The sequence below is a fragment of the Pantherophis guttatus genome, chromosome 7 (assembly GCF_059756535.1).
Source record: "Pantherophis guttatus breed Tessera chromosome 7, ASM5975653v1, whole genome shotgun sequence".
NCBI classification, from domain to species: Eukaryota; Metazoa; Chordata; class Lepidosauria; order Squamata; family Colubridae; genus Pantherophis; species Pantherophis guttatus.
In genome coordinates this window covers 5,127,321-5,186,724 of record NC_142069.1, presented here as the reverse complement: position 1 = coordinate 5,186,724, position 59,404 = coordinate 5,127,321, and the positions used below count along the sequence as shown (strand labels likewise).

Sequence of the window (59,404 nt, the reverse complement as noted above, 5' to 3'; positions counted from 1 at the left end):
CGAACTGATTCCCCCCGCCCCCCACTTTCTTGGAAGCGAGTAACGCATGACCTCTCTCTTGTAATTACTGGCCTAATTTCACTCCCATAAAATTAGGATCCTTAATTCTAACTACCATATTTTTCAGAGTAGAAGACACACTTTTTTTCCCTCCTAAAAGGTGAAAAATTGGGTGCGTCTTATACACAAATGTAGCCCCGCCCCACCCTTTGGCCTCTGCCTCCCAGCAATTGGCCTCCTTGCAGCAAACAGCCCGTTTCAGCTTCAGCACAACCTGATTAGCACAAGCAGCTGATTGTCAGTTGGATCAGCCTCCCGACCATCAGCTGTTTCAGGCTGCAGGGATTGCCATTGCCTATTGCAGCTTCCGCGCACCCCATTTTCGGCCTCCGCTGTTTGCTGCAAGGAGGCAAATTGCTGGGAGGCAGATTTTTATTTTCTTGTGCTAATCAGGCTGTGCTGAAAATGAAAATATAACTGAAACAGGCTGTTTGCCGCAAGGAGGCAAATTGCTGGGAGGCAGATTTTTTTTTCTTGGTTTCCTCCCCAAAAAAGGTAGGTGCATCTTATAGTCTGAAGTGTCTTATACTCCAAAAAATATGGTAAAAGGATGGTGTTCATTTTAGGGCTCGTTTTCAGAAATTTTGCTCTTTTTAAGGCAAATTCAGCAATTCTCATTTGCAGCATTAACTTTTTAACTCTATTCTGGCCAGGTTCCCAACCGATTCCTCTGAAAATGGCCACTGGTCACTCAGATGTTCGGGAGGATTATGCAAACTGCTTCTGGAAATCTCTTTTGCTTGCAAATAGCCCCAAATCAACCAAAAGGCAACTACTAGCAAGTTATTTGAGGACACCAGCAAAAGCTGATGTTTGCAAAAATGTAAGCCCCGAGTTGACTGGCCTCAGTTACCTTGGCATATTTTGTGGGTTTCTCCAAGCCTTTGAAGATAACTTAGAGGTTGCCAAATACTTCATGACAGTGTTTTTTTCAACCTTGGGAACGTTAAGGTTTGTGGACTTCATTTCCCAGAATTCCCCGGTGCCTGGGGAATTCTGGGAGTTGATGTCCTCATACCTTAAAGTTGCCATGGTTGAGAAACACTGATCTGACAAATACAAAACTTCCCCATATTCTGTGGATGGTTAGTGAGAGGATCAAGAAAGCTCCTCCACCAGAAAGCAAGATAAATGAGGTGCTGTAGTAACTGTATCCAGTGACCATGATTTCTATAACTTAACTCTTTTCCCCTTTCAATAAATCTAGTTAAAGAAGCCTGCAAGAATCTTGTGTTTTGGTTGCAGGCAGCTGGCTGGGGAATTCTGGGAGTTGAAGTCCATAGGTCTTAAAGTTGCCATGGCTGCCTGGGGAATTGAAGTCCACAAACCTTAAAGTTGCCATGGTTGAGAAACACTGATCTGACAAATACAAAACTTCCCCATATTCTGTGGATGGTTAGTGAGAGGATCAAGAAAGCTCCTCCACCAGAAAGAAAGATAAATGAGGTACTATAATAAAGGTATTCAGTGGCCAAGATTTCTACAACTTAACTCTTTCCTCTTTTCAATAAATCTGGTTAAAGAAGACTGTTGTTTTGGCTGCAGGCAGCTGGCTGGGGAATTCTGGAAGTTGAAATCCACACATTTAAAGTTGCCAAGATTGGGGAAACCCTATACTAGATGATCTCCCAAGATCCCTTATGGTTCTACGTAGCCATCGGGGTCCTATATAGAAAAAGATGTGGAGATAACCTTAATCAAAGGTGAACAGCTCATCCATTCCTTAAGTGGAATATATCTACGTCTCTGGATAAGGCAAGGAAGGGAAGGATGAACAGATGTACCTCCGCAACATGCACATAGACACACACAGTGGAGACCTGTACAATTTGTAGTCCCCACAGATGGGGAGAACTGCAAGTAGGGGAAGGATCAATTGTCGATCCACCTCAAGGCACAATTAACCCCCTTCTTCTTCAAGATGATTCTTTTAGTCTGGACGGACTTAGTATTGCTAGCATTTTTATGGCAAATTCAACCCAACCCAACCAGCCCTCCCCCTCCCATACATTCTGCTTCTCTTTATTCGATTGTGGATCTCTCAAAGGTGCTTTTTTTCCGCAAAAGGCAACCGGGCTTTGTTTTCCCTTGAGGATGTTTCGCTTCTCATCCAAGAGGTTTCTTCAGTTCTGAATGGTGGAGGATGGAAGGTTTTTTTTATCCGTATTTTGAATGTTTTTCTTTCATCTCTCCCGTATCGTTTCTCGCTTCCACTATGTCTTTCTTTATCTCATTGTGGCTTTTGGTCATGGATTCCTGTAACACCTGGAGGAGAGGTCTCCAAACTTGGCAGCTTTAAGACTTGTGGACTTTCAACTCCCAGAACTCTGGAAGTTGAATTCTGGGAGTTGAAGTCTACAAGTCTTAAAGCTGCCAAGTTTGGAGACCCCTGACCTGGAGCATCGCTAATACTTCCTTTTGGGATGTATTTGATTTTTCCAGCTGCAACATACTCTCCATCGACCTCTGATTGGATGGACTTGAGGATGCTGATGACGGTGTGGAAGATGCCTTCTTCCCTATTTTGGCTATATTTGCAGTTGAGGATGGAAGGATTTATATATTCCTCGCAGTCGTGGTCGTGAGGGTCGTTGAGGTCACTTGAAAGTTTATCTTGGACAAATGGGGTTAAAGAGACCATCTAGGTTGACTCTACCTTCCATCCTTCCGAGGTGGGTAAAATGAGGACCCAAATTGTTGGGGGCAAGAGGCTGACTCTGTAAACCACTTAGAGTGGGATGCAAAGCACTGTAAAGCGGTATATAACTCTCTATCTGCATTTGGATTGAACAGCTGTCTCTCAACAGAGGGATATGACACCCACTATTTCCTGTTTACAACACAGTCCTTTCAGCAGTTCCAAAAAGGCCCCACACCCAATTTGCACTATTCAGGTGACCCTGAGGGCACAGATAAACTTCCAAGTGGCCTCAATGACTCTCAGAAAGAGTACTAACAACCAGATGACTGCAAGGAATGTAAATCCTTCCATCCTCCACCATTCAGCCAGAACTGAAGAAGCTTCTTGGATGAGAAGCGAAACGCCTTCAAGGAAAAACAAAGTCCAGTCTTGGAAATGTGCCCCAAAGCACCTTTGGGACAACCGTTGACCTGGATGACTGAGAATCTCCAAACACATTTAATTCTGGATGTAGAAGCTGGGGGTCTACAAAACTTGCTGTGCTTCTCGCTTTCCTGACATCCCAGTGCCAAGTGCTTTGCTCTCCCTGGGTGAGAGCTGCAACTTTGACATACAGACACACAATTACACACACACACACACCCCTGGGTCCCTTCTCCAAACCTTCACTTTTTTGCAGCCCGTGTTCAAAAGCCAAACACAGCTTGCATAAGCATTGTGGGCCACATGCAGTGGGTGAAGAACGGAAATTGTCTTTCCAGATTTTTGAAGATTCCCCCCCAGGAGTTGCTCCTAGAAGCACGAAGCCGAAAACGCCAGCCTGAAGATGACGAATGAGACTTCGTCGAAACGTCGCCAAGACACTTCCAATTTTACGCGGGAGAAAACCCGAATAACCAAAGACCTACAATACAAACACCCGCGAAAACCTCAGAAAACATATATATATGTATATATATATTTAAAAAATCAGCACATAGGATTGTGTTGCTGCATAAGAGATCTCACTTCGGCTAGCCATACCGGAGAAAAATATTATTTTCCACCCTCTCTACCTGAGAAATCCTGCTCTAATTCCATCTTTTCAGATTGAAAAGCTTGTCTTTTTAAACCCAGCTTGCTCGGTCGTCATGAGGACTAGAGACTTGCTTTTTTGCTAAAAAAAAAAAAAAAGTCAAGGAAAAAAAACACACACACAAAAAATAGGGTGGCATCAGGAAAGGCTCTCTTCCCCATAGGTTTCCTGTCTCTAGGACAATTTGTGACCTTTCTCCAGATTCCCCATTACTGACATCTCTCCGAGCCTCGGCGATGCTTAAAGAAGAGGCGCTGTCCTTAAAAATATCAGTACGCATACATATAACTTTGCTTCAGAAAGCCAACGGGTTTAAAAAGAACGTTGATAATAATAATAATAATTAAAAAAAAATTCACAAAGATTTGGCAGGTGCCTGCCGTTCCACCTTCGACTGGGATCATCCCAGCCCTGTCTTTCCCACGTCCGTCGGCACTTGTGGCTGAAGATTTGAGTTTTCTATCTTGATCGAAATTTGAAGGGAGGGAGGGAGAAGGCAGGGAGCGGGTAGCGTGAAGTTCCATCTTTTTCTATGCTCACGTCTCCCTCCTCCCCTCTTCTTTCGTTAAAAAAAACAAACAAAACGCACACATACGCAGAGCCACCCCACCGCTTATAAATGCGTGTCTTCTTCTTCGTCCAATTCGTCCTTGGTGAGGCTGTCCATGGGCACGATCCAGCTGTCTCCCAGCTCCCCGTTCAAGTTCACCTTTTTCTCCTGCATTTCCGATAACGTCTCCATCACTTCCAGCGTGGGGTTGTCGTGGTAACCGTTCTCGATGGTGTGCAGCTCTTCCGTCAGGCGCTGCTGGACGGAAGGAAGGAAAGGCGGACAACGTCAAGGACGAGGGTTGGGGTTGCCCCGATGGAATTGCCCAAAAGAGCTCCTATGCTCCCGCCCATGCTCTGTTCAGGTAGTCCTCCAATTTACGACCACAATGGAACCCAACATTTCAATTGAACCCAGCAGTTGTTAATTGAGTGTTGGCCTCATTTTACGACCTTCATCGCTACAGCTGTTAAGTGAGTAACCTGGTTGTTACGTGAACCCGGCTTCTCCGCTGACTTTGCTCGTCTGATGGTCGCAAAAGGGGATCACATGACCCGGGACACCGCAACCGTCATAAATATGAGCCAGTTGCCAAAGTTGACAGAGTTAGAAGAGACAGCTAAACTGACTGTTTTGATTAAAGGAAAAAAAAAATCACAATTTTGTTTCTACTTGGAAACCATTTCTGGACTTTGTGCTTGAGGTGGAAAAAAAAATGAAACTTGTTATTCTAGCACAGGTCATTCTTGACTTACAAAAGTTCATTAGGTGACCGTTCAAAGTGTCAACGGCACTGAAAAAAGTGACTTAGGTCCGTTTTTCACACTTATAACCGTTGCAGCATCCCCACGGTCATGTGATCAAAATCCAGACACTTGGCAACCGACTCACATTTATGATGGGTTCCAGTGTCCCGGGAGTCACGTGATCCCTCTTTTGCGACCTCCTGACGAGCAAAGTCAACGGGGAAACCAGATTCACTTAACAATCGTGTTAGTAATTTAACAAATACGATAATTCACTTAACAACGGTGAGAAGAAAAGCGGTAAAATGGGGCACTTAAAAAATGTTTCACTTAGCAACATAAATTTTGGGCTCAATCGTGGCTTTAACTCGAGGACTACCTGTATTAATTTTGGTGTTAATCTCTGCTTATCTGGGTGTTATGATTGCTGGCGATGTTTTGGTCTTTTTTGTTTCCTTTTTTGGTTTTTTTGGTTGTTCTCTACGAACACAAACAATTAGACAGTAAACAACAGCCTAATCAAGGAACCGCCAAGATCACTCCCACCAACACTGAAAAGACAAGCTGCTTCTTTTTTTTTTTTAAATTTGATTTATATGCCGCCCTTCTCCGAAGACTCAGGGCGGCTTACAATCTGCTCAGCAATAAGCACATAAACAGAGAGCAAACCCCACTCCCTCCCTTCTAGCACTGATGCTGTTACCTAGTTGGGTCATGAAACGTCTGCAAGAACACCACCAAGCTCAGAGAGCACCAAGAACCGCACGAAGGTCCTTTCATTCTACATTTTCAAAACAGGTTCCCTTACCTGGTCCTTTCTTTGAGAAATACGTTGGTGACAGCAGCCGTAGATGGCAGCTACGAGGAGCAGAGAGGCCGCCATGCAGATGATGGTGATAATGAGAGGAAGGCTCAGATGATCCTTGGGCTCCGTGTCTAGGGGTCGGCCACCATAGGTGATGTTGTTAACGCCAAACTGTTGAAAGAATATCTGGTAAGTAGCAATAGCCATAGTACTTAGACTTACGCTGTTTCCCCGAAAATAAGACCCAACCGGAAAATAAGCCCTAGCATGATTTTTCAGGATGCGCGTAATATAAGCCCTACCCCCCAAAATAAGCAACAGTTAAGCTTGTCAGCTAGATGGATGCATTTAGTACCCCATTTCCCCAAAACTCCTGTATTTTTCAGAGTATAAGACACACCGGAGTATAAGATGCACCTTAGTTTTTGGGGAGGAAAATAAGAAAAAAGCTGATTGGCGATTGGATCAGCCTCCCGGAATACCCCCAATCAGCTGTTCCCAGAGATGAATTTTAGCAACAGGTTCGTTGGTTGTGAACTCTGTGTCTTTTTCAGCCTCTGAAACTCTGTTTCAGAAAAATAATTTTCCTGCCTGTGAAAGCCTCCGAAATAGAGCTTCAGAAAAAAAAGCCTCTGAAGCGCTGTTTCTGAGGCTTTTTTTCTGAAGCTGTTTCTGAGGCTTTTTTTCTGCAGTTCTGTTTCTGAGGCTTTTTTTCTGAAGCTGTTTCTGAGGCTTTTTTTCTGCAGCTCTGTTTCTGAGGCTTTTTTTCTGAAGCTGTTTCTGAGGCTTTTTTTCTGCAGCTCTGTTTCTGAGGCTTTTTTTTCTGCAGCTCTGTTTCTGAGGCTTTTTTTTCTGCAGTTCTGTTTCTGAGGCTTTTTTTTCTGAAGCTGTTTCTGAGGCTTTTTTTCTGCAGCTCTGTTTCTGAGGCTTTTTTTCTGAAGCTGTTTCTGAGGCTTTTTTTCTGCAGCTCTGTTTCTGAGGCTTTTTTTCTGAAGCTGTTTCTGAGGCTTTTTTTCTGCAGCTCTGTTTCTGAGGCTTTTTTTCTGAAGCTGTTTCTGAGGCTTTTTTTCTGCAGCTCTGTTTCTGAGGCTTTTTTTCTGAAGCTGTTTCTGAGGCTTTTTTTCTGCAGCTCTGTTTCTGAGGCTTTTTTTTCTGCAGCTCTGTTTCTGAGGCTTTTTTTTCTGCAGTTCTGTTTCTGAGGCTTTTTTTTCTGAAGCTGTTTCTGAGGCTTTTTTTCTGCAGCTCTGTTTCTGAGGCTTTTTTTCTGAAGCTGTTTCTGAGGCTTTTTTTCTGCAGCTCTGTTTCTGAGGCTTTTTTTTCTGCAGCTCTGTTTCTGAGGCTTTTTTTTCTGAAGCGCTGTTTCTGAGGCTTTTTTTCTGAAGCTGTTTCTGAGGCTTTTTTTCTGCAGCTCTGTTTCTGAGGCTTTTTTTCTGCAGCTCTGTTTCTGAGGCTTTTTTTTCTGCAGTTCCGTTTCTGAGGCTTTTTTTCTGAAGCTCTGTTTCTGAGGCTTTTTTTTCTGAAGCGCTGTTTCTGAGGCTTTTTTTCTGAAGCTGTTTCTGAGGCTTTTTTTCTGCAGCTCTGTTTCTGAGGCTTTTTTTTCTGCAGCTCTGTTTCTGAGGCTTTTTTTCTGAAGCTGTTTCTGAGGCTTTTTTTCTGAAGCTCTGTTTCTGAGGCTTTTTTTCTGAAGCTTCGTTTCTGATGCTTTTTTCAGCCTCTGAAACCTCCGTTTGAGAAGCTGGGCAGGGCTACATTCGGATTATAAGACGCACCTAGATTTTCACCCTCTTTTTTGGGGGAAAAAGGTGCGTCTTAAACTTCGAAAAATACGGTAAGACCTAACCAGAAAATAAGCCCTAAAGTGTCTTTTGGAGCAAAACCCAGTCTTATTTTCAGGGAAATGTGATATATACTGTTTTCCAATGCTTTACAGCTCTCTCTAAGTGGTTCACAGAGTCAGCCTTTTGCCCCCAACAATCTAGATCCTCGTTTTACCCACCTTGGAAGGATGGAAGGCTGGAGTCAACCTTGAACCTGGTGAGATTCGAACTGCCAAATTGCAGGCAGCCAGCAGTCAGCAGAAGTAGCCTGCAGTACTGCACTCTGACCACTGCGCCACCGTGGCTCTATGGTTGGCTTCAGGCAAGAGAGACCTCTATTGTGGATTCTCTATGTATTTCAAGGAGGGTTTTACAAGTAGTACTAATAAAGGGGAATATTTGTAGCTCCGGGTTGAAATGAGGGAGTCCTTGGTGCTCTCTGAGCTTGGTGATGATGTTTTGGCTGTGGTTTGCTCTCCAAGCGTGTTTCAATTTAGGTTCTGAACGTTTCGTTACCAGACTAGGTAACACGATCAGCAGGGATTTTACCTTGTCCTATTTCTCCTTAGCTTATAAATGTCTTGTGTAAGCTAAAGAGGAATAGGGCGAGACAATCCTGCTGATGATGTTACCTAGTCTGGTAACGAAACGTTCAGAAACTAAATTGAAACCCGCTTGGAAAGCAAACCACGGCCAAAATATAAAATCCGAGCTACAAGTATTTTCTATTATTCCACTCTTGACTTAACCCTGTTGCCTGTATTTTTACAATTTATATTGTTTTGTTTGTTTCCTAGTATGATTTGATGGCTTATTAGTAACCTATGACTATCACTAAGTGTTGTATCTTATGATTCTTGATGAGTGTATTTTTTTTTCCTTTTATGTACACGGAGAGCATATGCACCAAAGATAAATCCCTTGTGTGTCCAATCACACTTGGCCAATAAAGAATTCAACTCAATGCAATTCAACTCAATGCAATTCAACTCAACTCAATGCAATTCAACTCAACGCAACACAGTGCAATGCAATTCTATTCTATCCCATCTCACTCCTTTCTCTTCCTCCTCCTCCTCCTCTTCCTCCTTATTCTATTCTATTCCATATTTTCTATTCTATTCTATTCTATTCTATCCTATCCTATCCTATCCCATCCCACTCCTCTTTCTCTTCCTCCTCCTCCTCCTCCTCTTCCTCCTTATTCTATTCTATTCCATATTTTCTATTCTATTCTATTCTATTCTATTCTATTCTATTCTATTCTATTCTATTCTATTATTCTATTCTATTATTCTATTCTATTCTATTCTATTCTATTCTATTCTATTCTATTCTATTCTTATTTCTATTTCTATTTCTATTTCTAATTCTAATAATTCTAATTCTAATTCTGTTCTTCTTGATGATGTTACCTAGTTTGGGCAATGAAACATCTGCAAGAAAATAACCAAACTCCGAGACCACCCACCCACCAAGGACCCCTCATTTATAGGTAGTCCTTGACTTACAACCATACCTGCGGCCCGGACTTACAAAATCATAAATACACGTCGGTTGTCCAAGAACCTAAACTGTGATCACGTGATCCAGGAAGACACTTGTGATGGTCGTTAAGTCAAGGATTACCTGTAAATAGGCACAGTGGTCCCACACAACGTATGGCACAAGAACGTTTTTCAGATGTTCGACATTGCACGGAACCAAGGTCGGAGGCTTACCACGTCAAGCCAATGTGAAATGTCGGGTTAGAGGAAGCCAACATCACCATTAGTGATGGGGGTGAGCCTCAAACTTTGGTTAAAATGAAGGGCTGGGAAAAATGGGACAGGGATACACTTCACTATGTTTTTTGGTTTGTCTTACGTGCTACCACAATATGCTGATTCAGAACGTGGGTAAAACATTTCCCTTCAGAGGAAGACCTGCCGTGATTCCAGTAGCAGTTATGATGGGCATCCAAAAAGTCATCTTCTTTTTCTGACTGGTGACAACATGGAATGGACACCTGATTATCTCACTAAACAGCTGTCTGGTTTCCCATCTGTCTGTTGGTAAGCTTCTCAAACTTAGAACTCACCAAAGGACAGGAGGACCCCAATTCCGATGTCTAAGACTGAGTAGAAAATGACGAGAACTGTATAGTCTAGCACATCTGAAGGACACCAACTTTGAGAAGATTGATATTACATTGGATCAGGGGTATCCAATCTTGGTAACTTTTAAGACTGGTGGACTTCAATTCCTAGAATTCCCCAGCCAGCCGGGGGAATTCTGGAAGTTGAAGTCCACAGAACTTGAAGTTGCCAAGATTGGACACCCCTGCATGAGATGAAATAACTAGAAGAGAAGAATGGCACATTCCTCCATGTTCATTAAACAAAATTCCATCCCGATTTACAAATGCTGAAAAAAAACCCCAAGATTTGGAAGATAATGATTGTTCGTTAAGAGAATCGCTCAACCTGTTCCTCAGCAGCAGTGTCCATAAGAAGTCACGATGATGTCTAAATGTCAACGCACGTCATGATGTCTAACCTGAGATTTAATTGTGTGAAGCTCTCTTCCAACCAGGCAGAAATGTTTCCACCTAAGTGTGAATGAGGGTTTGGTTCTCCAATGTTCCAGATGTTGGCTTAAATTTGTGTGAACCACTTATGACCCGCTGATGTTCCTCACCTCCAATTCCAAGCAAGTCTGGCCAACAAAGACCATCAGAATTGGTATTTCAGCAACGTTTGGAGGACAACAAGTCCTGCTTGAAACACAGAAGACTGGACCTTACCCAGAACTACTTCTTGCTTACCTTCTCCAGTTCTGTCTTCTTCGCAGCCAGAACTTCGGATAATTCCTCATCCACAAAGTGTGCTAAGGAAAATAAATAAAAGGGATCGAAGGGAAAAGCAGACTTTGATTAGATTAGATTTTCATTGCATGCATCTCTGAAAAGGGTCACCACCTCCAATGTACACTCCATAACCATGACAGAATGAATGAATGAATAATAAATAAATACAAAATTATGCATGTATCCAGGGGTGAAATCCAGCAGGTTCTGACAGGTTCTGGAGAACCGGTAGCGGAAATTTTGAGTAGTTCAGAGAACCGGCAAATACCACCTCTGGCTGGCCCCAGAGCGGGGTGGGAATGGAGATTTTGCAGTATCCTTCCCCTGGAGTGGGAAGGGTGGAGATTTTGCAGTATCCTTCCCATGCCATGCCATACCCACCAAGCCATGCCCACCAAGCCACACCACACCCACCAAGCCATGCCCACCAAGCCACATCACACCCACCAAGCCATGCCTACAGAACTGGTAGTAAAAAAAATTGGATTTCACCACTGCATGTATCCACATATATTATATGACACAGAGAAATAACACAGTCTAGTCCGGATGTATGCATGTACATGGTGAGAGAAACGAATCTTGCAAGTTTACCAGACGGATGGCATATACATATAGGGAAGGAAGCTGTTACAGAATCTGATAATCCTGCTAGAAATACTTTGAAACCTCCTCCCAGAGGGGAGCAACATAAACAGACTGTGAAGTGGATGCGTGCGGTCTCTAATGATGCTTTGAGGTCTAAGCACATAGCGCTTAGAAGCAGTATCCTGAATAATGGGAAGCAAGCTTCTTATAATGTTCTCCGTTGTCCTCACCACTCTCTGTATGGACTTTCTATTTGAGGTGCCGCTGCCACCAAACCAAAGAGGGATGCGGTTTGTTAAAATGCTCTCAATCGTGCTTCTGTAAAAAAGTGGCCAGGACAGGAGAACGAGGCGCTCTCAGGTATTTTCCCAGTGCGAGCTCTTCCTACAAGGAGGCCAAGACTCTCAGCTTTTGTCTAAGTCTTACTCAGGAGTAACAACCACACCTACTTTGCACAGATATTTTGATCACAGCCACTCTCTTCAGATCCTCCGGGTCTGAAGCTAGCCAAATCGTACAGTCATCTCGCTCCTGGTTGTAGTTGGGCTTCAACGCTTTGCAAAGCATCTCCATAAGAGCCTCTTTCAATGAGCTTCCCTCCAAACTGTTCTGTAGGAAGAAGAACAGGGGGTTTGAAGGACCTGGGAGGTGATAATCCAACCAGAAGAGTCACCATGACCTCCGTTGATACAGGCAGGTGGACAGACAGACAAAAGCAGATAGGCCGGCTGGGGAATTCTGGGAGTTGAAGTCCACACCTCTTCAAGTTGCCAAGGTTGGGAAACACTGACCTTTGAAGTATTTCCCATTATTGAACAAGCTCAACAATTTAACATCCTGATGGGAATCCAAGACTAACATCCCTCTGCGGAATGAGGTCATGGCACTTGAATCAACAAAGCAGGGACCGAACCCAGGGAGACGGGTGGAAAGAGAAACAGACGAGAGATTCCTTGCCCTTTTCAACCCAGTGGGTTTCAAGTCAAACCAGCTTTGTGTAGGTTTATTTTTTTAGGGTATATTTGGAAGTAAAATATCCATTAGGATATCCTCTGCTGCGGCTCCCCGTTTTATTTTATTATTTATTTTATTATTCATATTTCTATGTCGCCCACTCTCCGAGGACTCTGGGCGGCTTACACCAAAGACAGTATACTAAATAGCATTTTGCCCCCAACAATCCGGGTCCTCATTTTACCCACCTCGGAAGGATGGAAGGCTGAGTCAACCTTGAGCCAGTGAGATTTGATCCGCTGATCTGCTGAACTAGCAGTCAGCTGAAGTAGCTGCAGTACTGCACTCTAACCACTGCGCCACCTCGGACCTGTTGCTGGTTGGCTCCACAATTGATAGGGCTTTTGGTTAGGACAGGTAGAGGAAAAAGGATGCCACCCTAGGAGGAGACTATGATGGGGGAACCAGATTTCCAGTCGGCTCCAGAACTGAACGCGGGCCTCCGGTTAGGACCTTTGTGGCTCTTTGAGTGTTTAAGGATGCTGAGTCCTGTTTTAGGTCGAGTCTTTACGTTTGACCGAGCTTCACCTCCTAATCATTTTAGGTTTAATATTTCCCCCTCCCCCTCCCCCCCCGTTTTTTTTAAAAAATTGACAATCTTCAAACTGGGAAGTTCCATTCAAATCACTAGATGAGTCTTTTTTTTAAAATCCTTTTTTTTTTAAAAAAAAGTTTAAAGGCAAGTTTAAAAATTTGTAACAACAATGGAATATACAGTAAAAGGAAGATTAACATTGGCTTTAAACGGATTAAGGGCTCAGATGGATTTGATGCAAGACTTTGAAGTTAATTGAAAGGATCCTTTCTCGTGGGAAAATATTTTTGTTTATACTCTGAATCGGCTTGGTAAGGCGACTTTGAAGGTTGACACTAGGGGGCAGCAGAGAGCTACCTTAAAAGAGAGGAAGTTTTATTTGAAGAAAAATCAAAAAGTGTCACTGAAGAGAAACGAGTTCCATTGAATAAAATTGACACTGACTTGCGGGTGGTTTCAAAAATGAGTTACAAGAAAAGGGATGGAATTATGACTTTACAAATGGCGCTGGATGAAGATTCCATAATTTAAGAAGACATGCAAATAATAAACCAGAAAAGTGATGCGGGCAGTTTATTTTTAACACTGGGAGTACAAAAGAGATTTACTGAAATAAGCCCCACTGAATTTACAAAGGATTCTTGACAAAGACACTGAGAATTTTGAGAGAAGAGACAAAGAGAGTATGAGAAAGGAGACAGAATTTTTTTTTTAAAAAAAAGGAATTTAAGGATCATAGGGAAGAAGACGACAGAATAATAGTTAAAATAATGGGCTGCTATTTGTTGTGCTATTCAATGTGTTTTCGACTGACGACAATAATCTTAAAAATTGCTTATACGAGGAGAACGAATGCTCAGGGCTTTTTATAGAAAAAGATTAAACAGAAACGGCGGTATAAATAGAATAGGAAGGATTCAAATACAGTTTGCAACAGTTATGTTATTACTCTATTTCTGATGACTCTTTATTGGACCGTTGCTGATTAATAGGAAGAAATGGCAGAAAATGAAAAGGAACTCACAGAATAGGAAGGGACCTTGGAGATCTTCTAGTCCAGTCCCTTGCTCAGGCAGGAGACCCTATGCAATTTCAGAAAAGTGACTGTCCTGTCCCTTCTTAAAAACCTCCAATGATGAAGGATTCGCAACTTCTGGAGGCAAGTAGTTCCATTGGTTAATTGTTCTCACTGTCAGGAAATTTCTCCTTAGTTCTAAGTTGCTTCTCTCCTTGATTAGTTTCCATCCGTTGCTTCTTGTCCTGCCCTTAAGTGCTTTGGAGAATAGGCTGACTCCCTCTTCTTTGGGGCAGCCCCTGAGATATCTGAACACGGCTATCATGTCTCCCCTACACCTTCTTTTCATTAAATTAGACATACCCAATATCTACTTTAAAATATCCAAACAAGACAAACCCAACTAAACAGCCTCTTGATGAGAGTGAAAGAGGACAGAGTGCAAAAGTTGGCTTGAAACTCAACATTAAAAAAAAACTTAAGATCGTGGCATCCAGTCCCATCACTTCCCGGGCAAATAGAAGGAGAAGAAATGGAAGCAGTGACAGATTTAATTTTCTTGGGCTCAGAGATCATTGCAGATGGCAAATGCAGCCATGAAATTGAAAGATGCCGGATCCTCGGGAGGAAAACTATGGCAAACCAAGACGGCATGTTAAAAAGCAGAGACATCCCCTTGCCGACAAAAATCGTCAAGTCAAAATTCCTAGCAGTAACGTACGGCTGTGAGAATCGGAGCATAAGGAAGGGTGAGCATCAGTGGGGGGATTCAGCCGGTTCTGTCTGGTTCGGCCGGTTCGCTTGCTCACATTCGCAAACCGGTAAGGAAGGTAAGTGAATCCCCACCTCTGCTGAACACCGAAGAATTCACCTTTTTCAAATTGTGGTGTTTAGAGAAGACTTTTGAGAGTCCCTTGGGGGGTTTGGGAGGCCAAAAATGGCCCCGATTTTCACAAAAACGGGCCCGTTTTTTGCAAAAATGGGATACGCAGAGGCTTTGGGAGGCCTGCAGAATGTTCCTGGGGGCCGGGGAGGGCAAAAACTATTTTTTTTTCTTGTTTTCCTCTTCGAAATCTTGGTGCGTCTTATACTCCGGTGTGTCTTACAGTCCAAAAAATACGGTAGCTATAATATCCAAGTGCTTTGAGGAGATACTTACACAAGGCCGTGATGCATTTAAGGTGAGAATGTTCGCCTTCTCCTTCGGGGGCATGTTATTCACACAAACGATCTGGGGGAAAAAAATAAGGCAGAGGGGTGTGAGTGCGTATTCGGTTGGGCCACAACAAAAAACGAAGCAAAGATCTGGTTTCTAGCCCTGCAGCCTTCACCGCGAGACCAAATGACATTTCCATGCCTTGTCTACATGCATCCGTTTTTCAAGTCTCACCAAGTGGTACCCCGGCCATCTGTTTACCTTAGTCTGGCCTTGCACCGAACTCAGGTTCGTCTGGCTGGAAGGAGAGGGGACATGAGACACCGGAGGAGTTGTGGTCCCCGGGAACAAAGCCGGAGGCGTCGTCTTCAATTCTGGGTGAGTCGAAGAGCCGCTACTTGAGAAATCAAGCATGGAGCGTCTGGAAGACCCTGAAGGTTTGGGCATCGCGATTGTCACCACTGTGTTGGGCGAGGTGAGCGACGTCGAGAATTTATCCTTGCTTGTTGTTGCAGCTTTGGCAGTCGTGTCGGTTGCTAAGGTTGTAGGACCACTGACAATTCCAGGCACGGATGAAGGTTTTGCAGAAGTGAATGGAGACCCTGGGCTTTTCACTGTTGAGAGAAAACAAAACAAAACAAAAAAAAAGGACAGGTAGACCTCGACTTACAACCACAATTGAGCCCTAAAGTTACGTTGCTGAATGGGACATTTGTTAAGCCCCATTTTATGACCTTTTTTTGCCACCGTTGTTGAGTGAATCACGGCGGATGCAGTGTTTTCTTGGAGTCACTTTGACAAAAATTTGGAACTTCCTTTTCATAGATGAAGAAAAGGAAATAGAGGCAGTCCTCGGTTTACGACCACAGTTGAGGTCAAAATTTCTGGTCCCAAGCGAGACTGTCGTTAAGTAGTTTTGCCCCATTTTACGACCGTTCTGGCCACCGTTGTTAAGTGGAATCACTGCAACTGTTAAGTTAGTAGCACGGCTGTTAAGTGAATTGGGCTTCCCTTTTGACATTGCCTGTCGGAAGGTCGCAAAAGGCAATCAGATGACCTTGGGACACAGCAACGGTCGTAAGTACGAGCCAGTTGCCAAGGGTCGGAATTTTGATCACATGATCGCGGGGATGCTACAATGGTGATAAGTGTCAAAAATGGCCACTTTTTTTCCCCCAGTGATGTTGTAACTTTGAACAGTCTTCTAAATGAACTGTCGCACCTATGTGTGAATAAAGACACAATTGTATTTAGACATCTTGTGTCGGAATGGGTTTGCCGCAGCCAAAATCACCATGGGCCTTTTGCCGTGGCCAAACCGCCACGGTCATCTTGCCACAGCCAACTCACCTCTTGCCGTGGACAATTCCACGCGGGATAACTCGATCCGGCAAATGTTATCTCCTCCTGTTTCCCCACTATTATTTCCATTTTTGTCCATGGAAATAACATCCGAGAAACAGCGGCGGATAAAATATATCATGTTGTTATCCCGCGTGGAATTGTCCGCGCGGACAATTTTCCTGTGGTGAGATGGCCTAGACCAGGCCTTGTCAAATACAAGGCCCGCGGTTTGGATCTGTCCCACAGGACCGTCCTGGAAGATGTAAGGGGCCGGCCCACGTCACTTCGGTCTCGTCTACCCAATGCAAAGAGGAAACATGCCAGTAATTTGGGGAGTGGCGTCAACCTGGCCACGCCCACCCAATTGGCCACACCCAGTGAGTGATGTCATCAACCTGGCCACGCCCACCCAGTCAGCCATGCCCCCCCGGCCCCCCTGAGGTCAAGCACAGCCCTGATGTGGCCCTCAATGAAATTGAGTTTGGCACCCCTGTCCTAGACACAACCTGCATAATCTGTCTTGTGGAATTCTTTCTAACTCCCTGATGGAGCTGGGGAATTCTGGGAGTTGAACTTCACACATCGTCCGGCGGCCAAGGTTGAGAAACACTGATCTAAGGAGATGGAGAAGCTGATATGACTCTTTTGACTATCTTGTAAAATAGAATCTTAAACACATCTGGGCATTTTTTTTTTTGAATTCCTCAGCCGGCCATGGCAACTTTAAGACTCGCAGACTTCAACACCCAGAATTCCTCATGCTGGCTGGGGAATTCTGGGAATTGAAGTGCACAAGTCTTCAAGTTGCTAAGGCTGGCTAGGGCATTCTGGGAGTTGAAGTGCACAAGTCTTTAAAGCTGCCATGGCTGGGTAGGGAATTCTGGGAGTTGAAGTGCACAAGTCTTTAAAGCTGCCATGGTTGGCTAGGGAATTCTGGGAGTTGAATCGCACAAGTCTGAAAGTTGCTAAGACTGGCTAGGGAATTCTGGGAGTTGAAGTCCGCAAATCTTAAAAGTTGCTAAGGCTGGCTAAGGAATCCTGGGAGTTGAAGAGCACAAGTAGTGCACAACTCTTTAAAGTTGCTAAGGCTGGCTAGGGAATTCTGGGAGTTGAAGTCCGCAAATCTTAAAGTTGCCATGTCTGGCTAGGGAATTCTGGGATTTGAAGTCCGCAAATCTTAAAGTTGCTAAGGAATCCTGGGAGTTGAAGAGCACAAGTAGTGCACAACTCTTTAAAGTTGCTAAGGCTGGCTAGGGAATTCTGGGAGTTGAAGTCCACAAATCTTAAAGTTGCTAAGGCTGGCTAGAGAATTCTGGGAGTTGACGTCCGCAAATCTTAAAGTTGCTAAGGGTGGCTAAGGAATTCTGGGAGTTGAAGAGTACAAGTAGGGCACAACTCTTTAAAGTTGCCATGGCTGGCTAGGGAATTCTGGGAGTTGAAGTCCACAAATCTTAAAGTTGCTGCCATGGCTGGCTGGGGAATTCTGGGAGTTGAATCGCACAAGTCTTTAAAGTTGCCAAATTTCAAGATCCCTGGATTAGGGGAAATTATAATCCAGAGAGAGAGACTGGCAACGTACCTGTGGGCCCGACCGGACTTATGGAGGAAGGCGAGGAGGGAGAAAGGGTCACCGTGGTCGGCCCGCTGGTGGAGCTGAGGTCTTTCGCAGCAACCCCCCGCAAAGAAGTGGCATGGTTGGTAGGCGACACCGGAGCCAACACTGTTGCCCGCGAGGCCGTTGTATTTGCAGCGATGACGGTGGTGGCGGCAGCGGTGGTAGCTTTTCCGTGCTTCGTGGGCACAGAAGGGGTGGTGGGTTTGACGGAAGTCTCCACTGTAGGTTTCTTGGATGGTTTCACCACACCTGGAGAAGTGGGGGAGGTTGGCAAAGCTGTAGGTTTGCTAGTGGGCGCCTCTACTGGTGAACTGAGAGTCGAGACGGTCAGTTTGTCCGATTTAACGCCGGAAGGAGAAACGTCGGTGACAGAATGGACAGCCCGGTTGGTTGGAGGTGGCGATGAAGAATCAGCGGTTACTCCTGATAGGCCCCCTAAGAGAGAGACCGGAGTTAGAAAGAGGTCGCGGGTTTCCCACATGCAGCCCAGCCCCAGACCTGTTAATAATAGAATAACAGGAAGGGGCCTCGGAGGCCTTCTAGTCCAACCCCCTGCCCAAGCAGGAAATCCAATGCCATTTCAGAGAAATGGTTGTCCAATCTCTTCTTTGAAACCCCACTCCCTTCTAGCACGGATGACGTTACCTAGTTGGGTCATGAGACATCTCCAAGAAAACAAGCAACTTCAGAGAGCGCCAAGGGCCCCACAATTGTCCTCCTCCTCCTCCCAAACCCCACCCCCTTCTAGCACTGATGATGTTACCTAGTTGGGTCATGAGACGTCTCCAAGAAAACAAGCAACTTCAGAGAGCGCCAAGGACCCCACAGTCCTCCTCCTCTCAAACCCCACCCCCTTCTAGCACTGATGATGTTACCTAGTTGGGTCATGAGACGTCTCCAAGAAAACAAGCGTGCTCAGAGAGCACCAAGGACCCCCCATGTTAATCCTGAGCTACAAATATCCTCCTTTCTTAGCAGCTGCTAGAGTTTGAAGGGGAGGCTCATGGCCCAGCGGCTTTCCCTAAAATGTAACTTGAACCGTCGTTAAGCGAATGGTCCCTAAGTGAGGATTGCCTGTACCATGCCAAGCAGGAAGAAGCTAGGGAGGCAAGGGATCATTTATTTTCGTTTCTTTACAATGCTTTGGGGCTCACTATACAAAACCCACCCAGAGCAGTGTATACAGGTAGTCCTTGACTTACAATGGTCTGTTTAGTGACCGTTCGAAGTTACAGCGGCATTGAAAAAGCAACTTATGACCATTTTTACACTTAACGACCACTGCAGCATTCCCCCACGGTCACGTGATCAAAATTCAGCTTCTTGTCCACTGACTCATATTGATGACAGTTGCAGTGTCCCGGGGTCACGTGATCCCCTTTTGCGACCTTCTTTGCGACCAGCAAAGTCAACGGGGAAGCCAGACTCACTTAACAACCGGGTGGCTAACCTAACAACCGCAGTGATTCGCTTAATGACTGTGGCAAGAAAGGCCATAAAATGGGGGCAAAACTCACTTTACAAATACTTTGCTTAGCAACGGGAATTGTGGTCGTAAATCGAGGACTACCGGCAATTTTGTCCTAAATTCAAGGCCAAGCTACTCCCAAAAGTTTCCTCTTTCAGGGTTCTTCATTTTTTTTTTAGTGCCTCCCAAATTCCCAGCTCAGCAAACATCCTCAGGTTTCCATCCTGGTTTGCCAAAATCCAGCGACGGGAAAGCCGGATGCCCGTTTAACGCGCCTGGCACCGTGTTCCTGAGCCAAAGCGGCCGCGACTGTCGCCGATCAAAGAGCTGGAGAACCGGGAGGCATGTGCAGAATGCCAAGCCATGCAAGCAAGGGGCCTTTCAAGGCCCATTTTTGGCTATTTCAGGACGAGTGGAATGGGAACACCAAAGGGGGGGGGGAAACGGGACACTTCCTCCCCAGCCGCCAGAGTCTTCCTGTGGTCGCAGCCTCCGCCCGTCCCCAAACATTTCCCACCCAGGGCCCTTCCTCCGTCTGTGACAAGGCGCTATTAATAGCAGGGAAGAGAACGGCAAAGCCGAAGGGCAGAAATAGCAAAGGTGGGGGGCTGGTCCCGAAAGGGGGATGCTGAGGATGGTAGTTTGGTCTAGTGCCGTGATGGCGAACCTATGGCACGCATGCCACAGGTGGTACATGGAGCCATATTGGTGGGCACGCGAGCTCAGCTCCATTTTCGGGCCTTCTGGGCCCACCAGAAGTAGGAAAACAGGCTGTTTCCAGCCTCCAATGGGCCTCGGGGGAGTGGGGAAGGCCGTTTTTGCCCTCCCCAGGCTCCTAGAAAGGCTCTGGAGCCTGGGGGGAGCAAAAAACAGGCCTTCCGGTCCCACCAAAAGTCGGCAAATGGGCCGTTTCCGGCCTCTGGAGGGCCTCCGGGGGGTGGGGGGTGGGGAAGGCCGTTTTCACCCTCCCCAGACTCCTAGAAATGCTCTGGAACCTGCGGAGGGCAAAAAACGGGCCCACCGTGCCATCGCATGCCAAAAGTGGGGGGAGTGGTGATGTCGTGCATGCATGCATGGGAGAGCAGGGCGCATAGAATTATGGGTGTGGGCATGCCCCCCCCCTGCACTTCCCCTGCTTTTGGCACGTGATGGCAAAAAGGTTAGCCATCACTGGTCTAGTGGTTAAGGCACCAACCTAGAAAGCCAAAGTTGGTGAGTTCTAGTCCTGCCTTAGGTATGAAATGCTGCTGTGTGACTTTGGGCTGATCACCAGGAAACAGGGAGTTCTAGTCCCACCTTGGGTATGAAAGCCAGCTGGGTGACTTTGGGCCAATCACCAGGAAACGGTGAGTTCTAGTCCCGCCTTAAGTATGAAAGCCGGCTGGGTAATTTGGTCCCAATCGCCAGGAGACAGTGAGTTCTAGTCCTGTCTTAGGCATCAAAACTGACTGGGTGACTTTGAGCCAATCACCAGGAGACGGCGAGTTCTAGTCCTGTTTTAGGCATGAAACCCAGCTGGGTGACTTTGAGCCGATTGCCAGGAGACGGTGAGTTCTAGTCCCGGTGTAGGCATGAAAAGAGGCTGGGTGAACCTTGGGTTAGTCCTCCTCTCTCAGCCCAACCCACCTCACAGGACGGTTGTTGCGAGGAAAAGAGGAGGAGGAGGAGGAGGAAGGCATGTCGGATACATGGGTGAAGGTGGGATACAAAATTCTGGCAACTCTAAGACTCACACGGACTACCCTTTTCAGAGTTTTCATCCACACAAGCAAAAGAAAAGAATTTAAGAGAGCAAAGGTAGTTTTCCACTTATAACCACAACGGGGACCAGAATTACCGTCGCTAAGTGGATTGTACCCAATTTTATGTGTTGTCCACTGCAGTTATTCAGCAAATTGCGTGGACGTTAAGCGAATCCAGTTTACTCTTCCCCTCCTCCTCCTCCTCCGTTAACCCCCCATCCCATTTCAAACAGCCCCCCCCCCTAAAAAGGACTGGGGGTCTCCGAGACACCCTCCCCCATCTAACAGCCTCTTTCCAAAGCTTTGAAGCTTGGAGACGTGGCGAGGCCCGCCATTCCCTAGCACCTTGGTGAGAAAAGTCACGTGCGGCAGGTGTTACGTTGCTCTCTAACACACATTGCTGTGTTCAATTCTGTGTGAACTGGGGCGGGGGTGGGGAAGGAAAGGAAGGACCCACCCTCCTCCTCCTCCTCCTCAAGCTGGGTCCAAGTAGACCCTCCCATAGAGAACGGAGCTGATGCAACAAGGAAACACCCAAAACCGGCCAACTTCTCACCCATCTGTAAGATAGGGACAGGCAGGACAAAACACACCCCAAAGTTTTCTGCTCCATTCTGGCTTTTCCTTAAAAAAAACAAAAAAAAACAAAACCAGATTTCCGGCCAAGCCTGGAAAATACGCACAAGCGTTTGGGAGGGAGGGAGACACACACACACAAAGAGAGAGGAGATAGAGAGAGAGAGAAGGAGAGAGAGAGTGAAGAACACACAGAGAGAGAAGGAGACAGAGAGAGAGAGAGAGAATGAGACAGAGAGAAGATGAGAGAGAGAGGAGACACAGAGAGAGAGAGAGAGAGAAGGAGAGAAAAAGAGAGAGAAGGAGACAAGAGACAGAGAGAAGAAGACGAGAGAGAAGGAGACAGAGAGAAAGAGAGAGAGAAGGAGAGAGAGACGAGAGAGACAGAGAGAAGACGAGACACACACACACACACACAGAGAAGGAGATGAGAGAGACAGAGAGAAGGAGACAGAGAAGAAGACGAGAGAGGAGACAGAGAGAAAGAGAGAGAGACAAGGAGAGAGAAGGAGACGAGAGAGAGACAGAAAGAAGAAGACAGAGAAGATGAGAGGAGACACACACACACACACACACACACACACACACAGAGGAGACGAGAGAGAGAGAGAGAAGGAGACGAGAGAGAGAGAGAGAGAGAGAGAGAGAGAGAGAAGAAGACAGAGAGAAGACGAGAGAGAGAAGGAGACACACACACACAGAGGAGACAAGAGAGAGAGAAGGAGGAGAGAGAGAGAGAGAGAGAGAGAGAGAGAGAGAGAGAGAGAGAGAGAGAGAGAGAGAGAGATGCAGCTTGGCGCAGAAACTGTCGGACAGGAAAAAGAACACGGATCACAATCCAAATTCTCAGCAGGTCCCTGATGCTCTCATCTCGGCATGGATGGAGCCTTAAAGGTCCAAAGCAGATGGTTTCTCCCCTCACTCACCCACCCAAAACAATTCATTTTGAGAACCTGTGGGGGGCTCCCAGGAAGCGAACCCATGCCCTTTCTCCACATTACGTCGTTTGATCTGAATCGCTCCATGCCATCCCAGCAGGGAAAATAAAATAAAATAAAATAAAATAAAATAAAATAAAATAATAAAATAAAATAAAATAAAATAATAAAATAAAATAAAATAAAATAAAATAAAATAAAATAAAATAAAATAAAATAAAATAAAATAAAATAATAAAATAAAATAAAATAAAATAAAATAAAATAAAATAAAATAAAATAAATAAAATAAAATAAAATAAAATAAAATAAAATAAAATAAAATGTCCTTTTAAATTTCCCCAATCATGGGACTATTAAAATAGCTCAGTGGAAAAGACAGGAGATGGGAGGAAGTGGTGGCGGCAATGTTTCTCTTCCTTGGGTTTTCAATCCAGGAGGTCCTCGGTTTACAACCAGAATTTCTACGGCTAAGCGAGGCGGTTGTTAAGTGAAGCCCTGAAGTTGTTAAAGGGCTCGTGTTGTGCTTAAACAAACGTGTGTGCTGCAGCTGCCAAAAAAGCCAACATAGTTCTAGGCTGCATCAACAGAAGGATAGAATCAAGATCACGTGAAGTGTTAATACCAATTTATAATGCCTTGGTAAGGCCACACTGGGAATCCTGCATCCAGTTTGGGTCACCACGATGTAAAAAAAGATGTGGAGGCTCTAGAAAGAGTGCAGAGAAGAGCAACAAAGAGGATTAGGGGACTGGAGGCTAAAACATATGAAGAACGGTTGCAGGAACTGGGTATGTCTCGTTTAATGAAGAGAAGGACTAGGGGAGACATGATAGCAGTCTTCCAATATCTCAGGGGCTGCCCCAAAGAAGAGGGAGTCAAGCTGTTCTCCAAAGCACCTGAGGGTAGAAGAAGAAGCAACGGGTGGAAACTAATCAAGGAGAGAAGCAACTTAGAACTAAGGAGAAATTTCCTGACAGTTAGAACAATTAACCAGTGGAACAACTTGCCTCCAGAAGTTGTGAATGCTCCAACACTGGAAGCTTTTAAGAAGAGGTTGGATAACCATTTGTCTGAAGTGGTGTAGGGTTTCCTGCCTAAGCAGGGGGTTGGACTAGAAGACCTCCAAGGTCCCTTCCAACTCTGTTATTCTATTCTAGCCTAAATCTGGTTTCCCCTATCGACTTGGCTTGTCAGAAAACGGCTGGAGAGGTCGCCAATGCGGATCAGGTGATTGGTGGATGCTGCTACTGTGATACTGTGAGTGATTAATATGTCTAATCTGATTCAATATATTCTAATCTGATTCAATATATTCTGTCAACAAACTGAGCCACGCTAAGATAAATATTAACCAAGTTAGCACGTTGTATGAATGCATTTATGTAACTGATCTGGTTAAATAGATTGTGTATGAACGTCCTGTTTAAAGAAACACAAGAAATGAACAGAAAGCCACAGCGAAGGTGATTAGGGGACTGGAGGCTAAAACATATAGTTAGTTAGTTAGTTAGTTTATTATATTTATATACCGCCCCCTCTCCCGAGGGACTCGGGGCGGTGAACAGCCAGCAAATAAAATACACAGATACAAAATTTAAAACAATATTAAAATCCAATTAAATCAATTTGGCCCATAGTTAAAAACCCTATATTAAAACTCCTAATTTTAAAAAAACAATTCTTTTTAAAAAGAGTAGGTCAGGCCAGCCTGACAAAGAACAGTTGCAAGAATTGGCTTTGACTAGTCAAGTGAAAAGAAGGACTAGGGGCGACAGGATAGCAATCTTCCAAAATTTGGGGGGCTGCCACAAAGAAGAGGAAGTCAACCTATTTTCCAAAGCACCTGAAGGCAGGACAAGAAGCAACGGATGGAAACTCCTCAAGGAGAGAAGCAACTTAGAACTAAGGAGGGATTTCCTGACAGTGAGAACAATTCATCAGTGGAACAACTTGCCACCAGAAGGTGTGGGTTGCTCCATCACTGGAGGTTTTCAAAAACATACGATTGGTAGCTTTGTCCTACAAGACTCCATCACAAATGGAATAGAACCGGGCAGAGGAAGGGAGAAAATTTATCCGGAATGGTAACTGAGCAGGGGTGGACTAGAAGATCTCCAAGGTTCCTTCCAGCAGCTATGATTCGATTCAATTCGTCTCTACTCTACTCTCATTTCACTGATTCTGTCCTGTCCTATAAAACAGGGGTCTCCAATCTTGGCAACTTTAAGACTTGTGGATTTCAACTCCCAGAATTCTGGGAGCAAAGCAAAGCTGGATGAGGAATTCTGGGAGTCGAAGTCCACAAGTCTTAAAGTTGCCAAGATTGGAGACCCCTGCGATAAAGGAGTTGGGACTTCTTCTGGCCTCTTGAGAAGAATCTGAATTCGAATCACCTCCACCCATAAGTCCTCACCTCGTTACTCTTGAACATGGCGTACATTGTTTTGTGTTCTCTTCAAAAAAACAAAAACCGAATTGTCAAAATCTGCCGGCGAAGGAACAATAACGCCACGACGTCTTATGCAATCACACTACATCCATTGTCACAGAAGTCAAGAGAGCCGAGCGGCCTTTAAATAGCTTTGAATGGAAATCGGGGTGAATGGACGCCCTGCCTTTTCCGAAGCTTGCTTGGAAACCCTTAAAAGAATGGGAGACAATCTCCTGCCAGCCAAACCTTGGGTTGACCTAAAGATGCCAGGAAGTTCTACGATAAATATCTCTTGGCCACGGTGGATCGGCCAAAGGACTCTCGAAAGGTCACCCGATATCTTCCCACAATCAACGGGGAGGAAGAGCGGGTCAATGTGTGGGACACACCACGGTCCTTTTCCTGTCTTACGGAAAGAGTAACGAGGCTAGAATGGAGGAGCGACAACTGAAAACGGGAGAAACGGGGTAAGCTTTCCCTCAGACAGAATACAGGTAGCACCAAGGACTGTACATTAGTCCTTCTATATTCCTCCTCCTCACTCATTCTAGCACTGATGACTTTGCCTAGTTGGGTCATGAAACGTCTTCAAGAAAATCACCAATTTCTGAGAGCACCAAGGATCCCACAGTCTTTCTCCTCCTCCTCCTCCTAAGCAATCCTAAATTGCATTAACAGAGGGATACAATCAAGATCAATTGAGGTACTAATACCACTCTATAAAGCCTTAGTAAGACCACACTTAAGAGTATTGCATCCAGTTTTGGTCACCACACTATAAAAAAGATGTTGAGACTCTAAAAAAAGTGCAGAGAAGAGCAAGAAAGAGGATTAGGGGACTGGAGGCTAAAACATATGAAGAACGGTTGCAGGAACTGGGCATGGCTTGTCTAGTGAAGAGAAGGACCAGGGGAGACATGATAGCAGTCTTCCAATATTTGAGGGGCTGCCACAGAGAAGAGGGGGTCAAGCTATTCTCCAAGGCACCCGAAGGCCAGGCAAGGAATAATGGACGGAAACTGAATGAGGAGAGATTCAACATGGAAATAAGGAGAATTTTTCTGACAGTGAGAACAATCAACCAGAAGTTGCCTTTGGAAGTTGTGGGAGCTTCATCACTGGAGGCTTTCAAGAAGAGATTGGACTGCAATTTGTCAGAAATGGTGTAGGGTCTCTTGCTTGGGTGGGGTGGGGGGTTGGACTAGATGACCTACAAGGTCCCTTCCAACTCTGTTAATCTGTAATCCTCTCCATTAACCCCACTCCCTTCCAGCACTGTTGATGCTACCTAGTTGGGTCATGAAACGTTTGCAAGAAAACCACCAAGCTCAGAGAGTACCAAGGACCCCCACAGCCCTCCCTTCCTTCCTTCCTTTCCCTCCCTCCTTCCCTCCCCTCCACAAACCCAACTCCTTTCTAGCACTGATGATGTTACCTACTTGGGTCATGAAACGTCTGCAAGAAAACCACCCAGCTCAGAGAGCACTAAGGACCCTCCCAGTTCAACCCTGAGCTACAAATATTCTCTTCTATCAGAAAGTCGCAGGACTTGTGGTGCAAGTCATCCCAAAGCCAATTTCCTGTCTGGTCCTTGGGCTATTGAGAGGTCAGACAGACAACCATCTGGCTATTAAAACAAAAGTTTAAAAAAAAGAAAGAGAGAGAGAGAGAGAGAGATCCTGCCACGCTGGCTTGGCAGAAGATTAGGGCAAGCCCTTTGAAGGCTCTTATCTCGTTCTTTGCACGGAGAACCAGGCACCACAATTAACAAGGGCTTCTGGTGACTCAGCCATTTATATTCCCCATTATCAGCTCCTGCCCAGAGAACAGGAGCTGCTGAAGCTTTGTGTACTAATGAGCTCTTCACATCCTTGGATTATTTCGCGTTTCAGGTGTGTTTGCTTGGAAAAAAAAAAAAAACAGTGGGACACAAAGACAGGCTGTTTTCCCAGTAAATTTGGCCAAACGTTATGTGCGTTCGGGCTAGGCTCAGAGAAGAGGTGCAAATCCTACAAAAGAAAAGCTTCGGTTTTATCGTTTGCGGTGCAGGATGTAAGAACGACTTTATTGACGTTGTTCCCTGGGCTGCAAAGCACCTTCCCGCCTCTGCATATTGATGGGCTGACGGTGAAAGAAATAAACAATGTTTTGGAGGACAACATGGAATTTGGATTCAGGATCCGTTCTTGTCGGAGAATAATACGGGATCTGAACTTAGATGAGACACGACCTACCGGCCTGTCGAAAGGGATGAACGAGCCGGGATGTTGGCGGGAAGAGCCAGAATGGTCTAAGTGGTTAAGGCGCGAGGTTAGAAATCAGGAGAAGGCGAGTTCTAGTTCCGGCTTAGGCATGAAAGCTGGCTGGGTGACTTCACCAGGAGATGGTGAGTTCTAGTTCCGGCTTAGGCATGAAAGCTGGCTGGGTGACTTCACCAGGAGATGGTGAGTTCTAGTTCCGGCTTAGGCATGAAAGCTGGCTGGGTGACTTCACCAGGAGATGGTGAGTTCTAGTTCCGGCTTAGGCATGAAAGCTGGCTGGGTGACTTCACCAGGAGATGGTGAGTTCTAGTTCCGGCTTAGGCATGAAAGCTGGCTGGGTGACTTCACCAGGAGATGGTGAGTTCTAGTCCAGCCTTAGGCATGAAAGCTGGCTGGGTGACTTCACCAGGAGATGGTGAGTTCTAGTTCTGGCTTAGGCATGAAAGCTGGCTGGGTGACTTCACCAGGAGATGGTGAGTTCTAGTTCCGGATTAGGCATGAAAGCTGGCTGGGTGACTTCACCAGGAGATGGTGAGTTCTAGTCCAGCCTTAGGCATGAAAGCTGGCTGGGTGAGTTCAGGCCAATCACTAGGAGATGGTGAGTTCTAGTCCAGCCTTAGGCATGAAAGTTGGCTGGGTGACTTCGGGCCAATCACCAGGTGATGGTGAGTTCTAGTCCCGCCTTTGGTGTGACATGGACTGGGTAACTTTGGGCCACTCCCTCCCTCCCTCATAGCCCAACCTACCTCACAGGGTTGTTGGAAAAGAGGAGGAGAAAGGAGGATTATATGTGTTTGCCACCCATGAGTTAGTAAAAATAATAAAGCTTGGATAAAATAAAAATAAACAAATAAAATATAAAAAAAGTAAAATATACCATATTTTTCGGAGTACAAGATGCACCTTTTTATCCCCTAAAAGGGGGTGAAAATTTAGGTGAGTCTTATACACCGAATGTAGCCCCACCCACCCACTGGCCCCCACCCTTTGGCCTCTGCCTCCCAGAAGTTTACCTCCTTGCAGCAAACAGCAAGAAGAAACAGCTCGTTTCAGCTTCAGCACAGCCTGATTAGCACAAGTTGATTGTCCTTTGGATCGGCTTCCCGACTCTCAGCTGTTTTGCACCGGCCACTGCTGCTTGCTGCAAGGAGGTAAATTGCTGGGAGCAAATTTTTTTTTTTCTTGGGCTAATCAAGCTATGCTGAAAACGAAAATGAAAGTAAAGCAGGCTGTTTGCTGCAAGGAGGCAAAATTGCTGGGAGGCAGAGGCAGATTTCTTTTTCTTCTTTTCCTCACCAAAAAAGGTAGGTGCGTCTTGTAGTCCGGAGCCGTCTTATGCTCCGAAAAATACGGTAAAATAAAATAATAAAATAAAACACACTACAATAAAAAGTACAATAAGATCAAATGAAGTGAAGTGAAATGAAATAATAACAACATAAAATATAAAAATTAAGAGTAGTCACCTAAAATGGCCAGTTGGACCTTTGTGGGCCCCCCCACCAAACGGCCCCCTCGGACTTTGCAACAAGCCAGCTGCCTCTTAATAAAAGAGGAATTGAAAAAGTCCAGTGAGTGAGCGAGTGAGTAACCTCTGACTTAGCTTCAATGAGTCTGTTTCCTTAACACATCACCCGGCCTCCCCTCCCTCCCGCCAGCTGCATTTATGGGGCCCCCATTAACAATAGGAAGGAGGTTTGACTGTGCCGATCCAGGCTGCATCTTAATTGGTCATCTCCTCCTCTCCATGGGGCAGACTCAGTCTGGGGAAATAGGATGAACTCAGGCGTGCGACAAAAGTTTGTAGGTCCCTTTTTACAGGGCTGTTGTAACTTTGGTCACCAAATGAGCCGTTGTAAGTGGAGGACGACCTGCAGTCCTTGACTTACAACTTAGCCAAAGTTGATGGGAGTTAGAAGAGACGGCTAAACTGACTGTTTTGATTATAAAGGGGGGAAAAAACACAATTACTTTTCTTTTTACTTGGAAACCATTTCTGGACTTTGTGCCCGAGGTGGAAAAAAAATGAAACTTGTTAGTCTAGACCAGTGTTTCTCAACCTTGGTAGCTTGAAGATGGGTGGACTACAACTCCCAGAATCCCCCAGCCAGCAGCGCTGGCTGGAGGATTCTGGGAGTTGAAGTCCACCCATCTTCAAGCTTCCAAGGTTGAGAAACGCTGGTCTAGATAGTCCTTGACTTACAACAGTTCATTTAGTGACCGTTCGAAGTTACGGCAGCACTGATAAAAGTGACTTATCAACTGTTACTTACAACCGTTGCAGCATCCCCCCTCCAGTCACCTGATCAAAATTCAGACATGTAGCAAATGACTCGTATTTATGACAGTCGCAGTGTCCCGGGGTCATGCGAACTCCTTTTGCAACCTTCTGACGAGTAAAGTCAGATTCTCTTAACAACCGTGTTACTAACTTAACAACTGCACTGATTCGCTGAACAACTGGGGCAAGAAAGGTCGTAAGATGGGACAAAACTCACTTAATAACTGTCTCGCTCAGCGACAGAAATTCTGTGCTCCCTTGTGGTCGTAAGTCGAGGACGGCCTGCATGTTCTTGAGTGGAAAAAGATCCCCATCAAGAAAGGCAGTGTTGAATGCATGTATGGAAGGCAGGCGCACACATGAAACGGGCACGCACATGCGTGAACCGTGCACGAAGTGAGTATGCGCGCGGCAAACCGGTAGTAACGTAATGTGAAACCCACCAACTCCAACTCCAGCCAACTCAAAAGGTGAAGGTTACGATCCTTCACCTTTGAGGATTGCCGCGAGCAGTAGAAGAACGGAGATGCACGTCCGCGTGCCGTAAAGTACATTTTGCTAAAAGCTTCTAGCCTGAGTATTATATGGGATGGATGATTGATGAGCAATCTACAAGCATCAAAGGCTGCTCTGGGCTGCTTTCAACTCCTCCTCTGTGAATTATTCAAACAATTGTTGGCTTCTCTAGCCAAGCTGAACGCATGGATAAGGCGGCCCAGCCAAAGCTGAAGATCTGTTTCCCGTCACTCTAGGATAAGGGTTCATAAGCAACCAAATGCATTAAGAAGATTCCTTCTTCGGCTGACCAGAGTAAGACCAAAGTAAGACCGAGCTTAGAAAACGGCATCCAGTTCTGGTGACCACAGTATGGAAAAGATGTTGAGACTCTAGAAAAGAGTGCAGAGAAGAGCCACAAAGATGATTAGGGGGGCTGGAGGCTAAAACATACGAAGAATAGTTATGAGTCTGTCATCTGCACCTCCATAACTGTCTGGTTTGGCTCTGCAACCCAACAAGACAGACACGGACTTCAGAGGATCATTAGAACTACAGAAAAAACAATTACTATCACCTGCCTTCCATGGAGGACCTGTATACTGCACGAGTCAAAAAGAGGGCTGTGAAAATATCTACAGACCCCTCACATCCTGGACATGAACTGTTTCAACTCCTACCCTCAAAACGACGCTATAGAGCACTGCACACCAGAACAACTAGACACAAAGACAGTTTTTCCCGAACGCCATCACTCTGCTAAACAAATAATTCCCACAACACTGTCAAACTGTTCACTAAGTCTGCATTACCATTAATCTTTTCATCGTTCCCACCACCCATCTCCTCCCAATTATGACCGTATGACTGAATTTTGTTGCTTGTATCCTTACGATTTATATTGATATTATTTCCTAGTATGATTTGATTGCTTATTAGTAGCCTATGACTATCATTAAGGGTTGTACCTTATGATTCTTGAGGAATGTATCTTTTCTTTTATGTACACCGAGAGCGTATGCACCAAAGACAAATTCCTTGTGTGTCCAATCACACTTGGCCAATAAAGAATTCTATTCTGTTTTGTTCTGTTCCACTCTACTGTACTCTACTGTACTCTACTGTACTCTACTGTACTCTACTGTACTCTACTGTACTCTACTGTACTCTACTCTACTCTACTCTACTCTACTCTACTCTACTCTACTGTATTCTATTCCTTTCTTCTTGAGATCATATGCACCAAGACAAATTCCTTGTGTGTCTAATCACACTTGGCCAATAAAGAATTCAATTCAATTCAATTCAATTCAATTATTCTGTTCTGTTCTGTTCTGTTCTGTTCTGTTCCGTTCCGTTCCGTTCCGTTCCATTCCATCCCATTCCAGTCCATTCCATCCCATTCCAGTCCATTCCGTCTAGTTTAATGAAAAGAAGGACATAGGTGACATGATAGCAGCCTTCCAATATTTGAGGGGCTACCACAAAGAAGAGGGGGCCCAACCTAATGAAAGACGAGAAACAATGGATGGACACTAACCAAGGTGAGAGAGGCCACCTAGAACTGAGAAACTTCTGAACGATGAGAGCGATTAAACCAATGGAACTCCTTGCCTCCAGAAGTTGTGGGTGGCTCCATCACTGAAGGCTTTCAAAAAAAGAAAGACCAGAAAACCATTTGTCTGAAACGGTATGGGATCTCCTGCTCGAGTAGCTGGACAGACTATAAGACCTTCAAAGTCCTTTTGAAGGACATTGTGGGGAGGGGGTGTTTGCGGTTGTAATGGCAAACCAACAACACCGTACTTCCCTGAAAATAAGACCTAACAAGAAAATAAGCCCTAATACATCTTAATATAAGACCTGGTGTTGTGGCTCCGTTACCTGAGCCTGTGTCATCGGCAGGAGAGGACTCCGAGAGTGAAGAAGAGGAGTTGGCAAGGCCTCTCCAGGACCCTCCTCTCTGGCAATACCCTCGGTGTCCACCGAAGAGCAAGAGATAGGACCGGGGCCAAGCACGTCCACGCAGCCACAGATGGACAATGAGGGTAATGAGTCTTGGCTGGATCCACGCCAGCGTCGCAGAGATAAGCGCGTGCAACAGAAGAAAAGGTGTGCCCGAGATTAGGCTGAGTCACTGGACCACACCCCACAGGGTATAAAAAGGAGCGTGGTGGCCAGTCAAACCTTGTGACGAACAAAGCTGAAAGCTTCCACGCCATTCTGCATTGCCAGACTTTTTGCTAGACTTTGCTGGATTATCTCTGGACTTGATTACCTCCGTAATTATTGAGCTGTTTCTTTTGATGTATCAGAAGTGGGGAGACGTTATCTCTCCTCTTTGTAAATAATAAACTCTTGGCAGGCAGCCACTAGGTTGTTGCCAAGTTCCATTATCTTAAAGGAAAAGGATTTTGCCGGCTGGTTTGGTTTTTAACTCCTGAACGTCTGTTGGTGTGTGTGCGTGTGGTTTGGGACAGAACACCTGGTTTTATTTTGGGGGAAACACGTAATTGAAAATACTGAGGCCCTTCCTCTCATAGGATCCTGAAAAACACATGACTACCTCCTGTGAGTCACAATGTCATTGTCGTAAATGGGGTCATTTAGGCCCTTTGTACAACAATGATGTCACGAGACACTTGCTATCACTTGCCCTTCTTCCAAGCCTTAGTCTGGCTCACTGACCTGGGATCAAATTGCTAATGACTCCCCTGACTTCCTGTGGCATTTCCTTTTTTTTTTTTTTTTTGCCCTGGCTACCAACCCACAGCTGGACAGCTGGACTTTTGACCCTGTGGTTCCCTTTCCACTCGACGGACCTTAACAAAACCTTAAACCTCAAGTCGACAAAGCACAGCTGTTGTCTTTTCTATTGCACGGTGCAAAGAAAGAAAGGCAGTTTGTTAGGCAGCTTGAGATGATGGCTTGATCCAGAGCAGCGGTTCTCAAACTCTGCAATTTTAAGACGGGTGGGCTTCAACTCCCAGAATTCAGACGGTGAAGTCCACCCATCTTACAAAAGAGCCTTGGTGGCGCAGCGGACTAAAGTGCTGTTAAGTAGCACCAGCTGCCTGCAATTACCGTGAGTTCAAATCGCACCAGGCTCAAGGTTGACTCAGCCTTCCGTCCTTCCGAGGTAGGTAAAATGAGGACCCGGATTGTGGGGGCAATTTTTTTTTAAAAATTTGATTTATATGCCGCCCTTCTCCGGAGACTCAGGACGGCTTACAATGCGTTAAGCAATAGTCTTCATACTTTTGTATATTTATACAAAGTCAGCTTATTGACCCCACAAACTGGGTCCTCAATTTACCTACCTTAGAAAGGATGGAAGGCTGAGTCAACCTTGAGTCTTGGAGAGATTCGAACCAGCAGTAATTGCAGGCAGCTGTGTTAATAACAGGCTGCTTAGACCACTGTACTATCAAGGCTGATTTTGTATAAAAAAGAACACCACTTGGGGGAGGGGGGCGAAAGCCCTACTAAGCAGGTATATACAAAAGTATGAAGGCTATTGCTTAACGCATTGTAAGCCGCCCTGAGTCTCCAGAGAAGGGCGGCATATAAATCGAACCAATAAATAATTAAATAAATTTCCAAAGTTAAGAAGTAACGATTTAGGATCTTTCATACTAGGTTTTGCAAGATGCGAAAGGCTGATCTTTAACTCCTGATCAGGGTTTCTATTATTATTATTATTATTATTATTATTATTATTATTATTATTATTATTATTATTATTATTATTATTATTATTATTATTTAATTACCAGAACAGTGCACCTATCACTATTGGAACGACCCTCGCTTGCCTTTGCCACAGTCGTCCTATTTCTATTTGCAGGTTTTTCTACGCTTTGTGACCTTCTCCAGTTCTTCCTCTTCTGTTCTGCTGTCTCCAGGCACTGCCACATCCTCTCTCCAGACTTACAGTAACAGTAACAGAGTTGGAAGGGAACTTGGAGGTCATCTAGTCCAACCCCCTGCTCATGCAGGAGACCTGTACTAGGGACTCGAACCACCGAACTGCCGACCTTTCTGATTGACAAGTTCAGTGTCTTAGCCACTGAGCCATCTAGTCAAGGTAGGTGTTTTTGTCTTTCTTTTCTTTTTTTTTTTAGAATTTTTAATTTTATTTTAAAATAAAACATAAAACATAAATCCATCACCCATACAATTGCAAACAGTGTGTCGGTCGGTTACAAGTCTGCTGTGCTTCCTCACCATATTCATTACTTACTAATTATCTAATTTCTCATATTACCAATCTAATAAGTATCTTTATAGTATAATCCTCATTAATCTCTTGTCATACAAATCATTTTCCAATATTTATAACATTCATTTCTTCGTCCTCAATCAACAATAGTCGTATCACTTTATATTATATTTTGCATATTTCTACCATTCTTATGTTCGAATAGTCTCATCCCTGTTTCATTTCCATGTTTTATTATCGAGCCATTGATAAAGTAAGTCCCATATCTTATAATATTGTTTATCTTCTTGTTCTCTAATTTCAAATGTCAATTCACTCATTTCAGCACATTCCATAATTTTCTTAATAACTTCATCCTGTGTTGGTATTTTCTCATTTTTCCAATTTTTAGCAAACACAATTCTAGCCGCTATTAACACATTAACAATCAAATATCTCAATTCTCGTCTTTCTTGTCAACAATGGTTAAGCTTGGGGTGCTAAGTGGCAAGTGGCTGTCTGTTTGGATTCTAAAGTCCCAGAACACTTTGGCTCCTTCATTTTCTACGACTTTTGTCTCTTTCGTGCTCCCACCAATTCTTGTTCGCGGACAAAGGGTATTTTTTGCAGACAATCCGATGCGCCGTTGCTAGTGTTAACATTGAAAAGAGCACTGCTTTTATTTTTGTTGGGGAGTTTACCAGAAATTTACAATGAAGAAAATGTATATTTGATAATTCACGTAATAACTGCAGCTAGGATTGTATTTGCACGAAATTGGAAAAATGAAGAGATCCCTATGGATGATAATGTGATTAGGAGAATATTAGAATGTGCAGAAATGAACAGGTTAACACTTGAAATTAAAGAGAAGGAACAATTTGATTATTATAACGTATGGGAATTATTTTATCAGTGGTTAGAGAATAAATATGAAAAGTGGAAAAAAGCAGAGGAGTGAAATAGAGAAAATGTTTAAATAAAGTTAAATAAGTTAAGAAGAGAACTGTTATAGTATTAGGTATGGTATATCTATATCTATTTTAAGGGACGCAGTGGCTTAGTGGCTAAGACGCTGAGCTTGTCAATTGAAAGTTCGGCGGTTCGAATCCCTAAGGCCACGTCACGGGGTGAGCTCCCGTGACTTGTCCCAGCTTCTGCCAACCTAGCAGTTTGAAAGCACGTAAAAAATGCAAGTAGAAAAACAGGGACCACCTTTGGTGGGAAGGTAACAGCGTTCCGTGAGCCTTTGGCATTGAGTCATGTCGGCCACATGACCACGGAGACGTCTTCGGACAGCACTGGCTCTTCGGCTTTGAAACGGAGATGAGCACTGCCCCCTAGAGTCGGGAACGACTAGCACAGGTGCGAGGGGAACCTTTGCCTTTATATATATATTACTATTAGTATTAAGTTAAGAATAGATAAGATAATAAATATGACTGTAAATTGTAATTGTTAATGTATAAAATCTTTGCACAAAATAATTGCACCCAGACGACACACTGTTTAATGGAAGATGATGTTTGAATCAATTTTTTTTTTAAAAAGTGCACTGCTCGGTGGACTTTGTTCTGCTTCGGTGCTTGGGGGGCTCCCAAGGTGCTTGGGGGGGGGGGGGGCTCCCAAGGCCATCTGCATTGTATGCAGGTGTACGGAAGGGTGGGCCGAGCAGGACCCCCATCCCCTGGCCTCCGCACAATTGTCTCTACTGAGACTCCTGGCTCCCTGGAGGACTCTGGGGACCTCGCCTTCCTCTCTGACTGCCGCCTCCTGTGCTGGATTCTGCCGCCATGCCCATTTCCTGGCAGCCTGGCCTGGATTTCAAGACTGTGCTCCAGGTCCAGGAACCCCCAAGAGGCCATCTGGATCTTCTCCAAGGACTCTGCAAGGAGGCCAACTCCTTCCTTCTCTGCATATGGCCCTCTTCCTCCATCATGGAGCCCGTTCCCAGGACTGTCAGCAGAAGATGACAAGATTAGGGGCTTGGAAGGTCGATCCTAGGTAGAGGCAGATATTTCTCTCTCTGGGCACACTGAGAATATATCTGCTGAAAAAAACCTCCTCATTGGTGACAGGAAGGGCATCCGGCCAGTAAAAACTCTGTTAGCTCCATTCAGTTGTCCAGTCTCCACCCTGCAAGGTTTTATGGGGTAGTTAAAAAGGTGATGATGATGATGAGATGCAGAACATCAGTTATCGTTATCTTTCTCACTATTAAGGTTGTGATATTTTTGTTGGGAGTGGCGTGAGCTGCCCAGAGTCAATGAGAGTTGGGTAGCATGCAAATTTAATTTAATTAATTAATCAGGCGTTCCCAATATTTTCTCCCCCAAACCCCAATGGACTGCGTTGTACCCCACTTGGAAAATCCTTGTTGTAGGTGATACAAACATAACTTGCCAGTTTCTTCAAAGTTGTCCATGAATTGTCTGATTTTCCTGGACAGTTTAAGACCGCAAATCCTGCATTTACTCCTCCGTGTAAAGGTTTATTAAACAGAAGACCCCTCTCTGCTCCTAAGTGACCAACTCATATTCATCACTTGTTTGACACTTGCACGCCCAAATTATTTATTTTTCGGAGGCCTGCTGAAAATATTTTCTGGAGCCTTTGAGAAAAAAAAAAAAAGAAAAGAAAAGAAAAAAACCCAATCACAATAAACAGTACGATCCGAGGGTCATTTTATTTCAAATTATCAACTTCCCCGTTTCGGGTCTCGGAGGGGAGAGGCCTTTTCTGATCTTCCTGCTTTTTTAGACTGGACGGGAAACTCCCTTCCGATCCCGGCCTCTGAGAGAAACTTATCTGATTTGCCCGAGAGAAATTAATAAACAGCTGAGCGATCTTAAAAGGAATTGCTCAGCACCAAACATCCTTTGATCTCGAAGGAGCTTTAACCTTTGGAGAACAAGATTTAGGCCCAGCCCAATGTTCCTTTCCAGGGAAATACCAGCTTAGCTGACGGCAAGGATAACTTGATATGTACAGATTCAATTTTTCCCCTTAAAAAGAAATCGTCCTTCGTTTGCACCCTGCCCTGGCTGATAAGTCACATCCTTTCAAATGATTCACCCAACCTGAGTTTTACTCATGTTCCAAGTATGCGGCACATTGACACATCTTCCCCACGAGGCGGGAGGGATTCTCGGAGGATGATGCATTTTTCACAGTTAGAACTAAAGGTAAGTCCTTGACTTACAACGCAGTTCATTTAGTCTCCGTTCAAACTTACAACGGTGCTGGAAAAAGGGACTTAGGGCTGTTTTTCACGCCGTTGCAGCATCCTTTTGGTCACATGACCAAAATTCAAACTTCTCCTGTTCTCTAAACACACACGCACACATATACACACACACACAACCACGAGAATTGCAACGGGGTAAAATAAAGTTCAGCCATAACTACGGGCAGGGTGGATTTGATTTAAATCGAGTTGATTTAAATCACAATTTAAATCATGATTTAAATCACTAGTAAAAAGGCTTGATTTAAATCAACTCGATTTAAATCGTAATTTTTAAAGAGCAACTGTCATCTTTGACCCACTGTGGACTCACCGATAGTCCCAGTGTTGCAGAATATACAGCCTCGTGCTACATAACTAAGCTCCATTTCATGCTGAATAAACTAAATTATTTATGTATCTTAAATAGAAAACTATCTTACGATAGATTTTTACCCCAAAAGTTTTTTATTAAAATAAATTTGATAAAAATCAAAAAAATCCGATTTAAATCAAAAAAATCCGATTTAAATTAAAAAAATCTGATTTTTTAAATTTTTTTTAAAAAAAATCATTGATTTTTATCCACCCTGACTACGGGTCATCGCCGACTTACAACAGTTCATTTTAGTGACCGTTCAAAGTTATCACCCCTTTTTTCCCCCACGCTTACGACAGCTGTAGCATTCCCGCAGTCACATGATCAGATACTTGGCAACTGGCTCGTATTTATGACGATCGCAGTGTCCCTGGGGTGATTTGATCCCCTTTTGCGACATTTTGACAAGCAAAGTCAACAGGGAAGCCGGATTCCCTTAACCACTTAACAGCCGCAGTGATTCACTTAATAACTGTGGCAAGGAAGGTCGTAAAGTGAGGCAAAACTCACTTGAACGTTTCGCTTTAACCTCAGTCCAACCTCAGACAAATGGCTGTCTAGTCTCTTCTTGGAAACCTCCACAATTTCTGGAGGCAATGTGGTTCCAGCGGAAGAGAGACGCAACCTGGAATTAAGGAGAAACTTCCTAACAGTGAGGACAATTAACCAGTGGAACCGCTTGCCTCCAGAAGTTGTGGATGCTCCATCACTGGATGTTTTTAAAAAGAGTCTAGACAATCACTTATCTGAAACAGTATAGGTTCTCCTGCTTGAGGTGGGAGCTGGACTAGAAGACTTTGAAGTGAAGTGAAGTGAAGTGAAGTGAAGTGAAGTGAAGTGAAGTCAAGTGAAGAGAAGTCAAGTCAAATCAAAGTCAAAGTCAAAGTCAAAGTCAAAGTCAAAGTCAAGTCAAGTCAAGTCAAGTCAAGTCAAGTCAAGTCTATCCTATCCTATCCTATCCTATCCTATCCTATCCCTATCCCTATCCCTACTCCTACTCCTATTCCATGGTTATTTGTTCTGTCAGGAAATTTCCCCTTATTTCTAGGTTATTTCTGAGAACATCTCTCCTTGATAGGTTTCTATCCGTTACCTCTTGACCTGCCCTCAGGTGCTTTAGAGAACAGGTTGAAACCCCCCCCCCCAAATCTTCTCTGGAATAGCCCCTCAAGTATTGGAAGTCTGCTATCATGTCACTCTCCATTCTTCTCTTCATTAGACTAGACATATCTAGTTCCCTCAGTCACTTGTGTGACCAATTGTAGAAAATAGCGCGTTTTGTAAGTGCCACCATCTCTGCAGGGTTTCTTATAGGCCACCTGACAGGGCTTTCAAAGATAGAGTAGAGTAGAGTAGAGTAAAGTAGAGAAGTAGAGTAGAGTAGAGTAGAGTAGAGTAGAGTAGAGAAGTATAGAGTAGAGTACAGTAAGTAGAGTAGAGTAGAGTAGAGTAGAGTAGAATAAAATAGAATTCTTTATTGGCCTAGTGTGAGTGGACACACAAGGAATTTGTCTTGGTGCATAGGCTCTCAGTGTACATAAAAGAAAAGATACGTTCATCAAGAATCATAAGGTACAACACTTAATGATAGTCATAGGGTACAAATAAGCAATCAGGAAACAATATCAACAATATCAGACTTGTGGACTTCAGCTCCCAGAGTTCCTCAACCAGTTCCTCAGGAATTCTGGGAGTTGGAAGTCCACAAGTCTTAAAGTTGCCAAGGTTGGAGACCCCTGCTCCAAAGAATGGGTTAATCTCTCGTCCTGCTTGGAATGCTGGCACCAACTCAAAGTAACCTCTGGTGTGCCTTCGCTCAGATGTCTTTCGGACTGAGTCACTGGGGTCCAAGCGAGACTGGCACTGCCCATCTACTCTTTAGTTCCACTGTGTAGGTGTGCGGAATTCTAAACGGAACAAGGAAGGAATTTACAAGCACTTTACTACGTGGAAGCTGCCTGGGGATAACAGTTTGGAGGTGTGCTTCTCAATCAGCGACTCATCTCCTGCAGGTGAACTTTTCCTGTTCTCCGGTTCCATCCAATTCGGGTGAACTGGTAGCAGCGGCTGCGGGAAGCTCCGCCCACCCAGATGTCATCATGTCCTATTTTTGACGCTCTGCTTATGCGCTGAAGGTCCTGCATATGCATGGAGGTGGCGCATGCACTCACATTTGCAAACTGGTAGTGAAGTGAATACCACCCCCCCACACACACACAACACAAACACACACACACACACACACACACACACACAAGCCACTAGAGTTACAACGGGGCAAAATAAAGTTCAGATATAACTACGGGTCATCCCCGACTTACAACATTTCATTTTAGCGACTGTTCAAATTAACGTCCTTTTTTTCCCCCCACGCTTACGACCGTTGCAGCATCCCCGCGGTCACACGATTAGATGCTTGGCAACGGACTCATTCTTACGACGGTTGCAGTGTCCCGGGGTCATGCAATCCCCTTTTGCGAGACCTTCTGACAAGCAAAAGTCCACGGGGAAGCCCGATTCCCTTAACAACTATGTTACTAGGTTAAGAACAGCAGCGATTCAACTTAACGACGGTGGCAAGAAAGGTCGTAAAATGAAGCAAAACTCACTTAACGACTGTTTCACTTAGCAACTGAAATTTGGGGCTCAGTTGTCATCGTAAGTCAAAGACTACCTGTACTTACATGAAGTATAAAGAACGGTTTCAGGAATTGGGTATGTCTAGTTTAATGAAAAGAAGGACTAGGGGAGACATGATAGCAGTCTTCCAATATTTGAGGGGCTGCCACAAAGAAGAGGGAGTCAAGCTATCCTCCAAAGCACCTGAGGGTAGAAGAAGCAGCAATGGGTGGAAACTAATCAAGGAGAGAAGCAACCTGGAATTAAGGAGAAATTTCCTGACAGTGAGAACAATTAACCAGTGGAACAACTTGCCTCCAGAAGTTGTGAATGCTCCATCGCTGGAGGTTTTAAAGAAGAGACTGGACAACCATTTGTCTGAAACTGTATAGGGCCATGATGGCGAACCTATGGCACGTGTGCCACAGGTGGCACACGAAGCCATATTGGTGGGCACACGAGCGTTGCCCTAGCTCATCTCCAGCGCGCATGTGCACACAGGCCAGCTGATTTTTGGGCCTTCTGGGCCCACTGGAAGTCAGGAAACAGGCTGTTTCTGGCCTCCGAGGGGGTGGGGAAGGCCATTTTCATCCTCCCCAGGCTCCTAGGAAGCCTCTAGAGCTGTGATGGCGAACCTATGGCATGCGTGCCACAGGTGGCACGTGGAGCCATATTAGTGGGCACGCCAGCTCAGCTCTGGGGCGCATGCGCGCGCCGGCCAGCTGATTTTCGGGCCTTCTGGGCCCACCAGAAGTAGGGAAATAGGCTGTTTCCTGCCTCTGGAGGGCCTGGGGGCGGGGTGGGGAAGGCCCGTTTTTCCTTCTTACCTGGTTCCACATCCTCTCTGTGTATCTGGGAAGGGCAAAAACAGCCTTTCCCACTCCCTTGGAGGCCCTACGGAGGCTGAAAGGGCCCATTTCCCGACTCCCGGTGGGACCGGAAGTGATGTTTTTTCCTGTCCCCAGCCTCCAGAGACTCCTAGAGAGGCTCCTACAGACTCCTAGAGAGGTTCTGAAGGCTGGGGACAGCAAAAAATGTCACTTCCTGTCCCACCGAGAATTGGGAAATGGGCCCTTTCAGCCTCCGTAGGACCTCCAAGGGAGTGGGAAAGGCTGTTTTCGCCCTTCCCAGATACACAGAGAGGATCTGGAGCCAGGTAAGAAAGAAAAATGGGCCTACCAGGCCATCATGTGCCAGGAGCGGGGGGGGGGAGGGGGTTGCGCCCCCTCTCCTGGCACGTGATGGCAAAAAGGTTAGCCATCACTGGTAGAGCCTGGGGAGGCTCTAGAGCCTGGGGAAGGCAAAATATGGGCCTACCGTGCCATCGTGTGCTAGAAGCGATGGCACGGTAGGCCCAAAGCTCCGCCTGCTTTTGGCACGCGATAGCAAAAAGGTTAGCCATCACTGGTATAGGGCTTCCTGTCTGAGCAGGGGGATGGACCTGAGGCCCTCCAAGATCCCTTCCAACTCTTGTTATTCTATTCTATTTCTACATTAGCTTATTTAAAACCTGGCTGTGCACTTTATGCAAGCTAGACTTTCTAGCTAGACATCACTTTGCAAGCCGACTTCCTTGCAATTTATAGACGAAGGGGTATAATAGGCTGCATGCTGAGTCACGGAGAAATGTGGTGCAGCTTACATAATTATGCCTGCTTTCTGCATTTTGGATGTTTTATTGGTTTTATTAGCCATTTCTTTATTTGATGGTTATTTGATCCGATAGCATGTAAAGTTAGTAAATTATTGTTATTATTATTATCTCTAGTCAGCCTCTAAAACTCTTTCTCCTTCATAGCTACCAGTATACGTAGATAATATACTGTCCGTATCAAGGGGAAGGTACATTTTGAGACAGTAATTGTGTCTACTAAAACCTAGGCAAGTCCACAGTTCATTATTATTATTTTTTTCCTTGCTCCAGTTTTGTGATTGGGAACACCAACACATGTTCTAATTGCACCGAGCTAAAATTAGAAAGCTACAGATTACCAATAAGTATGAAACTGGGTTAAAGGGGAGGAAGAAAAGAAGAGAATAAACAGGGTTTGTAATAAAAGCGAGAAAATAGAAAGTGTATGATTGTTTGAAGAAGAGAGATAGAAGATAGAATTCTTTCTTGGCCAAGTGTGATTGGACACACAAGGAATTTGTCTTTGGTGCATTCGCTCTCGGTGTACATAAAAAGAAAAGATACATTCGTCAAGAATCATAAGGTACAACACTTAATGATAGTCATAGGGTACAAATAAGTAATCGAATCATGCTAGGAAACAATCAATATAAATCGTAAGAATACAGCAACAAGTTACAGTCATACAGTCGTAAGTGGGAGGAGGTGGGTGATAGGAACGATGAGAAGATTAATAGTAATAGTAGAAGAGAAGAGAAGAGAAGAGAAGAGAAGAGAAGAGAAGAGAAGAGAGATATACCAAAATTGTGGAAACCTTTTGGGAAAAGCGTATTTTCTAAAACTAGCTAATAACACCACTTTGGGGTTTTTTGGAGTAGTACCATAAAATTATATATCAATGGAAAGATAATTTAATCAAGGATGTAATGCAATAACTTTTATGAAGGATTTGCTATTAGAATAGCAGTTGCAGTATAAAGAAGAAAAGGGAATCATGTAGAAAAAAACAAGATATACAAAAATGATCACCATAGAAAAAACGAGATATACTAAAATGATCACCACGTCAGTTAATCCTTCGTTGGGTCACCTTTAGCATGAATTACGGCCTTACTACATCTTCCCATGGAGTGAACCAGGTCTTTGAGTTCTGCAGCTGTTCTAATGTGAAACCAAGATTGAATGATGGCTTCTGTTAACTGGGTTTTATTGCTGGGTCGCTTCTGACTAACCAGTTTCTTTAGTCAGCTCTATAGATTTTCAACTGGGCTATTCCCAGGCCATTCCAGCAGTGGAATAGGATTATTTTGAAACTCCCCCCGCCCCCCCAAAAAAGTGGTGTTATTAACCATCAAACCTCCAAAATACACTTTTCCCAAACGGTTTCCACAATTTCCAGAGCCCTGGTACCGCAGCAGACTAAAGCACTGTTATTAACACCAGCTGCCTGCAATTACTGCAAGTTCAAATCTCACCAGGCTCAAGGTTGACTCAGCCTTCCATCCTTTCTAATGTAGGTAAAATGAGAACCCGGATTGTGGGGGCAATAAACTGACTTTGTATAAAATATACAAAAAGTATGAAGGCTATTGCTTAACGCATTGTAAGCCGCCCTGAGTCTCCGGAGAAGGGCGGCATATAAAATCAAATAAAAAATAAAAATAAAAATTGCCCACTATTGTATTTAACTGCAGCTTCCATAATCCCCGCTTCCTGGCCAGGTGGGTGTGGTGTCTGGGTATTGTAGTCCAAACGTCTGCAAAGCAAGCTACCCTACACAAGCACAGCCCTGCAAGCAGAATGAATGAAATGACTTGTCAAGGTCACAACTGCAGGGAGGGGTGGAATTGGAAAAAAAAAAAAATCCATTTGTGTAAGATCTCAACCTATCCTTCCACACATTCTCATATCTCAACCCAGATTGTTCAGAGAGAGATGAAAAGTGCTTTTGTTACCGCTCGCATTTTCCCCCAAAAGTTATCTTTGAGTATGGGAGCACCTGTTCAGGTGGGTGAGTCGGTTATGTTTTCAAGATGCAACTCCCAGAATCTCAAATGCAGGGGAACCCAAAGGTCATCTAGACCAACCCCCTCCCACTGGAAAGATTCCGGGAGAATAGCAAAAAAAAAATAGCGCTTAGACTTATATACCACTTCATAGTGGCTTTTTACAGAGGCAGCATCTGACCCCTTAAAAAAAAAAATCGAGGGTCTCACTTTGATCTCGGAAGGATGGACGGCCGATCGAACTCTGCCAGCATGTGGGCAGAGTGTGCCTGAAATATAGCTGATCCTCGACTTATGACCACAACGGATCACCAAAATTTCTGTTGCCAAGCCAGACAGCTGTGAAGTGTCCCCATTTTACAACCTTTCTTGCCACAGTCGTTAAGTGAGTCACTGCAGTTGTTCAGTTATTAACCTGGTTAAGTAAATCTGACTTACCTGTTGTCAGAGGTCAATGGAGAAGCCAGATTCACTTAACAACCATCTTACTAATTTAACAACTGCAGCAATTCACTTAACAAATGTGGTAGGAAAAGTCGTAAAAAGGGGCAAAACTCACTTAACAGCCGTCTCGCTTAGCGATGGAAATGTTGGTGGTAAATCGAGGATCACCTGTAATCCCGAACTCTTCCTTGCTGCTTGGCCTCACCCCAGAGGCTCTAAACAGCAACGGAGTTACGGCAAATTTTCCAAACTTTCTTGGTTTTCACAGAATTTTTCACCGCATCTTTCTCACAATAGGAGGAAAAACAATGCTTCTTCTTTTTCCCCCCCCCATGTTTTTATTTATTTTATTCATATAACATTCAATTTCCATCAAACAGCGTGTGATCTGGGCACAATTATTTTTAAACCATCATAATCAACATATTTGTTGTGATATTCATCACCATAATAATATAATAACAATATTACTTAACATCATCTTCTTTAACAACTGTCCACATTAACATTTCCTCTTTTCTATATCTCCTCCTTTCTAACTTCTGTTTCTATTGCCTAGCCATTGATAGAATATATCCCATGTCAAAAAATATTCAGTTTCTTCTTTATTCTTAATAGTGAACGTTAATCTGTCCATTTCTGCGCAGTCTAATATTTTCTTAATTACGTTCCCCTCAAGACGGAATCTCATCAAAACAACAACAAGAATAATGCCTCTTCTTGATGCCACAGAGACAGAAATCTGCTTTAAGAAGGGGCAGCCCCTAACCAAGTTTGGCTGATTGGAAAAAAGCTAAACTGGGTTGAACAGGGTTAGTGGGTGGATGAGAGACCCAGGCTGGGAAATTTTGCTTTGGTTTTTAAAGAAAGAAATTTACAACGGGAAGAGCCTTTCTTACAGCTAGGATCAGCAAGTTCTCTGAAAGTTCCCTTTATTTAATACATTTTGATGCCCCTTTTCTCTTGGGTTAATTTGAACCGGTATAGGAAGCCAACTAAACAGTGAGTAAAGAAAATAATAAAATAGGCACATAGGATTAATCATCATCTACTCTACGAACCTTGAAAAGCCTTCAAATTTACGGGAAAGCCAGGAAGGGAAAGGAGAAGCCATTCACAAAAAGCGTCTGCCGTATTTTCTAAAAAAAAATATTCTCGTCTATTGCTGGATGGGGCAGATGTCTGTGGACTGCAATGACTCCCATCATCCCCCACCACTGGCTATTTGGCTAGGTCAGGGGTCTGCAACCTTAAACACTCAGAGAGCCATTTGGACCCGTTTCCCACAGAAAAGAAAACACCGGGAGCCACAAAACCCTTCCCGTGCCTGACTATTTCTTGAGCAGCTACAAAACTAGCATATGTAGTTGAATTAAACGTTCTGTTCGCTTCAGAATGGAATAGGTAGAAAATTGATTTCTGGGTTTTGTCAGGTTTGTGGAAAACTAAATTGACCAAACACAGTAGCTTGGTTTCGAACCGACCACGCCAGAGAAAAGGCCAGCCAAAGTCCAAACCGCATTCAACGCGACAGCACAGATTCTTCCAAACTTGGTTAAAACAGACCATCTGAATGACTAGGTGGCTCAGTGGCTAATACACTTGAGCTTGTCGATCAGAAAGAGGGGCAGTTTGGCGGTTTGAATCCCTAGTACAGGTCTCCCGCGTGAGGAGGGGGTTGGACTAGATGACCTCCAAGGTCCCTCCCAACTCTGTTACTGTTAGGTGCCACCATCCAACAAACCCCCAACTTGTTGGGACACAAGGTTCACCTCAGTTTCCAAGGCCATCAGTTTATGCCCAAAAATATTCCATGGCCCAAAATGGATTCTGTTCACAGACCATTTCACCACACACACACACAAAAAAAATGTTGAAAAATTGTGTGCAATCATGCGAGTCCTCAACTTACGACTGCAATGACTTACGCCTGTAATTCTGGGCTCAGTTACTTGAGGGGCTTTTGCAGAGAAGAGGGGGCCGACCTATTCTTCCAAAGCCCCTGAAGGTAGGAGAAGAAGCAACGGGATGGAAACTAATCAAGGAGAGAAGCAACCTAGAACTAAGGAGAAATTTCCTGATATGGAGAACAATTAATCAGTGGAATAGCTTGCCTTCAAAAGTTGTGGGTGCTTCAACACTAAGAGACTAGACAGCCATTTGTCTGAAACAGTATAGGGCAGGGGTTTGCGATCTTAAACACTCAAAGAGCCATTTGGACCCATTTCCCACAGAAAAGAAAACACCGGGAGCCACAAAACCCTTCCCGTGCCTGACTATTTCTCAAGCGGCCACAAAACTAGCATATGTAGTTGAATTAAACGTTCTGTTTCCTTCTGAAACTTTTCTTTTCTTGGATTTATCCATGGTTGGCCTACCGGGGTTTAAATCACATGCTGGCATGTGTCGCACACATATTTTGAGTGACAAGGAGCCGCAGCAGAGGGGTGAAAGAGCCACATGCGGCTCCAGAGCTGCAGGTTGCTGACTCCTGGTCTCCTGCTTGAGCAAGGGGTTGGACTAGAAGACCTCCAAGGTCCCTCCCAGCCCCTATAATTCTATGTTTCAGCCTCTCTCAAAGATCTCCAACCTCAGCCAGGATTCTTCCACCTGCTGAAGTTGTGATCCGATCTGTGAGGCCCAAATGCAGAAGATGTCTGCATATGTGATCAACACATCCTGCTTGTAAAATAAATAGTGCACACAACCAGACTTACATGGGGAACAACTTTTGCCTGGTGTAACTTTTCATCCAGGGTTGGCGCACGGAGGGCCAACGGATGTTGTTAATCATACTAGCAAAAATCTGACAGGCTGGCTTTTCAATCGGAAGATTTATTGGGAGGAAGGCACCCCGTATTCTAAGCAGGCATAAAGAGAAGAGGAGAACCTGTCTGGTCTAGTAGTTAAGGCACCAGGCTAGAAAATGGGAGACGGTGAGTTCTAGTCCCGGCTTAGCCATGAAAGCCAGCTGGGTGACTTTAGGCTAGTCCCTCTCTCTCAGCCCAACCCACTTCACAGGATTGTTGTTGTATGGAAAACAGGAAGAGGAAAGTGCGTTGGATATGCTCCCATTGAGTTATTTGTAAAAAAAAAATAATAATAAAGGTGGGATACAAATAAACAAACAATAAAATAATAACATCCAACCTTATAAATTAAGACATGCAATAATTCGATTTGTCCTGGCTATTTTTGTCCACCATATCAACTCTGATTGTCTTCAGGTTCAAAGCTCCTAGCGGAGTCCTTTCCATGCCCCTCCCTATCTGACCAATTTCCATCCAACTTTTCAACAGGCATATTACTAAACCAGCATTATTACAATACACAAGGCTTCCAAGGATCATGACATTGTGTTTGGCGGGGGAAAACCGACATCAGATGGACTTCAGCACTGAGCAGACGTTGGCTGATTTTGGAAGCCAAGCATCTAAAGTCATTTTTGAGGGCCACCAAGAAAACTGCATAGACTATAACCCAAGCACCGTTAGCATTTGACGTGAAATCAAATGAGGATTACACCCTGCGAAGAATGCAAACCATGTTTGGTCCTTCACATCTGCTAAAACATTTCAGCCAGTTCTTCAGATTTTGGGGGACATTAATCTACACACATTCCCTTTCAACCCAGATGTTCAGCCAGTTTTTAATATATATAAATATAAATATAATATAAATCTAATAGTTTTTTAGATCTAATAATCTAATAATTAGATATAAATCTAATAAAACAAACAAACAGTTTTTCAGATTTCGTGGGACAATTTCCTACTTCCAATCCCTTTCAACCCAGATCTTCAACCTAAGAATAAGCGGATTCACACAACACACAAATCACACAATGCACAAAATCCAGGTTAACAAATTATAATAGTCGCAATCACCTAACATCCTATCCAAGCCAACAATCTGCTAGATGGCTTCAAGGGATGCCAGGCTCCCACAAATATCACCCTAACAAGCCACGATTACACAATCAAAATTCGAAGCAAGCTGAACGTTGCTATTTTAACACACGTTAACTGTCAAGGTGGTGCTTTTTCCCCAATGCATTAGGTCAGCGGTATGCAACGTTGGCAACTTTTAAGACTTGTGGACTTCAACTCCCAGAATCCCCCAGCCAGCATGAATTCTGGGAATTGAAGTCCACAAGTCCTTTAAAGTTGCATACCGTTGCTCTCGATCCAACAGAATCAGAAACACTGGAGAGAGATTAAAAAAAAAATCTATGTTTTGAGAAGGCAGATGGAGATAATTACCGTATGAATGATCTGGAGCAAACTTAACTAGGTTAAAATATCCAGGTAGGAATTGAGATACTCTAGAATAAGAGTCTCCAATCTTGGGCACTTTAAGACTTGTGGACTTCAGCTCCCAGAATTCCCCAGCCAGCCTGGGGAATTCTGGGAGCTGAAGTCCACAAGTCTTAAAGTGCCCAAGATTGGAGACTCTTATTCTAGAGTATCTCAATTCCTACCTGGATACCTGGGAAATTCTGGGAATTGAAGTCCACAAGTCTTAAAGTGCCCGAGATTGGAGACCTCTGCTCTAGAACAGGGGTTCCCAACCTTTTCTATACCCCACCTCTCTAGAACGCTTCTGATATATTCTCGCACCCCTTTAAAAAAAAAAACAATTATATGCATACAATTATACGCATATACACTATAATTTTGAAACTTCTAAACCCAGGTTTTTGCACCCCCTGGAATATTGTCTCACACCCCTCTCCCCCCTCCCCCAATTGGGAACCCCTGCTTTAGAAGGAAGCAGCTTTTCACGGGATTATTTCCTAGAAAAAAAGAAGAGAGCGGAGCAGAAAAGCCGAGGACAGTCTTCTACCTGAGTGGGTATTTGATCCTCAGGTGTGTCACTTTTGGCAAATCAATACTCAAAACCAGAAGCTCACTAGACCGGCTTTTGCTTACCACGACTTCCAACAATGTGTCGAAAACTAAAATAAATAAATAAATTTAACACCGTATTTGCTTCTGCAGAGCCTCCATCTGATCCACCTCGGTTGGGAAGCATTTTTGCAAACCTCTGAATTGCAAGCGGCTTCCCAAAAGTCCCAGGAGCTGCTGCTGCATTCACACAATACCCTGTCTAAAACTAAAAAATTTAACAACCCTATTTGCTTCTGCAGAAAGAGCCTCCATCTGATCAACCAGGGTATTCCCTGGTTTGGAAGCCCGTTTGCAAACCTCTGAATTGCAAGCGTTTCCCCAAAAGTCCCAGCTTCTGCTGCGTTCACACATTATCCTTAACCCCCTTGTCTTAATTCCACACAATTCCTTTCCCCACTCCCCCCCTCTGGGTTCCCACGAGACCCGTAAAAAAAAACAAAAAAAACCCACACACACAATCCAGTCCGCCCGGCGTGCTAAACCCACCGAGGAGATTTAAACCCGCTTTCAAAGGCTTGATTTTTTAAACCCGACTTGGGTCCAAGCGGTCGTGTGAACCCAACACGCAAGATTTTCCCACCCAACCCGGGTTCTTTCCTCACTTGCTGCTGGGGGGGGGAAAGAAACGACCCTACCCTCCCCCCCCGAGCCCCCTTGGTCTGATTTTCTCCAAACAGGGACACCCCATAAAGCCCCATCATCCCCTGCTGCAGCCGAACGATGGGTCTTCGCGATTGGAGCTTCGCCGCAGCGGATGGCGCACCCCCCCCGCCCGCCACCCATCCGTTGCGGTCTCTTACCTCCGCAGGGCGGCGAGCCCAGCAGCCCCGCCAGCAGCAGCCACCGCAGCGCCCAGCGCATGGCGGGAGGAGAATTGCCTCTGAGCATAGTAAGAGCGCTCCCTGTCCGGACCGGACGCCGCCGGGCGAGGGAGCGGCCAGCCGGAGAGAGATGCGCGTCCGGAGTTTTCCTTGCCTGGGTTTTTCTTTTTTCTTTTCACCTCAGGGAGAAAGTCTTGCGCCCGGCAGCCCCCGCCTCGCCTCGCCCCGCGGCGCAGCCCCACGTCCGTCCCCGCGGCTCCCTCGAGCCAGACTGAACTCCGCCGCGCGGCTGGCCAGGTAAGATGCGGCTCTGCGAATTTCGAAGGGCGGAGCCTCGGGGGCCAGCCGGCCATCCGATTGGTTTTGCTCGGTCCGGCCGGTTGTCCGGAGTGGCTGGAGGGTTTGACCCGGCCCCGATTGGGCGGCGCGCCTGTCGGTTGGATTGGGGGGGGGGGGAGGTTCCCCGCCCATCCCGGGTGGGCGGAGCCAGGAGCGGAGATTGGGGAGGGGGAGGGGGCTGCGTTCCCACGACCCGCTTAACCTGCTCGATGGGCTCCACGCGTGTTTTTTTTTCCACCCACCCTGGCTGGGAGGGATCCAAAAGGGCGGGGTTTGGGCAAAGAAGCCAGGTGGGTTTTGGGTAAGGGGTGGAAGGTGGGGTGGGCTGCTGCCAGGGATGCACAGAGACACACTGAAGCCGGGTAGAAAGTATCGTGGGAAGGGGACAACGCGTGTCTTCAGCCAGCCCCTGTTTGTTTACCTTTCTTGGCATCTCCGGAGACAAACATGAAATGCTGAAAAAAATATTATCCATGTCTCTATCTATCCATCTTTCTATCCACCCATCCATCTATCTATCCATCCATCCATCCATCCATCCATCTATCCATGAATCTCTCTATCTGTCTATCTATCTGTCTCCAGCCGTCCATCCATCCATGTCTCTATCTATCCATCTTTCTATCCACCCATCCGTCTGTCTGTCTATCTATCTATCTATCTATCTATCTATCTATCTATCTATTTATCTCCATCCGTTCATCCATCCATGTCTCTATCTATCCATCTTTCTATCCACCTGTCCGTCTATCTATCTATCCATCCATCCATCCATCCATCCATCCATCCATCCATGAATCAATCAATCAATATATCTATATCTATCTATCATCTATCTATCTATCATCTATCTATATCTATCTATCCATGCATCTATCTATATCTATCTATCTATCTATCTATCTATCTATCTATCATCTATCTATCTATCTATCTAACTATCCATGCATCTATCTATCTATCTCCATCCATCCATCTATCCATCCATGTCACTATCTATCCATCTTTCTATCCACTTGTCCGTCCGTCCGTCTATCTATCTATCCATCCATCCATCCATCCATCCATCCATCTATCCATGAATCAATCAATCTATCTCTCTATCCAGAAATAATTTGCCTTGTTTTGGGTGCAATTTAGAAGAAAAAGAGAGATTCTGTTAACAATAGTGTGATTATTTTGGGTATTATAAATATCCAATAATCAATGAACCTGACATTATCATTACCATTACATAATGGTAATGATTGTCCCAAAAAATTGAGGATGAAATAGAAATAAATAGTTGATGGAAAAATTGGAATATGAAGCAGCTTTACTGTGTCAAATGCAATCAAAATGTACCAGGTTTTTATGGCTCAGATGACTCGGCTGTAAGGCTTGGTTCAACTCAGCTGAACAAAGTCATCAATTATGTTGCCATCAAGTAAAAATCCTATTTCTCCTACAGTTTTAGAAGCCATTCTTATTTTATTTTTTATTTTTTTTTATGGTATTTCTGATTGGTTTCTGTGAATCTGTGATTAGATGACTTGGAAGTCACCTTTATAGAGAAGACACAATTTCAAATGCCATCCAGATGAAAAGAACTTCATAAATAATTTGGTAGGGTTAATAAATTAAAAGGGCTGGAAAGCAATCAGCATTTGCAGAGACCAAGGAAAGAGTGAATCTCAGCATATTAATTGAGAGCTAGAATATAGGAAAAGATAGATAGATGCTGAATTTTTGATCACATGATCATGGGAGGATGCTGTAAAAGTCATAACTGTGAAAAACGGTCATAACTTAAGTCCTGTTCTAGCTTTCAACGCTCACTAAACGAACTGTTGTAAGATAGATAGATAGATAGATAGATAGATAGATGATAGATAGATATACGTATACATATACATAGAGATAGATAGATAGATAGATAGATAGATAGATAGATAGATAGAAAGACAGACATATATGTATACATAGGGATAGATAGATAGATACATGATAGATAGATACATGATTATTGTGGCCCATCAGCGGCCTGTGCAGTTAGTAGCTGATTCCGACAGCGAGGAGGCTGGTGTGGTGCTGCGCCAGCAGCCTGTGCAGCTGGCACTCGAGTCGGACAGTGAGGAGGCTGGAGAAGATGTGGTGCCAGAGGCGGGAATTCAGCCAGGGCCTTCAGAACCTCCAGAAGCTCCCATAAGTGAAGAGGAAGAAGAGGAGGAGCCTCTTCTTGATGTATGAGCACGCAGAGCTGTTAAAAGGCAGGAGTGGCTCCTCAGGAGGAGGTCTCCTCGAGAGTAAGGCTTGGGGCTAAGTGGCCACTCCCCTAGCCTATTTAAGGAAGGACGACGTCTGATGCAATTTGCAGGAAACAACTTCGTTCATATTCCTTCGCGTCTTGATTCCAGAAACGTTTGATTCGGCTCTTGTTTCTCTCTTGTCAGTTTTCCTGCAAATTGCTTCTGGGCATTCTGCCAACCACAGTAAGATTACGGTTATCTGAAAGACTGTGCCTCAGAATTGAGTTATTATTCTTTGGATTCTTGTCGGCTGTTACTGAAGTTAAATTAACAGCCCTTGTTCAGAAAAGACTGATTTAAACTGTAGTTGTGTATGAACAACTACTAACTAGTAGTCCTTAATTAGTAAATTTAGTAAGGTTTGTATGGACTTTGTGTGTGCTGCGTTCTTTGGGGTCCATAGCTGGGGCAGAACAATGATAGATAGATAGATAGATAGATAGATAGACAGACAGACAGACAGACAGACAGACAGACAGACAGACAGATAGAGATTGATATAGATATATACCCATACATATAGGTATATACATACCATACAGAGATACATACATATATAGATATATATTATTAGTATCAATCCTGAAACTGACCTGGCCGAAACTGAAGGAATTCACTTGCCTCGGAGTTTTAGCTTGCAACAGATCTATTACTTGGAACTCTGACAATTAATTCATATAGATCAATTAATAACACGGAACAATTAACCAAGAGCCTTGGTAGTACAGTGGTCTAAGGCACCCTGTTATTAAGCTGGTTATTAAGACCAGCTGCCTGCAATTACTGCAGGTTCGAATCTCGCTAAGGCTCAAGGTTGATTCAGCCTTCCATCCTTTCTAAGGTAGGTAAAATGAGGACCCGGATTGTGGGGGGCAATAAGCTGACTTTGTATAAATATACAAAAGAATGAAGGCTATTGCTGAGCACATTGTAAGCCGCCCTGAGTCTCCGGAGAAGGGCGGCATATAAATCAAATTAAAAAAAACAAAAAACCTGTGGAACAACTTGCCTCCAGAAGTTGTGGGTGCACCATCACTGGAGGTTTTTTAGAAGAGATTGGACAGCCATTTGTCTGACATGGTAGATGGTCTCCTGCTTGAGAAGGGGGTTGGATTAGAACAGAGGGTCCCAACCTCTGGGCTGCGACCCACCAGTGGGCCGAGAGGTGTTTGCAACCTGGCCGTGGAAACGGTGGGCGAGTGTGCATGCATACACGCCTATCCCCACTTGCACAAGGCAAGCATGTGTGCACAGCATCGACACACTTGGAGCCCAGCACAGGTGTGTGCTTGTCAGCCACTCGCACAGAACCATTCCCTTAACCCCCCCCCCACACACCTCTGCTGGTTTCATAAATCCAGATAGGTTGGTGAAATAAGAGACTGGACAGTCACTGGTCTGAATTGATGTAGGGCAGTGGTGTCAAACTCAAGGCCCGTGGGCCGAATCCGGCCCACAATGTGGTCGGATCCGGCCCGCGGGGGCCATCCTGGTCTACCCAACGCGAAGAGGAAAGATCGGGCCAGCGTGGCTCAGGGGCTAAGACGCTGAGCTTGTCGATCGAAAGGTCGGCAGTTCGGCGGTTCGAGTCCCTAGCGCCGCGTAACGGGGTGAGCTCCCGTTATTTGTCCCAGCTTCTGCCAACCTAGCAGTTCGAAAGCGCGTAAAAAAAATGCAAGTAGAAAAAGAGGGACCACCTTTGGTGGGAAGGTAACGGCATTCTGTGTGCCTTTGGCGTTTAGTCATGCTGGCCACATGACCACGGAGACGTCTTCGGACAGCGCTGGCTCTTCGGCTTTGAAACGGAGATGAGCACCGCCCCCTAGAGTCGGGAACGACCAGCACATATGTGCGAGGGGAACCTTTACCTTTTACCCAATGCAAAGAGGAAGCAGTTTGGGGAGTGGTGTCAAGCTGACCACGCCCACCCAGTTGGGCACGCCCCCACGCCCCCTCCCCCCATGGTCAACCACAGCCCTGATGCGGCCCTCAATGAAATTGAGTTTGACACCTCCTGCCTGAGCAGGGGGTTGGACTAGAAGACCTCCAAGGTCCCTTCCAACTCTCTTATTCTGTCATCAAGTCCCTGAACGGCTCGCCGATTTTGCAAACAGGAATCTGGTCCCGCATTTTAATTAAAGCTACCTGCGCAGTTGTCACCTGTCAGCCCTGACCTTGAGATGAGCCGGGGGATCAAATATAATAGGTCTTGTTTCTCTTGGCACAAAAGAGAGGATTTTTTTTGGGAAAAAGCAGGGAGTAGCCAGAGAGTATTTGAAGTCACCGAGGTTACTCTTCAAAATCCCTGAAGTTAATCATGCATTGATGGAGAAACTTACGACAGTAAACAGCAGAGCTGCTGGCTATGTATTTTGATTTTCGGATTGGATATGCAGGTAGTCCTCAACTTATGACCGTTTGTTTAATGGCCATTCAGTGTTACAACGACAATGAAAAAAAAGTAACTTATGACCATTTTTACTTATGACCGTAGCAGCATCCCCCCATGGTCATGTGATCAAAATTCGGCCACTTGGCCACTGACTCGTATTTATGACCGTTGCAGTGTCCTGGGGTTAGGTGATTCTCCTTTTGAGACCTTCAGACAAACAAAGTCAATTGGGGAAGCCAGGTTCTCTTAACAACCGCCTGATTCACTTAACAACTTCGGTGGTTCACTGAGCAACTGCGGTAAGAAAGGTCGAAAATTGGAACAAAATCCGCTTAACAACTGTCTCGCTTAGCTAAGGAAATTTGGGGCTTAATTGTGGTCATACGTCGAGGACTACCTATACTGCATACCAGTGATGGCTAACCGTTTTTTTCCTCAGGTGCCAAAAGCACACGTGCATGCGTGATAGCACGCGTGTATGTGCCCACACCCATAATGCGATGCCCCCCACAAACGCCCTGCCCCCAGTGCATGCGTGTGCAACTCCTCCGTGTTGCCCCACCCCCTGTGCCGTGGGGCTTCAAAGGGCCGCCCTACAGCTGATCAGTGTTAAAAGCAAACAAATGAGTCGGGTCCTAAGTGCGAGGACTGGTCGTAAGTGCGAGGACCTTCCAGAAATGACTCTGGCCAGCTAGCCACGCCCACCTAGTCACATGACCTGGCTGAGGAACTCTGGGAATTGAAGTCCCCAAGTCTTAAAGTTGCCAAGGTTGGAGATCCCTGCTCTAAATGATATTTAATTCCGTTTCTTCTTCCTGTTTCAACTGTGGCACCATCCTTCCGAGCAAATGCTGCAAACTTCTTTTTTTTTTTTTTGTCCTTTGCGGGTGAATTTTGGGAGATTCCTGGGTGAGTCAGATGTAGTTTAATCCGTCGTCTGCCTGAGGCAACCGAGAAAGAAAACAGAGCTTTGGAGCTTCTCCACACCTTGAAACCGGGGTCTGGGCAGGGACCCAAGCTTGGCTTGCTTGACGCCTGGCTCTTGCTCCCTCGCTTAATCCGAAATGATTATTTGAAAGGCATGATCCATTCCGGAGACCGAGCAAGGAGGCTCCGAGGAATAATGTCTGGAATTCAAAGGGGGATTATGATGATGATGATGATGCCAGGGGAACACCAGGGTAGGTCTCGGCCGGTGGCTTACTACCCCAGCCTGGAGAAGAAGGCTTGGAGGGCAGGAAGCGCCTTCAGGGCCTGGATACAGAACGAGCAATTCAGGAGAGGTGCCAAGGAAATGGGGGGTGAGGATGAGTGGAATATAGGCCTATCCCCCAAGCTGATGTTTGATGATCTCCATTAACAAAGTAGAACAAAACATAGACAAATAAAGCAATTTCCTCTTCCCTTCCCTTCCCTTCCCTTCCCTTCCCTCCTCTCCTCTCCTCTCCTCTCCTCTTCCTCTTCCTCTCCCCTCCCCTCCTTTTCCATCCTCTCTCCCCCATCTTTTTTCTCCCCAATGCGCTATCTGAGCACAATTTTCTCCACAATCTAAACCTGAGTTTCAATTCCTGGAATATTTAATTCACTCAGGTTGCCAAAATAAAAATGTAAGGGAATGTGGGGGGAAGGAAGGGAGGGAGGGAGGGGTAGAGTAGAGTAGAGTAGAGTAGAGTAGAGTAGAGTAGAGTAGAGTAGAGTAGAGTAGAGTAGAGTGAGGGAAGGAAGGAAGGAAGGAAGGAAGGAAGGAAGGAAGGAAGGAAGGAAGGAAGGGAAGGGTAGGGTAGGATAGGGTAGGGTAGGGTAGAGTAGAGTAGAGTAGAGTAGAGTAGAGTAGAGTGAAGGGAGGGAGGAAGGAAGAAGGAAGGAAGGAGGGGAAGAGTAGAATAGAGGAGAGTAGAATGAAGGAAGGAAGGAGGGGAAGAATAGAGTAGAGTAGAGTAGAGTAGAGTAGAGTAGAGTAGAGTAGAGTAGAGTAGAGTGAGTGAAGGAAGGAAGGAAGGAAGGAAGGAAGGGAAGGGTAGGGTAGATAGGGTAGAGTAGAGTAGAGTGAAGGGAGGGAGGAAGGAAGAAGGAAGGAAGGAGGGGAAGAATAGAATAGAGTAGAGTAGAGTAGAGTAGAGTAGAGTAGAGTAGAGTAGAGTAGAGTAGAGTAGAGTAGAGTAGAGTAGAGTAGAATGAAGGAAAGAAGGAGGGAAGAAAGGAGGGGAAGAGTAGAGTAGAGTAGATTAGAGTAGAAAGCCTTTTGAAAGCCTCCAGTGATGAAGCAACCACAACTATTCCACTGGTTGATTATTCTCACTGTCAGAGAACAAGAGAGGAGAGTTCAGGTGAGGTTGTACCAAAACGTAGGGTGTTTCCCTTCCCCGCTACCAACCACTCTGTTCTTGGAATTATGCCTTCCTTCCAGACATGTTGCTTCTCCATTGCATTATAAAGCTGTTGCTTTGAGACTGGCACAGCATGGTCCCTTGGGCAAAGACGTTGCTCACAGATGTTTCTCCCTCCCTCGGCTTCTCTCGGACCTGTCTCTTGACCCCAAGGGAGTAAATTTTTACTTTGACAGCCAGAATGCAATTTGCATGGATCAACCATCTCTGTAGGCCTCCAGGCTGTCCATCTGACACTCTGCTTACATGTACAGTAGTGGCCAAAATTGTGGAAACCTTTTGGGAAAAGTGTATTTTCTAAAACTAGCTAATAATATCACATTTTTTCTTTGGAGTAGTACCATAAAATTATATATCAATGGAAGGATTAAATTAATCAAGAATGTAATGCAATTATTATTATTATTATTATTATTATTATTATTATTATTATTATTATTATTATTGGCTAATCTTTAGTGAGATTCACAGCCTTTGAGGCTGGTTAATAGCTCAGCAGCTCGAGTCCTAACCAAGGACCTAGGAACTGTTAAGGTATCGTCGGAGGATGTAAGCTGTTCCGAGTAAGGTGGTTTTTTGTAGAGTCAAAATGTTCAAGTCCGGCAAATTTAGAATTTCTAAATAGCGGGGTAGCCCTTTGGGTATTGCTCCAAGGGCTCCAATTACAATCGGGACAACACACGATTTCTTTTTCCACAGTCGCTCAACTTCAATTTGCAAGTCCCGGTACTTTGTGATTTTTTCTTGCTGCTTATCTTCAATCCGTGCATCACCAGGTATTGCAATGTCAATGAACCATACTTTTTTCTTTTCAACTATTGTTATGTCAGGTGTGTTGTGGACCAAGTGCCTGTCAGTCTGAATCCTAAAGTCCCACAAGATCTTGAGTTTCTCATTCTCTAAAACTTTCTCAACCTGATGTTCCCAGTGGTTTTTGCTGTACTCAAATCCAAACTTCTGGCACAATTTCCAGCGAATGATCTTAGCAACATGGTCATGGCGTTGTAGGTAGTCAGTTGTTATTATTATTATTATTACTATTACTATTACTATTACTATTATTATTATTATTATTATTATTATTTATTAGATTTATATACCGCCCTACTCCCGAAGGACTCAGGGCGGTGAACAGCCAAGATAAAACACATACAATATAAAATTAAAAAAAACAATTTAAAATGTATTAAATAAATTTGGCCCATACTAATTAAAACACCCCTATCCTTATGAAGGATTTGTTATTAGAATAGCAGTGACAGTATAAAGAAGAAAAGTGAAACACGTAGAAAAAGCGAGATATACAAAAATGATCACCATAGAAAAAACAAGATATAGAAAAATTATCACCATGTTAATCCTTCGTTGGGTCACCTTTAGCCTGAATGACGGCCTTACAATGTCTTCCCATGGAGTGAACCAAGTCTTTGAGTTCTGCAGCTGTTCTAATGTGTAACCAAGATGGAATGATGGCTTCTGTTAACTGGGTTTTATTGCTGGGTCGCTTCTGACTAACCAGTTTCTTTAGTCAGCTCCATAGATTTTCCATTGGCTGAAAGTCTGGGCTATTCCCAGGCCGTTCCAGCAATGGAATAGGATTATTTTGAAACTCCAAAAAAAAAAAAAAAAAAAAAAAAAGTGGTGTTATTAGCCAGCAAAGCTCAAAAAACACACTTTTGCCAAAAGGTTTCCACAATTTTGACCACTACTGTAGAAAAGCTGATGCACAAGAAGCGTGAAATTATTGTAGTTATC

At 44.7% G+C, this 59,404-nt stretch overlaps 1 protein-coding gene across 2 annotated transcripts; it reads right to left on the bottom strand.

Moving 5' to 3' along the window:
• Nucleotides 1–698: 698 nt before the first annotated feature.
• PODXL (podocalyxin like) lies at nt 699–50,516 on the bottom strand. Of its 2 annotated transcripts, none has more exons than XM_087873568.1 (8): nt 50,223–50,516; nt 17,774–18,244; nt 15,112–15,464; nt 14,854–14,925; nt 11,580–11,739; nt 10,501–10,562; nt 5,881–6,048; nt 699–4,584 (listed from the first exon to the last, which is right to left on the bottom strand). In XM_087873568.1, the coding sequence occupies exons 1-8, from the start codon at nt 50,308–50,310 to the stop codon at nt 4,390–4,392; spliced, it is 1,569 nt and encodes a 522-aa protein (XP_087729694.1). In that variant the 5' UTR covers nt 50,311–50,516; the 3' UTR covers nt 699–4,389. The 2 variants fall into 2 exon arrangements, with proteins under 2 accessions (XP_087729694.1, XP_087729695.1); XM_087873569.1 differs by having other exon boundaries at nt 4,239–4,581.
• Nucleotides 50,517–59,404: the final 8,888 nt, after the last annotated feature.

Bases quoted from the DNA above. Each gene is read 5' to 3' on its own strand.
- PODXL (XM_087873568.1), bottom strand. From the start codon at position 50,310: ATGCTCAGAGGCAATTCTCCTCCCGCCATGCGCTGGGCGCTGCGGTGG. The intron at 18,245-50,222 runs GTAAGAGACCGC...TCTCTCTCTTAG, and splicing joins GGGCTCGCCGCCCTGCGGAG to GGGGCCTATCAGGAGTAACC. The intron at 15,465-17,773 runs GTACGTTGCCAG...TTCTCTCAACAG, and splicing joins AAGTCCGGTCGGGCCCACAG to TGAAAAGCCCAGGGTCTCCA.